Source organism: Cannabis sativa, chromosome 2 (assembly GCF_029168945.1).
Source record: "Cannabis sativa cultivar Pink pepper isolate KNU-18-1 chromosome 2, ASM2916894v1, whole genome shotgun sequence".
NCBI lineage: Eukaryota > Viridiplantae > Streptophyta > Magnoliopsida > Rosales > Cannabaceae > Cannabis > Cannabis sativa.
In genome coordinates this window covers 30,108,807-30,180,895 of record NC_083602.1, presented here as the reverse complement: position 1 = coordinate 30,180,895, position 72,089 = coordinate 30,108,807, and the positions used below count along the sequence as shown (strand labels likewise).

The window sequence follows — 72,089 nt, the reverse complement described above, 5'->3', positions numbered from 1 at the left end:
TGTGGTTACTATGTACTAACTTACATTCGTGATATGCTTCAACATTCAAATCCCATTGAAGCCATAAAAGCAAAAGTAAGTATATACTCATCTTTACTATAAATACAAACATATAAAAGTATTATCTTCTTAATTAGTTTTATTTTTTTTAAATTGACAAGCTTGGCTGCCTATCCTAATATTCCGAGGACGATCATCTCTTACCGCTTCGACAAAGGGTTAAGTCAATTGCTTCCCTTGATATATAAAAATTAACTAGTAGTCTTTTATTGTATTTTTTTAGACAATGTGTAGTATTTAATTTAGAGATTTATGCATAATATGTAAAGTGTTATTTAGAATTGAACTTACAAATTATTATTGTTGTTATTAAAAATGATATTAATCATTTATTTTAAATTAAGTTTTTTTTATACATACGCTATATAATTATAAAAATAAAAATTATATTTATTATTATTGAAAAAAATAAATGAAATGAAATGTAATAAAATTAAAAGAAAAAAATAAAAAATCTATATATACATTTCAAATTAAAGGTCACTTTTAAATTTTATATATAAAAAAAAAGTGGGATACAATGCACCTTTTTATCCCCATAAAAAGTGGGATAAAAGTGGTACATTTTATCCCACTTTTTCATCAAAAGTGGGATCAAAAGTACCCTTTTATCCCACTTTTCTCTAAAAACCTAGATAAAAGGGGTACTTTTTATCCTGAAAACCGGGATAAAAAGTACCCCTTTTATCCCGGTTTTTTAAATACTTTTTATCCCACTGGCATACATCCCGGTTTTTATATTAGCGAAAACCGGGATAAAAAGCCTTAAAAACCGGGATAAAAGGCCTTTCCTTGTAGTAGTGGCTCTTCATTATCACTCTATATGAAACAAAGATGAGGTGGCTTAATCTCCTTCTAATCTTCTACTTTATCTAATTTATGATTTTTTCTACTAAGAAAAAAAATTAATTTGGTAACCTCTCACAGTCTCACTAACATACCAATCAAATAATAACCCAACACTATTAAATAGATAGATAGTGAAAAAACGTTAAACATTAGGATAATATATCAAAACATATTACACTCATAAATTATTAGCAAGACCTTCAATATAATTCAGTTACAATATTTAATAATAATAATAAATAAATAAATAAATAAAATTTCAGTTACAAAATTTAATTTTAAAAATAGTGATGTTTTATATTCTGTACCACACACTATATATAGTGAGATAAAATCTAGCTTGAAGTGAGAATGGTAGATAGACAAAGCCAAGGAGAGAGTTCTGAGAAAAGAATAAAGAAGAGAAGGTGATAGAAGTTAGAGAAAAGAGAATATGAAATTTAGTTATTGAGATTTATTTATTTTTTATTTACACATGTATGAATATAGATTTTTTTTTGTATAATATATATATATATATATAAATTAGATTATTGGATGTTATCAGATTTGGCCGTTCTACTATATAATTTGTTTTATGGTTTGGGTTTGAGGTATTTTGTAGTTTAAAGAACATTTGTTGCTTTAATAAGTAGTTTTCTTATCTTTTCTTTCTTTTTTTCTTTTTTTTTTCTTTTTTTTTTTTTTTTGCAACAATATTTTTATGCTTAGTTGTGTTGTGTGGTTTGGTTATTTAATTATTTTGTTGGGTGTTTAGAATCATAATAATATAATATGTGCATGACCTATATTAATTTATATATTTTTTTTACAAGCACCTCATCATTGTTGGTGTGGTAGCGAAAAGTAGTTAGATTATATTTTGAATATTGATTCAATGATCGTTAAAGTTAAAATAATTTTCTTAGAAGCGTTCTTCGTGTTTAAACTGACTAAATATAATGATAAATTTAAGTGTGAGATTTGCTACTAAAATTTTTAGAAAGATTAATTATGTATTTTGTAATATGGTTAAATATGTTCAAGCTTCTAAGGTGATTAGAATGATGAGACTATTTATATAAGAAATAAACTTTTTTTTTTAAGAAAAATAGTTTTTCACAATTAAAAATTATTGTACATACCACTTCTTAATTTTTTTTTTCCATTTAATTTGTTTTTTTAAGAAAATGTACATCAAAAGTGTATATATCAATATCAAATTGGACATTAGTTTACTTTTCCAAAAGTGTAGATTATGATTTTGTGGACATCTCCAATCTTTTAACCTTAACAAAGATACAATGCTCCACTCTACAAAATATAACAACATATGCTATGTATATATAATTATATGATATGTTGTAGTATATATATAGATATTTTGTTTTTCACATTATAAGAATGTATATATAATTAAATTGTAAGTATGGTAATAACAAAGAATAATGAGGAGTCTTAAATGTGAGGCGATAATGATTTTTTTAAATATATGAAATTAGTAAATTAGTGAATGAGATTGGCAATAAGGCATATAGGTTAGGATGTTTTGTTGTCACAAAAACAAAATGTTTTGTACATTTACAGTAGAATCTCTATCCAAGTATATACCTGAGACTAAGTAAATTATATTCTAATTAAGAGGTTATAACTAAATAGAGTTACACTAGAAAAAAAAATTAAAAAACCAAAAAATATCAATGTAACAATAATAACAATAATATTCATTAATAATATATCATAATAGAAATATTTTAGAGTAAATATAGTATTCATACATGTATTATAATTTAAAATAAAATTATTAATTTTACATGAATAAATTTATAAAATACATGTATATATTTTATTAAGTTGTAATTATTCTTATATAGAGGTATACTTTGTTAATACGAGACTTAGAAAATGTATAACTAATTACAATTTAGAGATTATTCTTATTTATAACTGGCCCAAATTGGGACTTGATTTTTTTATAACAAATTAGATGTTATTTTTGAATAGAGTATTCTTAAATAGAAGTTCTACTGTATTATGATTCTAATTGATGTAATAAAACGTTTTGTAGGTAGGTTTATATTATATTTCATACAAGGAAAAAAAAAAGTTACAAATCTATTCTATCTAATATAAATGGTACACTCTTAATGAGTATTACTTATGAAATTTAAATTTTAACACTTAAAGTTTGTTATTTAATTAAAAAAAATATATATATCTCACTTTTACATTTTGTGGACTATAATATGTGCTGAGGTTGTTCTATTAGTTGAGAGATATAAAAAAGTTGAGTTTAATTTAAATAGTTTTTATATAAATATATATTTGACTCAATTTTTATTATTAAGTAGCTAAATTAAGAATTAAAATTCAAATATTTTTATTATTATTGGTTATTGGATCAAAATTTAATAATTTAATATTTTTAATTTTAATATTTATAGTAACTATCAATAGATATTATATTATTTTTTATATAAATATGCAAAGTAAAATACAAGTAAGATCATGTGGCAGTCTATATGTGCTTCTTTCTCTAAACTTAGTTTTTTAAGTTTTAATTTAATTAGTTTTTATTTTATGGGATTTGTGGTTATTTCTATAATTTTAGAGTGATTATTATTATTATTATTATTATTATTATTATTATTATTATTATTAAGTGATAATCGTGTAGAAGAAGAATAGTTTTTGTTCTATGGCATTTATGGTCCTTTTTTTTTATTTTTAATAGTGTAATTATTATTAATATATAATGTTGAGTTAAAGCATGTGGCCCTCTAACATTTTTTTGGAGAAACTAAATTTCCTATTTTCTTTTCAAATTTTTATTAACTATTTTCAATTATTTTACTTATTAATGCCAATTCATATTAACATTAATATTTACATTAATTTTTTAATATTTGGCATTCTGAACAAAAAAATTAACTAAAATAATAAATAGTGGTAGCAAATAATGTGTTTAATAATTAATCAAATCTGTGTTTAGAGTACTGAATATTTTGCATGGTTTTAAAATACAGGATAAGTATTGATTATTATAAAATACAAGGTATTAAAATTGTATTTAGATAAAACACATCGTACCAAATCAATATACAACCTTAATAGAATAAACAAACTTTATGTTTAAAAAGATCCAACCATTAAAAAGTATTGTTAATTCAAAATTGTATGCTATACTTTAAATTATATCACTTATTGATTTAAATATTTAGCAACTTAAAAAATATTATAACCGCGCGAATTAGTTGGAATTTAAACGAATAAATTCAATTGAGAAATTTGAAGTTATAATTTTTTAAACTTACTTTGAATTAATAACATTTTATGTAAAAAGTTATTGTTAGGAAGTGTTTATTAATCTATATTTACACGTTATTTAGAGATCAATTGGTTAAGATTAATAAAAAATAAATGAAATATAGTAAAACAAGTTTGCTTATGCAAAGTTGCAATTTTTACTCTTACTATTAATAAACATGTTGATCATGAACTAAATTTAATTTTTACGCTGAAAGAAAACTCTATATTTACTGTATGGATATTAGCAATGATAAAATTAAAATTCACAATATAAAATCATTTCTTAAAATTGAATATTTATCGTCAAGTGTTTATTAATGGGATAATTATATAAAATACTATTTTTTTTTTATAAATTTTTAGTGTAATTTTTATTTTTTTACATTTATATGGTGTTTAACAAAACAATACAAAAATTAAATAAAAGTTACGTAAAAATAACATCAAATAATAATAAAAAAAAATATAGAAATAACAAAAAATCTACAATAAATTAATAAGAATACAATATAAAAATACATGAAAATATCGTATTTTCTGTAAACAATATCATGAAAATCGTAAAAATATTTAAAATTTTATACAACCGTATTTTTATACATTTTTTTTGTTATTTTTGTGTTTTTCTTTTTCTACCATTATCCCTTTATTAATCTATACTTAATCATCGTGTTTAAAGATTATAATTGGCCGAATAAAATCAAATTAAAACAAAAATTAGAATTAACACCAGTAAAATTAAGCGAAATATGTTGATGAATAATTTCTCACCCCATTTAATCATTGAGTCAGAGTATTGTTTATATAGCAGAGTATTAGGGCCAATACAAGGTTGGTGAGCAACGACTCATTTTACAGGTGGCAAAATACAGATCCCAATAAAGATTACATAGAGAGAATATTCTAACAGAATTTCCAATCATTGATTCCTATAAACGTGGACCCCTTTACACCTGGCACAATCTAAGGAGAGAGCAATCTGGTGCAGCACACTGCTGATAGGACCCAATGCACCTTCGCATTGCATCTCATTTCTCAACACCTCCCCTCAAATGAAAGGGTGAGGATCTCACACCAAGTTTTTTTGACTAGAAATGAGAATCTGGAATTTGATAGACCTTTAGTGAACAAGTCAGCCACTTGATCGTGAGACAGAATGTACCTAACTTCCAACTGTTTTTGCAGGACCTTGTCACAAACATAATGAATATCAATTTCAATATGTTTAGTTCTAGCATGGAAGACAGGGTTAGAAGCCAGAGCACTAGCACTGATGTTGTCACACCATGTGATTGATGGAAGAAGAAGTGGGAAATTCAGTTCTTTAAGCAATGACTCAATCCATGACATTTCTGCTAAAACATGTCCTAATGCCCTGTACTCAGACTCAGTACTAGATCTGATGTTGGGTTTTGTGCCCTAAATAAAACCCTTTACAATCTGATTATGTAACGCCCTAATGCTAAGGCACGCTACAATGTTTTTTCAATTATTGTGCAATCTTTGCTAATTAAAGAAGTTTCTCGAAAAATGTGTCAAATTAAAACTTTTGCATTAAATATTAAACTTTGTAATATAACAAAATATTTACAAGTGCCGGGATCCCGTTTTCAAACTTTGTAAAATTAATATTCCAAAATATACATTTATTACAGGTCGCTATCAAAATACAATCCCCAGATGTCCCGAGACCGAACACTCCAGGTCGCGCTACTTTGACATGTACAATCCCACCCGAGCTCAAGTTCACTCCTGTTCAGCCTTCGCCTTTCTTTTACCTACACATGGAAGCAGAACTGTGAGTCGACAGACTCAGTAAGAAATGCATATAACATATCATATAATTTTTGATCTGTAAATAGTCGCCCATACACCTATTTACAGAGCTTAACAGATGAGTATGAACGTTCTAACTAGGATACGACCATGTACCATGTACCACATGCACTCAGTATCCCATCGTACTAGTGTAGGTAGGATATGACCGCACCTTGAGTACTATTAGTGTTGTACCACAGACACCTTGTACCTTCCCGTACAAGTGCTGGTAACACCATGACGTACTTCCAAACATCATACACCTTACCAACGCACCCTGTACCGCAACCGTACAAGTGTTGGTAATGTATGAATCGCAACAAATAAGCATGTATACACATTAACACATACATACATTATAATAATCACATCACACATTATGCACAGTTTTTACCTGTTTTCCGAATTCAAGTGTGCTGGCCGACCTGAACGGAAATCTCGTGCTAGATGGATGCCCTAATCACATTTTCAAACCGGGTAAGTTACATGATTAAAACCCTAATCCCGGGAAACCCAAAACCAAAACCCTAGGTTCTGCTATGCTCTCAATGGGTTATTCTAACTCTGGAAATGGGGAAACACCCAACCGAGGCATCGAAATGGCAAAAATTGAGAAAATGAAAGGCCCGGGGAACCCTGCCAAAACCGGCTAGCCGGTTTGCACCAGGTTTCCCAAAACCTTCATTTCTTGCTCAATTCTCCTCCAATTGCAATGAAACCTTTCAGAGCTCCTATTCAATGTATAAACAATAAAATCCAGCCAGTAATTCAAAGAACAAACCACCAAAATCCAAGTTGCCATTAAAGCTCAAAGCTTTGAACTCAAAGCTTAAAATTGCATAAAACTTACAATCAATCTCTAAACCAGCTACTAGAAACTAAAATTAACCCAAACAAGCCCTAAAATTCGAACTAAGCAAGCATCAAACCCTAACAGCCCCTATAACCCAAAATCACTTCTTAAAACCAAAATACAACTTCATAAACTTAAAAGGAAAGGAGCTAGGGTTTACCTTAATTATTTTTCCTTGAATCCTTGGTTGAAACCACAGAAAAATATAAGGAAATGGTTGGGTTTTCCTTCTGCTTTGTGAGGGCTGAACACCAAGAGAGAGAAAGGAGAAATGATATTTCTCTAATTTTAATTTCTTTTTCCTTAATTTTCTTTCAAAGTAAAACCCCTCTTTTCATTCAATTATGCTAAAAAAGAATAGGTGTCATCACTCAAGGCTGCCACCTAACCCTCCTTTGTCATTTTACTAAATGACTAAAATGCCCATAAACCCAATACTAAGGTTTTTCAAAAGCTAGGGGTAAAATGGTCAATTTCTATAACCCCGCTCAATCTCGATAATTAATTTCCTATAAAATATTTCCCACTAAGAAATAAGGTTCTAAACTTACCCATGTGATCAATCTAGCCATCCATCGCATTTTCCGTTGTCGCCGAGCAAAAATTACAAAAATAACATATTTCACATATAAGCTAAATAATACCCCTAGAGTTTAATAAAATCTCTAAAATTGAGATATTATAACTCTAATATTTATTTCTAAATATTGGGGTCCACAATTAAATTAATTCACAACTAATAATAAAATAATAAAAATTAGTGCTAATTGCTTTTACTAATCTAAATTACTAGAGCGGTCATTACAGATTAGTTATCAATATAAGAAATTTAAAGTGATTTATGTTTGCATGAATTTTACATGCTAATGGTTTAATATGTTTATTACATTTACACACAAAATATGTTAAGTCCATATCATATGTTTATTCACAATTACAGTATCGTCAACACAGTGGAATGTGATTGTGATCATTGTTAGGTTTTATGCCCTAAATAAAACTCCATTTCAATGTAATCTATTTTATTCAACATCAATAAAGAAACAGAAGTATTTTTCATTCATTTGTGTATGTTTTGGTTCACTTTATCAATTGCTTGTCTATTTGATTTATAAATTCATCTTAAACCCTTTTCACATACTTGATCCTATTTATTGTGTTGTCATCACATTGGAAAGTAAACATGACTATGTGAATAAAGTTTTCTAGATTTATCAGACACAGGGTTTTACTGATATGATAATCTACAACAAGAGTTTACTTGCATTTGGAGAAATGCTATGTTCTTTCCAGAACATTGGTTAAAGTAAAGCTCAGGTTGGATGCATGGAGTATGCATCGGAAGGGACCGATATTGAACTTTGACTTAGATTTAATTAAACTTACCGTAAAATCTATTCAAGTCAATATCGCCAAGTTGATCCTAGATCAAATGATCTTAATCCTGTTATGATTAGGCTCAATCTCAAGAGGCTATTTGTGTTCCTTGAATTGTTAGTTAACCCTACTTTTAGGTCAGGGTGATACGTACTTTTTGGGAACACGGTAGTGCGATTGAGTGGGAGCACTAGCATAAACATGGAATCTATAGCTTCTATCTGGCGAATAGTAAGCAAAGGATGATCTCCTTCGAGCTTGACCAAACGAAAATAAATGGTAGAGATCTCATTTCACATAAGCTGAAATATCATTTATACGGGGTCAAGTGTTTTAAGGATAAAATACATTGTAGGGTGTTACGGTAATCTAATCCCTTTACTGTGTAGATCATTCATATAGAGGATCATTGATCAAATTAGGATTATAACAATGGATAACTAATGATGTGTCTATATGGTGGAACATATAGAGCATTCTATATACTGAGAGTGCAATTCTAAGTTCTATGCGTGGATTCAACGAAGAATTAATAAGTTAGTAAATTTTAGTGCTAAATTCTTGATCTACTTATTGGAAGCTCGGTTATATAGACCCATGGTCCCCCCACTAGTTGAGATAATATTGTTTGTAAGACTCATGTAATTGGTTTTGATTAATCAATTATAATTCACAAATTAGACTATGTCTATTTGTGAAATTTTCACTAAGTAAGGGCGAAATTGTAAAGAAAGAGTTAATAGGGGCATATTTGTTAATTATGATACTTTGTATGGTTTAATTAATAAATATGATAAATGACAATATTATTTAATAATTATTTATAGTTATTAAATAGTTAGAATTGGCATTTAAATGGTTGAATTAGGAAATTGGCATTTTTGAGAAAATCAGATACAAAAGGTGTTAAAATTGCAAAATTGCAAAAAGCAAGGCCCAGTCCACTAAGCCATGGCCGACCACCTTTGTAGGCTTTTTAAGTTGATATTTTCATTATTTTAATGCCAAATAATTCAAACCTAACCCTAGTGGAATGCTATAAATAGATAGTGAAGGCTTCAGGAAAAATACACTTCACACTTTCTGAATCAGAAAAACCTGAGCCTCCTATCTCTCTTCCCTAGCCGCCACTCACTCTCTCTCTTCTTCCTTTGATTTTCGAACTTACCTTAGTGATTAGAGTAGTGCCCACACACAGCAAGCAATACCTCAATCATAGTGAGGAAGATCGTGAAGAAAGATCATCAGCAAAGGAGATTCAGCATCAAGGATTCAGAGAAAGAGATCCAGGTTCAGATCTTGATAATACTCTGCTACAGAAAGGATACAAGGGTTAGAGATCTGAACGGAAGGAGTCATTTAATTCCGCTGCACCCAATGTAAGGTTTCTTAAACTTTATATGTGTTTAATTTATCGTTTTAGAAAGTTCTTATTTAGGATGTTAATAAACATACTTGTGAGTAGATCTAAGATCTTGGTAAAATAATTTCCAACAATCATATGAATCAAAAGACTAAGTCCCTGTTTCATCACTGTTTTGGATTTACACTGATGTGATAATCAGCGATGATGTGTACTTACACTTGGAGTAAGTGTTATGTTCTTTCCAGGACATTAGTAAAGTATACTAGTTTCGAATGTATGGAGTATACATTGGACTGGACCGATATTGTAACTTAGTTAAGATATTATAAACTTATCGTTATATCTTTCCAAGTCAATATCAGTAGTTGATCTTAAGATTAAAAGAATCTAAATCCTGATATGTTTAGGCTCAACTCAGGAGTACTATTCATGTTCTTTGATTTATTAGTTAAGCCTACTTTTGGGTCAGGGTGATACGTATATTTTGGGAACATGATAGTATGATTGAGTGGGAGTGCTGAACATAAATATGGAATCTATAGCTTCTACTGGTGTATAGAAGTTAAGTGATGATTCCCTTCGAGCTTAGCTAAATAAAAGTAAATGGATGAGCTCTTGTTTAAGTGACTAATTCTTAGATCACTAAACATCATTTACAGGTAGTTAAGTGATTTAAGGGGAAAAATACGTTGAGGGGTGAGAACGGTAAAATTATCCCATCTCGATGTAAATCATCTATATAGAGGATCTTTGATCACAATAAGATTATAACAATGGTTAAATGAGATAGCATATCTATATTGTGGAACATATAATATGCTCTATATAAGTCTGAGAGTGCAATTCTAAGTTCTAAGAGTGGATTCAACAAAGAATTAATAAGTAGGGATTTACTTAGTAAATTCGGTTCACTTATTGAAAGCTCAGCATATAGATCCATGGTCCTCATTCTAGTTGAGATTATACTGCTTGTAAGACTCAATAATTTATTTGTGATTAATCAATTATAACTCTAAAGTTAGACTATGTCTAATTTATGAATTTTCACTAAGCAAGGGTGAAATTGTAAAGAAAAGAGATTCTAGGTTTATTTATTTATTAATAGACTTTATATGTCTAATTAATAATTAAATTAAATGACAATATTATTTAATAATCTATTTTAGTTATTAAATAATTAGTTTTGGCATTTAAATGGTTAGAATTGGAAAATTGGCGTTTTTGAGAAAATAGAAATAAAATTTGTGAAAACTGCAAAAACCAAGTGAGGCCCATTACACACCATGGCCGGCCACTTAAGCAGGTTTTTCAAATTGATATTTTCATTATTTTAATGCCAAATAATTACTAACCTAAACCTAGTAGTTGCCTATAAATAGAAAGTGATGGCTCAGTCAAATAATAAGTTTTCAACAAGTTTTCATAACCTTTTTCTGTCAAAAAATTATTTTTCAGAAAACTGAGCCTTCCCTCTCTCTTCTATAGTCGAACCTACCCTCTCTCTTTTCCTCTTCATAAATTTCGAAACCCTCAGTGATAGAGTAGTGCCCACACACAGCAAGTGGTACCTCAATCATAGATTGGAAGACTGTGAAGGATCACACACAAAGAGAAGGACATTCGGGCTCAGATCTTGATAATACTCTGCGACAGAAAGGATACAAGGGTTAGAGATCTAAGTGGAAGGAGATATTATTCCGCTGCAACCAATGTAAGGTTTTCTTAACTTTATATGTGTTTATTTATCGTTTTAAAAAATTCATATTTAGGGTGTTAAACAACATACTTGTGAGTAGATCTAAGATCCTGGTAAAATAAATTCCAACAACTGGTATCAGAGCCATGGTAATTGATTTGCTTGCAAGAAATTTGGACTTTAAAACGATTGTTTGTGATTTGGACGGTTTCATGTTGTGTTGTGTGTTATATGATGATTGATTGATGTTTGTGAATTTTCGTGAAAAATAATTGACATTCTATTTCTGTAATTATTTTTATTGGATAGTATGGAAAAAATTAAGCAATTTACTTTTTTACAGAACTCAATTTCGATTTAATTTGAATCAGTTATGATTTTTGAAGTTTCAAAAAATATAGGGATGGGGTCACTGCCCAACGCGCGCGCATGAGGGGCTTCCCTCGGACAGCACGCGCACGGACACGAATCCGTGTCTGAAAATCGGTCGTGCACTCCCCTTGCGCGCGCGGACAGTATGCACAGCATACTGTCCGTACAGCTCGCATTTTTTTCATTTTTCTTCGATTTTTCATGCTATTTCATAGATTTAACTTCCGATTTTTTGTGTAGTTTTGTATTTAGACATTTACTATTCCTATTTCAATTCTAAATATCATAATTAAATTATTTAAATTAATTCATGATATTAGTGTAATTTGAATTTGAAAATAGTAAATATCTATCTTTTTTGCTTAATTATCTATCTTATTTTTAAATTTGATTATATCTTATTTTATTTTTAAATTTAAGGGCAGATATTAATTTTTTAAATCAAATATTTTTTTTTAAATAATTTGACCTTATTTAAATTTAAAATAAGATAACTATAATCATGATATTTTAAATAGAAGTAAGATATTTTGCTAACTTTTAAATTTTGTTATTTTATTTATTTAAATTAAATCATAAAATCTGAAAAAGATATTTATTTATCTTTTTTATTTTTATTGAAGATTTAATTTATAAAATAACATTAAATTTTTAAAAGTAGTTAGCAAATTCTGAAATGATATTTAGGTTAGTTGAAACCTAATTTTTCAAAATTGTAGGTTTAATTTTAAATATTATTTTATTAATTTCAAAAATATATATATTATTTATTTTTTTAAATTCGAAAATAAATATTTTTTTAATTATTTAATTATTTTTCAAAATTTAATTATTTAAAATTAAATAAATCCTACATCCAACTATCCAGCTAACCTTGTTGCAGGAGTATGTGTTTTAGCTTATTTGTAAGTTTTATAAAACCTATTATTGCTTTATTGCAAATAGTCATGGTTAACTTGTTGACAGATCCAATGATCTGATTTTAACTCATGGTTCAATTGGTCAAGTAAATAATTTGTAACAGGTAAATTTTACAATCTTCTTTCATCTGTGTATGACCTAGCAACATGATAGGATCCATCCAAATGTGTGTCTGTGTGAGCCTATATATTTATTTTATTATATAGATGCATATAGGTTGTTGCTAAATAAAATATCACACCATGATAGATTTTATTTAGGTCCATTTAGTTTTTGGACCTATTCAATTAATAATAGTTATTTATTTTAAGGTTAAATTCCTCTCTTTTGGGCCTTGTGTGAGAGTTGGGGGCCATTAGAAGTGGGTACGACATACTGAACCCAGCTCCCCCTCACATGAACTACCCCAATTGTGAAGGCCCATTTGCCTGATTTGAATAACTGTGCTAGGTTAATTAAATTAGTTTAACCTAATAAAATTGATTAGCAACATAATTAACTTTTAAAATGTATGAAATTTATTTTCATTTTAATATTTTAAAGTTAATTTTAAGAAAAACACTTTTAGTTTTAGATATTATTTCTAGACAAACTATTTGTATTTTTCTTGTATTTAATTAAATAAAGAATTTTAACTAACTAGATTCTTTCTGAAGCTTATTTAAATTAAATATTCCTATTTAAGTTATAAATTAGTTATATTAACTGATTTTTCTTATCTAACTTAAATTTGAATATTTTATTTAAATTTAAAATTAAGTTGAGGAATTCTAGGCATTAGTTATTAAAGATTCTTAAGATATTTTTTAAGTTAATTTTAAACTTAAAATGGAATATTTTTCAAATTAAGTGGTTACAACTTAATTTTTGATATTTAGTTAAATTTAAATTTAAAAATATTTAAGTTCTAGATTTTTTTTTCTATAACAACTTAAATTAGATACTTTTTCAAATTTTTGTTGAAAAGATACTTAGTCAAATAAGATATTTTTTAGATAGTTATTTCTAGACTACTTATTATTTCTAATATTAAATAGGAAAATATTATACATTGTGAAATTAATTATTTAAATAATTAATTTTGGTACAATTTATTTTAAGTATAATTTTTCCTAGTATTAAACTAGGATAAATAATTAAGCCTTCTCTACACTTAATTATTTATTTCTTGAATTTAATACATTTAATTAAATTGAAAACTAAATATCTAAGTTGATTTTCATCATGATACTTAAATATTTCTTTTTCATGACACTTAATTAAATAGAAAATTATTTTTAAGTTGAAATTTATTTTTTCAACTTAAATTTAAATAATTTTCAAAATATTTTTTCTTTATTTTATTAATCAATTTCGAAATTGCATTTAATAATGCAAGATGATTTTGAATTTATCTTGAAAAATAGATTAAGTTGTAAATTAATTATTTATTTTAATTAATTCTTGGACCAACTTAAATCAATGATTTTTTCATTTATTGATTAATTTAAAATGAATGAATTAAAGTATATTATTAGAAATTGAATTAATTAGTCAAAGAAAAATCTAGATAGGTGATATTTTTGCTTGTAGTATTTTTCCTAAGTATTTATTATTTAAGTATTTTCGAAAAAAATAGTATAGTTTTATACTTTCTTTTTCAAAATACAATAAATATATTCTCATGAAAATTTATTTTGAGTTGCAAATTAATTTAAATTAATATAACTTAAATAATTTTCTTAATATTTATATATCAAAATTATTACTAAGATGAAAATAATTCAATTTATTTCAATCACCATCTAAGTATAATTTTATAAATATTAAATTAAATTCTAATTTAGAATTTTAATTCTAAATTCGATATTTAATGAATATATTTTATTATAAATAATAAACAAAATACATTTTAAAGAATGAACTTTATTATTATTAAGATATTCGATCTCCATTGTTGGTTTTACATCGCGTTTGTTTTAGTGAGTAATCCTCCCTAATGGAGGAACGTTCATTAGCAAGTTCGCACCGTTTATCTCAAAAGATAAGTAGCTTTGTAAGTGTTTTATATGGTATGGATCACCCTAATGGTGGCGACTATATTTGACTTACAAAATATGAAACAATGGTAGAAGCTCATAAGATAGAATAGCCTTGACTCTCGCCTAAACGGGACAACGCTGGATTCCAATCTTGATCGAATAAAAGGTTGCTAGAATGTTTAACATTTTAGATGAGCTGACAACTCTATTCAATAGATGGTAGCTTTGACTCTCGCTTAAACGGGACACTGATATCAGTTTGTTGAAAACCTTGGAAATTATTTAGGATTGTATTTTTTTAGTATTTTCTCTTATCATTCCTACATGCTATGTGCTTATAATTTCTGAATTAGATTTTGTGTTAAACCAGTATTGATTTCTATTTATTATTTTGTAGTATCCTGTATAACCATGATGAATTCCATGTTATCACTCTTGACCGAAAATAAGCTAAATGGATCTAACTTTCCTAAATGGAATGAGAACATTAATATTGCTCTCATAGGAGAAAGTGCCTTGTTTGTGTTAACTGAGTCGTCTCCAAAAGTGCCGGGGGACAATGCATCCAAAGTTGTGAAAGAAAAGTATGAGCGTTGGCAGAAAGCTAACGATAAAGCTCTATACTTCATGCTTTCCAGCATGGTTGACACCCTTAAAACTCGGTTTTCTAAAACCGAAAAGGCTGCTGAAGTTATGACGAAGTTAACTGAGCTATTCGATAGGGCATCTCTTCAGTCTCGCTTTGACGCGACTAAGAAAGAAATACATCAATGCACGGATGGAACCCCATCAAAACGTGCGTGATCATGTTCTCCTCATGGCAAGTTATTTCCAAGAAGCCCAGGATCATGGTGCTGAAATGGATCACACTACTCAAGTAAGCCTTATCTTGAATAGTCTGACTCCAGCATTTCTGCCCTATACATCAAATTATGTCATGAATAAAAAGGACATAGACTTTCATGAGTTAGTCAATGACCTTCAGACATATGAAAATTTGATTGGAGGACCCAAGAAGAAAGGGAATAAGCCTCAAAATTCTTGGAATGGTAATGGGACGGTCAAACCTGAGGCAAATGTTGCCTCTGCTTCAAAACCCAAATCTAAGAAGAAGTGGAGAAACACCAAGAAGCGTGCCAAAGCCATGAAAAACAAAAAGGCTGCTGCTTCTGGTGATGCACTCAAAGGAAAGTGTTTCTACTGCAATGAGAAAGGTCATTGGAAACCCCAATGTCCTAAACTTCTTGCAAAGAAACGAGGTATTTCTTTCTATAAACTTTAAGAGTTTTAGTGAATTATTATCTAATTGGATTATTGATTCTGGACTAACTTTGTTTATTTGTTTCTTCTTCTTGTAGGCCAAGCTACTTGAACTCAGATGCTATCTTAGTGAGTTGGATCAAAAAGCTGGACAAAGGGTGAAGATCGTCCAAGATGAAGATGAAGCTCATTTATCTATTTTTGAATTAATTGTTTTAGTTTAAAAGACAATTTGGATTTCAAATTTAAGTTAGGGATTTTTATCCCTGATTTTCTCATATTGTTGCAATATTTTTTTATTATTAATAAAGTTTATTTTATTTTCTATTCAAACAAATTGCAATTTATGAGATTGAGCTTCATTTACTTTATCTTACACCACAATTACCACATTATATTTATATGTTTGTATGTGTAAGTATTTTTATTATTGATGCAAATTCTATAATATTTACAACTCTTCATAGAGTTATATTAAATAAACACTAGAAATTATTTCTATGTTTATTAATAATTGTTAATTCTAATACAATTATTAAGAATTTGTTTAATAAAAGGATCTTTTGATCTGATAGGGGTGGAGAAAAGTTAAGAAAACTATGCAGTTCAACGATCTTTTATATCTAATGAACTCTGGATTGTATTCAACTCCACATAATCTCTATAACACTTAGAGAATCATGATCTTTATAACCTTTAGGGGTGGATCATAATCTCTATATACTTAGGGGTGGATTTATCCACAATACCCTATGTAACACATATTTTCTTTAAACATGGAAGTAATATAATGAATTAGCTATTATCAATATAAATCCTTGATCTTGATTTTATGTTCCAATTTAGTTTTACTGTTGTAGTAAATAATGATACCAATAAAAGTTCTTTGATAATGTTTCACACTACCTTAAATGAGTGGGAGAATTTTAAAATTCTTTACCCATCCTTATTAGGTTGACACTTGTGATAGGAACTTAAGAACACTACTGAAAAGCAAATCTAACCATTCATGTGGATAGATATAACTTATCAGAATTATGAGAATAAGATACAAGAACTCTAGTTCAGTCTATTCGAATGACTTGAGCTAAGAATTCTTAATCCTCATAACATTTTATGGTATCTTAATTTTGATTACTTAATCTCTGGCAAGTATTTTTCACTTGAAATACTAGTCTGCTATGTTGATGATTCAGTCTTAAAAGAAACTTAAAGTTTCGGATTAATACAATAAGTCACAACTAGATATCTCTCCAAACAATAAAGAGGTTAAAAGTATTATTTAACCAGACATCTGCTATTGAGTGGGAGCTATCTGAGATGTAATCAAATAAGGAACAATAAAAGATATTCAAGAAAGATTTATGAAAGTGATCTATATGTTAGATATTAAGGAACTGTATATCAGTTATCCTTGTATCTACCCCAACTCATTCGAATTCTTGAGATGGTGGTTACTCTGGGGGTGGAGGAGTTATTCTATAATAATTCAAGCTCTACCAGAGAAGATTTATAACTTTGTAAATTCGAAATTACCAGAAAGTTATTTTTACTGAAGAAAAGTCTTCACTGTATTATCTCAATTCCATATTTTAAAATATGAGAGATATGTCTTGTTCATTCAGATGTACTTTAAACAGTAAGGATTTCAGTATCCCTTGATGAGTAAAGCATATAGTAAAGGATGTTTCATATTGTATTTATGAACTAGTTTCCAGAAGTTTGGGTGGATTCAAATATACTACACTTGATCTGAAGATCAAGATATCAGATTGATTTATTTGCACAGTTTGTTTTATGTTAGTGCAAGTGGGAGTTTGTTGGGTTTTCTGCCCTAAATAAAACCCTTTACAATCTGATTAGTTATCATTATAAGAAATTTGAAGTGATTTATGTTTGCATGAATTTTACATGCTAATGGTTTAATATGTTTATTACATTTACACACAAAATTGTTTAAGTACAGATCATATGTTTATTCACAATTACAGTCTCGTCAACACAGTGGAATGTGATTGTGATCATATGAATCAAAAGACTAAGTCCCTGTTTCATTACTGTTTTGGATTTACACTGATGTGATAATCAGCGATGATGTGTACTTACACTTGGAGTAAGTGTTATGTTCTTTCCAGGACATTAGTAAAGTATACTAGTTTCGAATGTATGGAGTATACATTGGACTAAACCGATATTGTAACTTAGTTAAGATATTATAAACTTACCGTTATATCTTTCCAAGTCAATATCAGTAGTTGATCTTAAGATTAAAAGAATCTAAATCCGGATATGCTTAGGCTCAACTCAGGAGTACTATTCATGTTCTTTGATTTATTAGTTAAGCCTACTTTTGGGTCAGGGTGATACGTATATTTTGGGAACATGATAGTATGATTGAGTGGGAGTGTTGAACATAAATATGGAATCGATAGCTTCTACTGGTGTATAGAAGTTAAGTGATGATTCCCTTCGAGCTTAGCTAAATAGAAGTAAATGGATGAGCTCTTGTTTAAGTGACTAATTCTTAGATCACTAAACATCATTTACAGGTAGCTAAGTGATTTAAGGGGCAAAATACGTTGAGGGGTGAGAACGGTAAAATTATCCCATCTCGATGTAAATCATCTATATAGAGGATCTTTGATCACAATAAGATTATAACAATGGTTAAATGAGATAGCATATCTATATCGTGGAACATATAATATGCTCTATATAAGTCTGAGAGTGCAATTCTAAGTTCTAAGAGTGGATTCAACAAAGAATTAATAAGTAGGGATTTACTTAGTAAATTCGGTTCACTTAATTGAAGCTCAGCATATAGATCCATGGTTCCCATTCTAGTTGAGATTATACTGCTTGTAAGACTCAATAATTTATTTGTGATTAATCAATTATAACTCTAAAGTTAGACTATGTCTAATTTGTGAATTTTCACTAAGCAATGGTGAAATTGTAAAGAAAAGAGATTCTAGGTTTATTTATTTATTAATAGACTTTATATGTCTAATTAATAATTAAATTAAATGACAATATTATTTAATAATCTATATTAGTTATTAAATAATTAGTTTTGGCATTTAAATGGTTAGAATTGGAAAATTAGCGTTTTTGAGAAAATAGAAATAAAATTTGTGAAAACTGCAAAAACCAAGTGAGGCCCATTACACACCATGGCCGGCCACTTAAGCAGGTTTTTCAAATTGATATTTTCATTATTTTAATGCCAAATAATTACTAACCTAATGTTAGGTTTTATACCCTAAATAAAACTCCATTTCAATGTAATCTATTTTATTCAACATCAATAAAGAAATAGAAGTATTTTTCATTCATTTGTGTATGTTTTGGTTCACTTTATCAATTGCTTGTCTATTTGATTTATAAATTCATCTTAAACCCTTTTCACATACTTGATCATGTTTATTGTGCTGTCATCACATTGGAAAGTAAACATGACTATGTGAATAAAGTTTCCTAGATTTATCAGACACAGGGTTTTACTAATATGATAATCTACAACAAGAGTTTACTTGTATTTGGAGAAATACTATGTCCTTTCCAGAACATTGGTTAAAGTAAAGCTCAGGTTGGATGCATAGAGTATGCATCGGAAGGGACCGATATTGAACTTTGACTTAGATTTAATTAAACTTACCGTAGAATCTATTCAAGTCAATATCTCCAAGTTGATCCTAGAGCAAATGATCTTAATCCTGTTATGATTAGGCTCAATCTTGAAAGGCTATTCGTGTTCTTTGATTTGTTAGTTAAGCCTACTTTTAGGTCAGGGTGATACATACATTTTGGGAACACGGTAGTGCAATTGAGTGGGAGCGCTAGCATAAACATGGAATCTATAGCTTCTATCTGGCGAATAGTAAGCAAAGGATGATCTCCTTCGAGCTTGACCAAACGAAAATAAATGGTGGAGATCTCATTTCACATAAGCTGAAATATCATTTATACGGGGTCAAGTGTTTTAAGGATAAAATACATTGTAGGGTGTTACGGTAGTCTAATCCCTTTACTGTGTAGATCATTCATATAGAGGATCATTGATCAAATTAGGATTATAACAATGGATAACTAATGATGTGTCTATATGGTGGAACATATAGAGCATTCTATATACTGAGAGTGCAATTCTAAGTTCTATGCGTGGATTCAACGAAGAATTAATAAGTTAGTGAATTTTAGTGCTAAATTATTGATCTACTTATTGGAAGCTCGGTTATATAGACCCATTGTCCCCCCACTAGTTGAGATAATATTGTTTGTAAGACTCATGTAATTGGTTTTGATTAATCAATTATAATTCACAAATTAGACTATGTCTATTTGTGAAATTTTCACTAAGTAAGGGCGAAATTGTAAAGAAAGAGTTAATAGGGGCATATTTGTTAATTATGATACTTTGTATGGTTCAATTAATAAATATGATAAATGACAATATTATTTAATAATTATTTATAATTATTAAATAGTTAGAATTGGCATTTAAATGGTTGAATTAGGAAATTGGCATTTTTGAGAAAATCAGATACAAAAGGTGTTAAAATTGCAAACTTGCAAAAAGCAAGGCCCAATCCACTAAGCCATGGCCGGCCACCTTTGTAGGCTTTTTAAGTTGATATTTTCATTATTTTAATGCCAAATAATTCAAACCTAACCCTAGTGGAATGCTATAAATAGATAGTGAAGGCTTCAGGAAAATTACACTTCACACTTCCTGAATCAGAAAAACCTGAGCCTCCTCTCTCTTCTCTAGCCGCCACTCCCTCTCTCTCTTCTTCCTTCATATTTCGAACCTACCTTAGTGATTAGAGTAGTGCCCACACACAGCAAGCAATACCTCAGTCATAGTGAGGAAGATCGTGAAGAAAGATCATCATTTTGGGCCTTGTGTGAGAGTTGGGAGCCATAGAAGTGGGTACGACATACTGAACCCAGCACCCCCTCACATGAACCACCCCAATTGTGAAGGCCCATTTGCCTGATTTGAATGACTGTACTAGGTTAATTACACTAGTTTAACCTAATTAAAATTGATTAGCAACATAATTAATTTCATTTATTTTAAAATTAATTTAGAAAATCATAGTTTAAAGAATTTTATATTCTAAGCTAAACTATATATATTTTCTTGTATTTAATTAAATATAGAATTATAACCATCTAGATTCTTTCTGAAGCTTAATTTAAATTTTTCATTAAATATTCCTATTTAAGTTGATACTTAGTTAGTTACAACTAACCAACTTAAATCTGAATATCTTTTGGATTTAAAATTTTAAAATTAAGTTGAGGAATTTTAGGCATTGGTTATTAAGATTCTTTAGATATTTTTTTAAGTTAATATCTTTTCGAATATTAACTTAAAATGGAATATTTTTAGATATTTTTTAGGTTAATATCTTTTCGAATATTAACTTAAAATGGAATATCTTCAAATTAAGTGGTTACAACTTAATTTTAATTTAATTAAATCTGATTTGAAAGATATTTAAGTTGATTTTTTAGATTCTTCTAAAACAACTTAAACAAGATGTTTTCAAATTTGTTCCATTTAATATTCAAATTTATTTTTTGAATTTAATTAATAATTGAAAATTAATTAAAGTTTATTTTTTATTTAAATCAATTTTGATTTGTAATTTTTCATTATTATAATATGGAACTTGTTCGATATTTATTTGAATTTATTTTTCAAATTTAATAATAATTGAAAATTAATTAAAGTTGATTTTTTTTAAACCAACTTTAGTTTGTAATTTTTCATTATTATAATATCGAATTGAAATGATTATACAAAATACATATAATATTTTAAATAATGAGCTTTTAATCAAGAGACATTCGATCTCCATTGTAGGTTTTACACCGCGTTTGTTTTAGTGAGTAATCCTCCCTAATGGAGGAACGTTCATTAGCAATTTCGCACCGTTTAACCTCGCATGATAAGTAGTTTGTAAGTGTTTTGTATGGTATGGATCACCCTAATGGTGGCGACCATACTTGACTTGCAAGTTATGAAACAATGGTGGAAGCTCATAAGATAAAATTGCCTTGACTCTCGCCTAAACGGGACAACGCTGAATTCCAATCTTGATCGAATAAAAGGTTGCTAGAATGGTTATCATTTTAGATGAGCTGACAACTCTATTCAATGGATGATGCTTTGACTCTCGCCTAAACGGGACACTGTATCAGTTTGTTGAAATACCTTGGAAAATAAACTATGTTAGATTTAGTATTTCTATAACATATGTCATTACTTGTTATTTTCTAAATTGTGTATGAATTTATGAGCCAAAACCTTACTTCTGTTTTATTGATGTGTTGTAGTGTCATTATGAATAACCCTCACCCCGATCCTCTCCTAGTTACTATCTTAGCAAAAGAACTCTATAGTGTGAAAATGCATCCTGGTAGTTGCATTAACTCACACCTGTTGATGATGAATCTGAAGTTCCAAAAGGCAAATCTACTAGGAATTGATTTATCAAGAGAACAATGGGTCCAACTTATCCTTAATAGTCTTCCTCCGGAGTATAATGAATTTGTTATCTCTTACATGATCAACAATTCTAACTCTTCCGACATGGATAAGCTCGAAGCAGAATTACGAGCACATGAATGGAACTTGATTGCAATGGGTCCCCCTGGGTTTGCAATCAATAATCGAAGGAAAAGGACTAGGTATGAAGGATCTAGCAAAACTGCTTCTTCAAGTACAATTATCAGACATAATCTTCTATGTTCGAATTGTAATGAAAAGGGACATCATGAAGAACGATGTCCCAGGCTTCTAAACAATTCAAACGAAGGTAATGCTTTTGTCTTTGAATCATGTGTTTTAGAGAACGACAAATCCATCTAGATTGTTGATTCTGGGTCTACTAACCATGTATGTTCTTCAATGCAGTTGCTTGAAACTTGGGAAAATCTACTTCCAGGAGAGTTAAAGCTTAAAGTTGGCAATGGCGAATTAGTATCGGTAAAAGCTAGAGGAAAAGCCCGCATCAAGTTTCAACAAAGATTTTTAATTTTAGAAAATGTTTTATTTATTCCAAACTTTAGTAGAAACTTGATTAGTGTCTCATGTTTGCAAACACAATCTTATATATTGAATTTTTCGAGTACAAATTGTTCAATTTCTCGTAATGGATTTCAAATATGTGTTGCTATAATGGAGCAAGGGCTTTATGTTTTAAGACCGAGTACTCAAATCTCACTAAATAGTGAACTTTTCAGTGTAGCTAGACCTAGAAACCTAAAAAGAAAAGAGATTGATAATGATGATCAAACTTATCTATGGCATTTACGTTTAGGTCATATAGGCTTTGATAGACTCAATAGGCTCACCAAAGACGGTCCATTGAAAAATGTCGTCTTAGGTGAACTGCCAGTATGCGAGTCCTGCCTAGAAGGAAAAATGACTAAACGTTCTTTCTCTGCAAAGGGAGAGCGTGCCAAAATCCCTCTAGGGTTAGTGCATTCCGATGCCTGCGGACCTTTGAATGTCAAAGCCCGAGGTGGTTATGAGTATTTTGTCACTTTCATTGACGATTTCTCTAGATATAGATTTCTTTACCTAATGCAAAAGAAATCTGAAACGTTTGAAAAGTTTCAGGAGTTTCATGCTTTGGCCCAAAACCAATTAGGTAAATCATTAAAGATCTTGCGAACTGATAGGGGTGGAGAATATATGGATATGCAGTTCAAAGATCATTTAATTGAACTTGGAATTGAATCCCAATACACTGCCCCAGCCACTCCACAACAAAATGGAGTTGCAGAAAGAAGAAATCGCACTCTTTTGGAAATGGTTAGGTCTATGCTGAGTTATTCAACTCTGTCTACGTCCTTCTGGGGATATGCTATACAGATGGCAAATGACATTCTAAATGTTGCTCCATCTAAAGCAGTCCCTAAGACACCCGTCGAACTTTGGAATGGTTGAACACCTAGTTTACGCCATTACAGAATTTGGGGGTGCCCTGCTCATGTCTTAAGAAAGAAAGAAGGAAAACTTGAATCACGTACCGAAGTATGCATGTTTGTCGGAAATTCTAAAGAGACTAGGGGTGGACTATTTTATAGTCACAAGGATAACAAAGTGTTTGTTTCTACAAATGCTACTTTCCTTGAAGAGAACTATATTAAAGACTACAAACCGAAAAGTAAAGTTGTTCTAGAGGAATTGCTATCAGATATAAGTCCTTCCAATGTTCCGTCTTCTTCCACTCGTGAAGAAGACAATCCCACTCCCTCAGTTGAACAAACTGAGAAATCTACTACTAAAGTTTCTATTCAGAAGACAACCGTACCTCGTCGTAGTGGGAGGGTTTCAACAAAACCTGCTCGTTATGGCTTGGATGGTGAAATCAATATGGTCGTAGGTGACGGTATTGATGACGATCCATTAACCTATAAACAGGCAATGGCTAGTCCGCAACGGAAACGATGGTCAGCCGGCATGAATTCAGAAATGGATTCCATGAAAAAGAACAAAGTCTGGGAATATGTAGACGCACCTGACGACTATCGTCCGATAGGATGCAAGTGGGTTTACAAGAAGAAAAGAGGAGCTGGAGGCGAAGTCGAAACTTTTAAAGCTAGACTTGTAGCCAAGGATTATACCCAAAGAGAAGGCGTGGACTATGAGGAAACTTTTAGTCCTGTTGCCATGCTCAAATCCATCCGAATTCTTCTCTCCATAGCTGCTGCTTTCGATTATGAAATCTGGCAAATGGATGTCAAGACTGCCTTCCTTAATGGGGTACTTGAAGAAACCATCTATATACAGCAACCAGAAGGTTATGTTCTTCCTGGGCAGGAAAAGAAAGTTTGCAAATTAAATAGGTCTATCTATGGACTTAAGCAAGCTTCTCGCTCATGGAACAAAAAGTTTGATGAAATCATCAAGACCTACGGCTTTCTTCAGAATGAAGATGAACCTTGTGTTTACCAACTCAAGGAAGACAAAATAGTAGTATTCCTGGTCCTTTATGTTGATGACATTTTGATCATTGGAAACAATGTCAAGAAAATGACTCACATCAAGGAATGGCTCAACACTCAATTCGATATGAAAGATTTGGGTGAAACAGCCTATGTTCTTGGTATTCAGATTATCAGAAACCGGAAGAACAGATCTCTTGCTCTCTCTCAAACAACCTACATAGACAAAGTCTTAGAGAGATTCTCCATGAACAACACCAATGGGGCAAACATGCCTTCTATATATGGTATTCGTCTATCTAAGGAACAGTCACCGACTGATCCTCAAGAGATAGAGGACATGGCAAAAATTCCCTATGCCTCTGCAGTTGGAAGTCTAATGTATGCAATGTTATGCACTATACCTGACATCTGTTATGCTGTTGGAATCGTGAGCAGGTATCAGTCTAATCCAGGAAAAGAACATTGGAATGCAGTTAAGTATATTTTGAAATACTTAAAGAGTACAAGGAATCTTGTGTTAGTCTACAAGGGTGGTGCTTTAAATCCCATAGGCTACACTGATTCAGATTTCCAGGCAAGTCTTGAAGACAGGAAATCTACATCTGGGATGGTGTTTACTCTTGGGGGTGGAGCAGTGGTTTGGAGAAGTGCTAAACAAACCGCGATATCGGACTCAACTATGGAAGCTGAATACATAGCAGCAGCCGAAGCTGCTAAAGAACTTGTCTAGCTAAGAAAGTTCTTCACCAGCATAGGTGTTGTTCCTGGAATGGAAAAGCCTCTAGTACTACTCTGTGATAACAATGGAGCAATAGCAAACAGTAAAGAACCTCGAAGCCACAAGAGAAGCAAACACATTGAAAGGAAGTATCACATTATCAGAGAATACGTGGCAAGAGGGGATGTACTAGTTGAGAAAGTTGACACAGAAGACAACCTAGCTGATCCATTTACCAAAGTCCTGGCCGTGACAGCCTTTGAAAAGCACCGTCAGAATTTAGGATTAATTGATATGTACTAATTAGTTTTATATTAGTGCAAGTGGGAGTTTGTTAGGTTTTATGCCCTAAATAAAACTTCATTTCAATGTAATCTATTTTATTCAACATCAATAAAGAAATAGAAGTATTTTTCATTCATTTGTGTATGTTTTGGTTCACTTTATCAATTGCTTGTCTATTTGACTTATAAATTCATCTTAAACCCTTTTCACATACTTGATCATGTTTATTGTGCTGTCATCACATTGGAAAGTAAACATGACTATGTGAATAAAGTTTTCTAGATTTATCAGACACAGGGTTTTACTAATATGATAATCTACAACAAGAGTTTACTTGTATTTGGAGAAATACTATGTTCTTTCCAGAACATTGGTTAAAGTAAAGCTCAGGTTGGATGCATGGAGTATGCATCGGAAGGGACCGATATTGAACTTTGACTTAGATTTAATTAAACTTACCGTAGAATCTATTTAAGTCAATATCTCCAAGTTGATCCTAGATCAAATGATCTTAATCCTGTTATGATTAGGCTCAATCTTGAAAGGCTATTCGTGTTCTTTGATTTGTTAGTTAAGCCTACTTTTAGGTCAGGGTGATACGTACATTTTGGGAACACGGTAGTGCAATTGAGTGGGAGCGCTAGCATAAACATGGAATCTATAGCTTCTATCTGGCGAATAGTAAGCAAAGGATGATCTCCTTCGAGCTTGACCAAACGAAAATAAATGGTGGAGATCTCATTTCACATAAGCTGAAATATCATTTATACGGGGTCAAGTGTTTTAAGGATAAAATACATTGTAGGGTGTTACGGTAATCTAATCCCTTTACTGTGTAGATCATTCATATAGAGGATCATTGATCAAATTAGGATTATAACAATGGATAACTAATGATGTGTCTATATGGTGGAACATATAGAGCATTCTATATACTGAGAGTGCAATTCTAAGTTCTATGCGTGGATTCAACGAAGAATTAATAAGTTAGTGAATTTTAGTGCTAAATTCTTGATCTACTTATTGGAAGCTCGGTTATATAGACCCATGGTCCCCCCACTAGTTGAGATAATATTGTTTGTAAGACTCATGTAATTGGTTTTGATTAATCAATTATAATTCACAAATTAGACTATGTCTATTTGTGAAATTTTCACTAAGTAAGGGCGAAATTGTAAAGAAAGAGTTAATAGGGGCATATTTGTTAATTATGATACTTTGTATGGTTCAATTAATAAATATAATAAATGACAATATTATTTAATAATTATTTATAATTATTAAATAATTATTTATAATTATTAAATAGTTAGAATTGGCATTTAAATGGTTGAATTAGGAAATTGGCATTTTTGAGAAAATCAGATACAAAAGGTGTTAAAATTGCAAAATTGCAAAAAGCAAGGCCCAATCCACTAAGCCATGGTCGGCCACATTTGTAGGCTTTTTAAGTTGATATTTTCATTATTTTAATGCCAAATAATTCAAACCTAACCCTAGTGGAATGCTATAAATAGATAGTGAAGGCTTCAGGAAAATTACACTTCACACTTTCTGAATCAGAAAAACCTGAGCCTCCTCTCTCTTCTCTAGCCGACACTCCCTCTCTCTCTTCTTCCTTCATATTTCGAACCTACCTTAGTGATTAGAGTAGTGCCCACACACAGCAAGCAATACCTCAGTCATAGTGAGGAAGATCGTGAAGAAAGATCATCAGCAAAGGAGATTCAGCATCAAGGATTCAGAGAAAGAGATCCAGGTTCAGATCTTGATAATACTCTGCTACAGAAAAGATTCAAGGGTTAGAGATCTGAACGGAAGGAGTCATTTAATTCCTCTGCACCCAATGTAAGGTTTCTTAAACTTTATATGTGTTTAATTTATCGTTTTAGAAAGTTCTTATTTAGGATGTTAATAAACATACTTGTGAGTAGATTTAAGATCCTGGTAAAATAATTTCCAACACCTAAACCTAGTAGTTGCCTATAAATAGAAAGTGATGGCTCAGTCAAATAATAAGTTTTCAACAAGTTTTCATAACCTTTTTTCTGTCAGAAAATTATTTTTCAAAAAACTGAGCCTTCCCTCTCTCTTCTATAGCCAAACCTACCCTCTCTCTTTTCCTCTTCATAAATTTCGAAACCCTCAGTGATAGAGTAGTGCCCACACATAGCAAGTGGTACCTCAATCATAGATTGGAAGACTGTGAAGGATCACACACAAAGAGAAGGACATTCGGGCTCAGATCTTGATAATACTCTGCGACAGAAAGGATACAAGGGTTAGAGATCTGAGTGGAAGGAGACATTATTGCGCTGCAACCAATGTAAGGTTTTCTTAACTTTATATGTGTTTATTTATCGTTTTAGAAAGTTCATATTTAGGGTGTTAAACAACATACTTGTGAGTAGATCTAAGATCCTGGTAAAATAAATTCCAACATCTGGACACTACTGCCTGCTTCTTGGATGACCAAGACACCAATGTTTCACCTAATATCCAGCAACTGATCGCCTGTCATCGGGGCAACAAGCCCAGTCTGCATCGCAGAAGCCAATGATGTTCAGTTTGTTGTTGCAGCTGATATGTAGTCTCAGGTGTTTGGAGCCTTTTAGATATCTTAGAACACGTTTCAGAGCATTCCAATGTACTGTAGTAGGGCCCTGCAGGAATTGACTCAGTGTGTTAACTGAGTATGCGATGTCGGGTCTGGTATGGCAGAGATATTGGAGGGAGCCAATGATGCTTCTGTATACAGACGAATTATGCATAGGTTCACCATCCTTGATTGACAGTGGTTTCCCAGCTGTAACTGGTGTAGGACATGGCTTGAGATTGATCAAGTTTACTTTCTTCAATATGTCTTTGATATACCTGGTTTGAGTCAAATAAAGTCCTGTCTCATCTCTAAAAACTTCAATTCCCAAAAAGAACTGTAATTGACCAAGATCCTTCAGTGCAAAGAAATTGTTGAGTTTGGAGATGAATTCATTTACCTTAGTCGCATCATTTCCTGTTACTATTATATCATCAACATAGATGAGTACCAAAATTACACTCTTCTCAGTCTTGTAAAAGAACACTGATGTGTCTGCTCTTGAGTTCTCAAACTTCCAAGTGATTAAGGTGCCTTTGAGTTTGTCAAACCAAGCTCTAGGGGCTTGTTTTAGCCCATAGATTGACTTGTTTAGTTTGCAAACCCAATTTTCCTTCCCTTTTTCCTCCAAGCCTTGAGGTTGTGCCATAAAAACCTCTTCTTTCAAGATGCCATTTAGGAAGGCATTGTTGATGTCAAGTTGTCTTATTTCCCAACCTCTTGATGCTGCTATAGTAACAACAATTCTCACTGTTGAGGCTTTGATCACAGGACTGAATGTCTCTCCATAATCTATCCTTGGCCTTTGATGAAATCCTTTGGCAACAAGTCTTGCTTTCAATCTTTCCACAGTTCCATCTGCTCTTAGTTTGATACTGAATATCCATTTGTTTCCCACCAAGTTTTGACTATTTGAAGGGGGAACCAGCACCCATGTTCTATTTTTCTTTAAGGCAACAACCTCGGTATTCATAGCATTATTCCACCAAGGATGCTTAAGAGCTTCCTCAACAGATTCAGGTTCAGCATAAGTGGCAGTGGCTTTGGCTGAGCTGAGGTAGGTTTTAGGTTTGAAAATTCCTTCTTTAGCACGAGTCATCATTTGGTATGTAGGCTGCAATGCTGTGGCTAAAGTTAGTTGGGGTGAGGCAGCTGCTGCAGGTTCAGCATCAGAGATTGCAGCATCAATTTCAGAGACTGGTTCTAAGTCTTGCTCAATAGTACATTGCTCGAAATATTGATCAAAATTAGGAGTAATTTAGTTATCATTATCAATATTTTGAGTTATATCCTCCCCTGCAAGATCAGAGGCAGAACTAGTTTGGGACAAGGGAAACGAAACCTGAGTAGAACCTGGTGATGCTTCAGAGAATGCTTCAGGTTGAGGATGCACATACCTAGAAGTGCGGTGATCTTTGAAGGTGGGGATGGGAAGGGTGGAGCAAGATGAACTGTGGATGATGACAGGTTTAGGAGTTTTATAATTATTAAGAAAACCGTGTTTGAATGGAAACTCCAACTCATTGAATACTACATTTCTAGAGATGTAGATGCAACCTGTGGGAGTGAGGCAATTGTACCCCTTATGGGAGGTGTTATAGCCTAGGTTGACACATTTTAGTGAGTGATATTGGAATTTGTGGGACTAATATGGTCAAATGCAGGGAAAGCAAGCAATGCCAAAGGTTTTAAGAAAGTTGTAATCTAGTTTTTGTTTGAAAAGAACTTCATATGGTGACTTGTTAACTAACACAGGTGTTGGTAACCTATTTATGAGATAGACTGCAGTATAAAAGGCATCCACCCAATACTTTAATGGCAGTTGAGCTTAAGCAGGCAATGTGAGACCCATTTCAACAATGTGTCTATGCTTGCGCTCAGCTTTACCATTTTGAGTGGAAGTGTGAGGGCATGAATGTTGAAATTCAACGCCTTGATCTTGAACTAGAGTGGTGAAGGGTTGGTATTCACCACCCCAATTTGTCCTGAGACATTTAATCTTTTTGTCAAACTTGTTTTCCTCCAAGTTTTTGAATTGAATGAAAGCACTTAGTGCTTTAGATTTGAACTTGAGTGGATATAGCTAGGGGTGTTCGCGGTGCGGGTGGTGCGGTTTTTAACTATTTTTTTCAAACCAACCCGCACATGCAGTTTTTCAAATTTCCCAAACCGCACCCGCACCGCGAAATTAAAAACCCGCAAAAACTGCACCGTAAAAAATAGTGCGGTGCGGTGCGGTTTTTGTGGTTTATGCGGTTTGGACTATCACTAAATAATTAAACTATCACAAATACAACAAACTTTGAGCAAAACTTGTCAAAATACCATAAGGCTTAAAAATAAATATGAAAAAAAAAAAAATTAAGTGTCAACAATACAGTAGACTTTAAGTTTTTTTTTTTGTGAAAGAATAGCAGACTTTAAGCTGAATATTCACATATTAGACCTAAATAAATATAAAAATTGGTATTTTTATAATATGCGGTGCGGTGCAGTTTTAACCGCATATTAACAATTCAAAACCGCAAACCGCACCGCACCGCACGGTTTAGGAAAAATTCAAACCGCGACCGCACCGCAAAGAATTTCAAACTGCATTTTTTTTGCGGTGTGGTGCGGTGCGGGCAGTTTGAGCGGTTTGGGCAGTTTGATGAACACCCCTACATATAGCCATGTGAATCTGCTATAATCATCTAAGAAATGTATATAATATCTAAAATTTGCATTAGATGCAATGGGAGCAGCTCCCCATAGGTCAGTGTGCATTAATTCGAGAAGGAACTTGGCATGACTTGATGACAATTGATAGGGAAGAGCGTGTGATTTGCCATATTGACAGGCATCACAAAACTTTTTGTATTTCATTCTTAGATTTCCTCACATTGGCAGACTCTAACACAAGATTTAAAATTCTAGGTGATGGATGGCCTAGACGCCTATACCATACATCAATTCTAGATACATGACACTTATCAACACGAGGCTAGTTAATACTAGACTTAACAGAAAAACAAGCAGGCACACAAGCAAGATTGGACTGGTGTTTATTTGTAGATTGTGGCTGATCATGACAGGTAGAGGATGTATGTTGTGGGGAAACTTCCAGTCTGTACAACCCATCCTTAAGTATGAAGCACCACCTTCCGAGTTCCCTTGTCCTTAATCAAACACACATCATGATGAAATTCAATCAATATGTTGTTATCATTCATAAGGTTGGATACACTAATCAAATTTTTTGCAATTTGAGGAACATGTAACATATCTTTCAAAAGCAATTGTTTACCATCATTTGTATCCAAATTACCACTACCAACATGAGAAATACTAAGTTTAGATCCATCACCAACAATGACTTTTTCCTTACCACCGTAGGGTTGTTTCTGGCTTAATGCAGCAACATCAGAAGTGATGTGGTTGCTGGCTCCACTGTCAGCAAACCAAGCATCACTCTCAAGCACTTCAGGATTGGCTATGAAGGCATTGTGGTTGGTTTGAGGAGTCTTGTTTCCCCCATTAGTATTGTTTGGATCTGCCCCCATATAGCTCTCATCAAATCTGTTATAACATACTGTAGTAGAGTGACCATACTTGCCACAAACTTGGCAAGTTGGTCTCAATGTGTTAGTGCGTCCCCTTCCTCTGAAGCGTCCTGAGCTTCCTTTGTTTCCTGAGAAACGTCCACCATTGCCAGTGTACTGATTCGAGTTGTGAGAGCCACGACCGCGACCAGTCGAGTTACCTCTTGAGTTATTTTTGGCAATAAAGTTAGCTTAAGGAGAAGTAGGATTTGTTGGTTTGCTGCTGATGTTGAGAGTTTGCAGCCTCTCTATTTTACTGTCAAAATTCAATAAAATGTCTTGGAGCTCTTGCCAAGTTGTGGCTGGCCTGGCCTCAATCTGAACCACAATAAATAAATATTCAGGATCCAATCCAGACAGCACATTGGCCACCAGGTATGCTTCTGGATATGGATCTCCAGCAATAGCAAGAACATCTGACCAATTTTTCTTTTGTCGAAGATACTCTGCCATGGATGTGGTACCCTTTTAAACTATTTGAATGAGGGTTCTGGTTTCATCCATGTTTGACTTAGAGTATGCTCCATATAGACTTTCTAAAGCACGCCAAAGTCCAGCAGCTGTTGTGGATCCCATAACTTCAGTGGTGATTCATTCTGTCATGGAGCTGTGTAACCATCCCATGAGGAGTTGATCATTAATGATCCACTGCTCATACTTAGGGTTGGTTTCAAGTTCCCCTTCATATTTGGCTTCACCAGTAACTGGTATGAACTCAGGTGGACACATTTTAATGCCATTAAGATAGCCGTGTAGTCTATGATCACGAACTATGGTGGAGACCATTGTCTTCCACAGGGTAAAATTGTTTTTGTCAAGTTTTAGGGAGAAAGGTTGATTGAGAGTTGTTAGCTGTTGTGGATATGTGTTTAGGAGCTGAGATGGGGATGCACCATCTTTGTTGGTGCTGGTTACTAAACCACCTTTGGTTTGTTCTTGAGGCGCAGCCATTGAAGACGGCAGAGGCTAGCTCTGATACCAAGTAAAATTAAGCGAAATATGTTGATGAATAATTTCTAAGCCCATTTAATCATTGAGCCAGAGTATTGTTTATATAGAAGAGTATTAGGGCCAATATAAGGTTGGTGAGCAACGATTCATTTTACAGGTGGTAAAATACAGATCCCAATAAAGATTACATAGAGAGAATATTCTAACAAAATTTCTAATCATTGATTCCCATAAACGCGGACCCCTTTACACCTGGCACAATCTGAGAAGAGAGCAATCTGGTGCAACACACTGCTGCTAAGACTCAGTGCACCTTCGCATTGCATCTCATTTCTCAACAACACCTTTTTATATTTACTATGAATAAACATTTTATGTAACAAAATAATTAATAGTAAAATAATTTCTCAATTAAATATTCATCGTCAACATAATTTATTAATTTATATTTACATATTATACTATTTATAAATTATTTGGATTAAATTACTTAAGAAATTATATATAATAAATCAGTTAACCATTTGTCAATAAAAAAATATAGTAAAATTTTTAATTTAACTGTACTGAAATTAGTAATTTTATAATTGAAACTCGTAAGAAAGATACTAATATTAAGAATAAAATAATTCTTAATTATCGTCAACAACAAGTATTTATTAATCTATACTTAAACATCATGTTTAGAAATCAAAATTTAAACGAATAAATTAAATTGAGAAATTTGAAGTTACAATCTTTTAAACTTACTATGAATAAATATTTGGATCCGTTTTTTTTAATAGTATCAACCGATAATTAAAAATAAGAAAATTTATTCTAAATTTTGTAATAAGATTAAATTATTTCTTACTAAATGGGATTAGTTATGCCGGTAGATAAACCTTTTTACTACTCTTATGAAGTTTACTCTTACTTTTTTTTTTCTTTGAAGAAGTTTATTCTTACTTTCTAAACATGACTAAAGCATATTCCTTTTACATATATGGTTATGTTGTTACACAATAATGAATAGGTTCATCCAATGACTCATATATGACCAATTTTATTTCTTTATATTCATCATAGACATGTAAACAGCCAGGATTGTTTTTTCTTTTTTCAAAGAAAAAGCTTGCAATAATACTATAATAGTGAGGTGGTGAAAATTTACCATATGAAATTGTTACTAAAATAGCTTTCATTTTGATAATGATGATGATTGTATAGGTTTACGAGGCAAATTTCTTTCCACCATATCAAATTCCCTAAAATAAAATCCTTATCGTATACTATTGATACGTACAAATTCTTCCAATTTTGATACAATGTTTTTTGAAAATAGAAGGAAATAAAATTGGGATACAACTCACCTATTCACAATTCAGCAAAATAAAAAAACTGACCTAGTCACCTAGTCACAATTTAAAAGATACTAAAAAAGAAAAAGGAAATTAGATTTTGCATTTATTATTATAGAAAAATAAAATAGAGTTTCAGGTGTGCGTAAGTGCGTAACAGTAATTTAACGGAGCACACTATATCCATGTTTGTCAATCGTCAAATTCAATTTTTCTTTTTTTTTTTAAAAAAAAAAAAAATCCTTAATTTGTCGAACTCAAAGTGGGGAGTTTCGGGCTTCGACGCACAAGGAAATAATTAAAAAAAAAAAAAAAGACCTTGGTTTTGGCTTTCTCATAGTTTGGCCGTCGAACTCGAAAGTCGAATAACGAGTGTTAAGAGTGTTCCTTGGCGAAAATCTAAGAAAACCCACGTAATTTTCCTTCGAACAATCAAAACCCAACTTCCCAGTTTCACCCCTAAAACCCGCCAGTTTTGGTAACACAGTCCTCTCTCTCAGATCCATCTTCCCAACCCATCTAAACCCAAAACACGTCCTTTAACGCCAAACCAGAAAACCAAAACTCACCATCCCTTTCCCTCTTTAATTTCTTTCCTTCTTTCTTCTATTTTCTCTCTTATAAATTTGAGTCGAATGCCGTTTCAATACAGACCAATTTTCTTAGCCTAGAGAGAAAGTGAAGGGATAGAGAAAGAGAAAGAGAGAGAGATGGCGGGTCAGATTGTTAAAGCGAGGAGGGATAAGCTGGAGGCATGCATGACGTGCCCTCTTTGTAATAAGCTCTTGAGAGAAGCTACTACCATCTCTCTCTGCCTTCACACGTGTATGTTCCTTCTCTCAACTCTTTTATCTTCTCGTCAATTCTTCTTCTTCTTCTTCTTTTTGTTTTCCTCTCCACTTCTTCTATGATTTTTTTTGTGATCTGGGTCTGTCTTGTTTTCGTGTTTTGTATGTGTGTTTTCGTTATTTTTTTGATCTGGGGTTTCGGCTATTATGTAATTCGTTTCCAATTTCTCGTCGAATCATTGTGATATTGATTTGCATTGCACGACCTGTTCGTCAATTTCAAATCCGTACGTGTAATTTTTCTTCTTCTTTGCATATTCGAGTTGCCCCGTTTTCTGTTTCGGTATGTGATTGCTCTACTATGGAAAATTTTCACGAGGCGAATGAGTTTTAATTGGCGTTCTTGTACTTACCAGTGTTGGTATTTTTGAATTCCAATTCTTCAGTAGTGTTTCTATTGTTTTCTGTTCAGTATTTCTGATCTGCTTGGTCTGGAAATTGATCTTGTTCTTCTTAATATAGAATATAAGTAAGAATATTTACTTATATGATAAATGTTTATGATCTGAATGTGTTATACTGTTATGTTAGGTAAATATATGACCATTTAACTTGCATGACTGAAGCTTTTTCAGTTGTTGCGTTATGTACTCAGTCCCAAAAAAAAAAAAATCAATTATAGACATATCGTCATTTTTCTTTCAGGCATTTTAAAATATTCCACAGTAAACTAAGCTAAATGATTGATTATGCTTTTAAACCAAGTAGTATTCCCCTCGTACAATATTGTTAATTAAGTTATATATATTTAGGGAAAGCAAATATTGAAGGCACAATAAGAGATCTTTCTTCTGGTGTCTCTTAATAACATCTTCCAACACATTATGTAAAGTTTTCTGTTTTATTCAATACAGGCTTTTATTTGGTGAAACCAAAATGTTAAGAGGCTGTAATTTGCTTAGATAAGTGATTGAAAGACTAGACTCTACTTGCAACCACTATCTAACTTATGCAATTAATGAATTTAAAATCAGTTTGCAGGAAGTGCATATATGACAAGCTCTCAGATGACGAGGTCGATTACTGCCCTGTATGCAAAATTGATTTGGGCTGTCTTCCAGTGGAGAAACTCAGGTCACTACTTTTTCTCTACAGCCTGTAATATAAACATTCCATCAATTAAAAGAAGTCCCCTGGCAGAGTGATATCTTTAGTTATTATTATTTGTTTTTAACTTTCCTTTATTTGTGGATAAAAGCTTCTAGTGTAGCCTGAAATTTTTTATTTTAATAGTATGTTATTTGAATAATGATCCAACATTTATTGCTCTCATTTCATAACTTATTAGAAGTATATGTCGACATCCTCAAAAACTACATCTTTTTGTTTATTTTGAATGTATTTTGTGAACATTTTCAGGTAATAATTCCTAGAGGGATCTTGTAGGACATTCTTGTAAACATGTTATCTGTGACCTAACATTTTCTCATCAGTTTGAGTTTCAAGTTTTACTCCTCTTTTACGAGTATACTGATATTATCTTTTCATTTTTTATGGTCGTGAATTTTTCCTGTTATCATCGGTTTAATCAGAAACAGTCATTCATTAAGCTGGGGGCAGTAAGACCCCTAAATTTTTTGCTCTCTTTTATATATTTTTATGTAAATTAAACTAAAATATATATTATTTGTCTAAAATTTTGGAAAAAGTTATAATAAAGCCCTCCTGAGAAATAAAAAAATGGTATATGTTCCCTCAAGAATGAAGCTTTGTCACTGCCAATCATCTGAAACTGTTATGATTTGAAATTCTACAGTGTGATCTAGCCAGCTTATGTCCCTTCGTTTAACTTACCGGTCAATGCAAATTAGGCTGCCTAGTAGAACTATTAAATGTATAGTAGGGTGAATCTCATGAAAATTTCTATGTAACCCTATGGATTTTATACATGCGATTCACATTGTTTAAATTGTTACACTGAATATTTTGTTTTGAGATGCAACCACATGCTGAAGGACATATGTTAATGACATGCAGGCCAGACCACAATTTGCAAGATATTCGAGCGAAGATCTTTCCTCTTAGGAGAAAGATCAATGCGCCTGAAGCTACAACCCCAACTCCTGTGCCTGTGAAAAGGAAGGAGCGGTCACTATCTTCGTTAGTGGTAAATACACCCAAAGTTCCAATCCAAACTGGCTTGACTGGAAGGAGAACAAAAGGTAGCAGCAGAAGGCCTCCTCCTTCACGAGGTAACAACTTTGCTGCAGAAGGTAACATCAAGGGAGAAGATTCTCCAGAAGATCATCCATTAAGCTCAAGCTCGCCTGAATCTCAAATCAGAACTGGTCGAAATAAAATGCAGGTACTAACTTTGTGCTTTAGATTTACTCTTATGGAAAAGAACATATATTGGACCTTCTGTGCTTATTATTCTTTTCATACAGGATTCTTTGTCTGCTGAACCTTCTGGTAAGAAAGAGAATGACGATCTTGGAATGGAAGGAAAAGCTGATCTGTGGAAACCTTTAACCTGTCTTGTAGAAGTTGCTAACAGAACCAAGACTTCTAAGTCTACCAATACTCAAGGCAGTACTGTCGCTAAATCCGAAAAAAGTATGGCCCTTGATAGCGAAGTACATACTCCTGATACCAAAACCGAAGCAGACTCACCAAATGGTCTGGACAGTCAGTCATACGAGCCTAAGACGAAAATAAAGGAGTCTGAACAGACAAAAGTGAAAAATAACGGTAATGGGACAACCGTGCTTCCAGGGCCTGTGAAACGTAGAAGGATGCGTGCAGCAAATCGTAAAAGAGCTGCATCATCTGGAGAGAGTGCTTCAGCTCAGGTGATGCTAGATGCATCCGGGGCAAACCGTGACAGAAGAGATAGCCCAATTTGGTTCTCGCTGGTTGCTTCTGAAGATAAGTAAGATGCTTCTTTGCCTGCAAATCCTTTTATTTGAGGTGTTTGAATTCAATATCAGATTCTATGTTAATTGGTTTCAGGAAAGGAGAAGTTTCCTTGCCCCAGATTTCTGCATGCTACTTGAGAATTAAGTGAGTTTCGCGACTCCCTTTGCTTCAAAGTTTTGTTGTCTCAAACATAAAAATTGTTGGTCTATAAGAAATCACCTATTTTGAAAATAAATCATTTGGTTTTCATTGGAATTTGTTGGATTCCTCTGCTTTCATTCTGTAGTAATAACTTGTTTGGTGTGTTCACAGAGATGGAAAGATGCCTGTCTCATTCATCCAAAAGTATCTAGTAAAGAAACTCGATCTGAAGGATGATACCGAGGTGAGTTCATCTCAGTTTCCCTCCAACACAAAAACCCCAAGATCAGTTAGTTTTGGTTCATCGCTTTATAACATTATCCAATCCTTGTTTTATTATATTTCTGTTTATAGGTTGAGATTCTGTGCCGCGGTCAGCCTGTTCTCCCGACACTGCCACTGCAGAACCTGGTTGATCTGTGGTTCCGGACAGCGTCCACATCAAAGAAAGTACCGGCATCAGTCGGTTCGTCAGCCAAGGACTTTGTGATGGTCCTCTCGTATTGTCGAAAAGTCCAAGATGCATGAAAGAGCTTAGTTAGAAAATTTTCAGTTCATTTTCAATTTTCCAATACACAGTCACCAATACTGCTGTTGTTGTTGTTATTGGTAGATTTAAGTATTAGCTTCTCATTTAGTCATGTGTTGCTATACCATGCGGAGAGTGAGCTAATATTTATGTTTGAATTCTTTGATTGTTTTATTCCATTTATTTTTCTCCATAGTTATTATCAGATAAATACATGTGCTTTTTATGTTATCCATCCCTAAATGTTCTTCTGTTCTAAATCTTAAGCCACACAAAAATAATTTGCATTAATATACTTGCAATCTACTGGTTTTGGATGTTAAATACTTTTTAACCAGTCTCATACTCTCATTTAAGTAAATTTATACGTTTTTACAAATAATTATATGTAATTATAAATGTGCGCAAAATATATAAATCCCATATAATTAATAAGAATGGATCGGGTTTTTAACAACACCAACGGAATGTAGGACTAATCTTGTTTTGTCTTAAATCAAGATTTGTATTAGTTTGATATAATTTTCTAATAATTAATACTTGTCAATTAATCAAACTATTGATCGGATAGGAATGACATGCATAAAAATCTGTTCCCATAAAATTTAATGGCAAATCTTGTCAATTATGGTCCGAATGATAAATTTATTTATTTATTTTGCAGGGGAGTATGACAAACTTTTTTTGATTCCAATAGTATGACAAACTTTTAATTAGTACTTGTTAAAATAGATTAAAAATTATTATCTAAAAAGGCAAAACTCTATAGAGTATAGACCTGTATTTAAGTTTAAAAGCTCTTACCTACCCCCAAAAGCCCCGTTATACTAAAGCGAAAGTTAACGGTTTTTTGGTTTTCTTTTTTCTTTCAAGTACAGTTGACCAAGGTTGTTATGGTAATATTACAAAGAACCGACCCGGATCCGACTGGGTGGAGGAGCTGGTATGGTATATAAATATTGAAACTTGATTTGCGTTTAAGAGTTGAAGTGAGTGTTGAGTGTTATTCTGGGGTTGGATTGGTGGATCAAATATGCAGCAGCAACAGCAACAGGTACATCAAAATCAAAAAACCCTAAATATTTTGTTTTGATTTGGGGATGTTCTTATAATTATTATAATTTAAAATACAGGGTCAGAGTGGAGGATCTGAAATGGAGGTAACATGGGAGGACCAGCAAAACATTAACAAATTTGGAAGATTGAATAATCGTCTTCACGAGCTTGAAGACGAGATCAAAATCGCCAAGGTACTACTACTACTGCTACGAGTTTTATGATATGTGGGTGTTTCTCCTTCTGATTTTGCATTTCTTTGAAATGGGTTTCATATTCGTCTTTGATTCCATCTTCAGTCTTATGGGTGCCTCTCTTTCTGCTTTATATATTTTAAAGTTTATGCCTTTGTAGCGATTAGGTTACACACTTCGAGGGAATTGGAAGTACAGAGATTTAAACATTAGAAATATTTTAGTACTAAGATTTTGAACCTATGTAAGTAGTTTTGAGTCTTTTACAGCTTATAAAGTTAATGTAGAATTGGCTCAGAGTATATTTGATGCTGGTGGTATTCTTTATTATTATTATCTATTTTATTTTATTTTTTTGAAATTAAAGAGTGGCATATTATACTAAGTGTACTGAAAGAATGTAGTTGTTGGAGAGACTATTTTGGGGGAAAGTTTTAGGTCGAAAACTGATTCACAGTCTATATATACGTCCTTACTGAATCTTTCTCGTTCGCAAGTATACTCACTAAGCAAATACTGGAACTAGGTATCAGTTGAGCCATCCTATCTCTATAATTTGAGTCCATAATGAGAATTCCAATTCCTAAACTAAGCGAAAACAAAAATAGGTGGCTCAGCAACTATGACTGTAGGTATATTTTATATGAATCTATATTCTCATTTCTCACTAGTTAGTCCTGTCGATTCTTATATCTTTTCTAACTCTTAGCCTGAAAGATTATGGAGAACAAAGAACACTAATGGCTTGAAACATGTTTGGAAATGCTTTCTAAAAAGTGATATTTCCACCATCTCATATGCTTGTGTGTTTGAATGAAAAAGTTTTTGGGATATGTCAGAGCCAGAGCCTTTACCATTTTATACCAAGCTACGGTACTGGTGAAACTTATTAGTAGATACAAGCATGAAGTTGGGTTAGCAAGAGTGTTTTAACTAGACGGAGTTGCAGTTCTTGTGTTGATTGTAACTCTAGAATTCTCAAGCAAATAAATTTGAAGACCTTTGATTGCAATTTTTCTGATATTGCTCTCTTTGTGAAGAGTTGAATGTTTCAGAGTTTGTTATCAAAAAAGAATGTTTCAGAGTTGGCACTGTGGTGAGCATGAGTCTTGTTGCAACGCCAAGTTTTGATTGTAAAATTAGCACCAACCCATACCTCAGTGTTACGGTGACATTAGTGAGAAGGAACTTTCACTGCTGAACTTACTAACCTGTGGCTTGGCACTGCGGTGCTGCGGTCTGCACATACATGTGTTAATCCGTAGCTCTGCACAGCAGCGTCCAGCAAACTAAAAAAAAATTTATGTGTGTGTGTATATTATTGTGATCACTTTCCTCAACATGTTAACTACCAAATACAGGTGTATAAGTTTATTTATTCAACCAAATACCAACAATCCTCACGTATCTCTTGCTCTCTCTCCTCTCACCAACTCCCAATAAACAAAGCTCTAGCCTAAGCACATAATTAAGGAATATATATCAGGCTAACAACACTTCTCTTTAACATAGATTGATAGATACCCAAACGTTTTCAAACTCATCTACATCTAGTTTTTTTTTTTGATAAGTAGAACCTTTTATTAGAAAACAAAAACACACCTAGTGACCACAACAGGGGGCCACTTCCCTTAGCAAACCAGACGCAGCAGTCTTGGTTTCTCTAGCCCATCTACATCTAGTTTAATTAAGAATAATGTGCGTGATTTCTAAAAAGACTGGCTGATGTCCCTGTTATGTTGACATAGTTGAACCTGATACTTGTGTTTCTTCTAATGATATTTAAAAATCCCAAACTTCAAAAGAGGTGTTACAAAATGGTGTGTTCATTTGCAGGAATCAAATGATAATTTGGAGGATGCAGGCAATGAGTTGATTCTTACAGATGAAGATGTTGTTCGATTCCAAATAGGGGAAGTTTTTGCTCATGTGCCAAAAGACGAGGTGGAGACCAGGATAGAGCAGATGAAAGAGGCCACTAGCCAAAATTTGGAGAAGCTTGAAGAAGAGAAGGAATCTATAATTGCTCAGATGGCCGAGCTGAAGAAAATTCTATATGGGAAATTCAAGGATTCAATCAATCTAGAGGAGGAGTAAAATTTCTCATATTTGGTACCCTTTTTGTAATGTTTTGAAAAAGAGATTCTGAAATATGAATTTGATTGGCATACAGTGGCCATGATTTTGATTGAATATCGATAGTTGAATTAACTTCATACTTCAGTGTTAGCACATTTTTCTTTCTTTCTTTCTGGTGTTGGATGAGCATTCTAGCTCTTGAAATCAATTTCATTAACTTTATTTTTACATTATAGAATCAACTCGTGTTAGTATCTATGATTCACTAAACTAGTCTCGTTTCCTCGTTCTCTTAACATTTTTTCTGTGTACGTAGTATATACAAAAGATGATTTTATCAACTACAATGTAGAAAATAAAGAATGAGAATGGAACAAATGATTGAATCGAAAATCTTAAATGAACAGCAAACCGTTATGAACAAAGATTCAAACACTGCCTGTCTCAACAATTGATTGAAATAATCTGGAAAGAACAAATATCATATAATACATCAAATCAAATATGATCACCAAGCTTGAAGTGTCAATACACAAGATTTAGTTTCATTCACTGATGGGGTTTTGGAATTTGGATTGAATTATCATCTTCTACACTCTGACTTCTGAAAGCATAAGAACCGATAAAAGTGATTCAAATTGGAGCATAACTCGATCGCAATGGTTGGCTTCCGACGACCGATAACAACCCACCTTCGGCGGCGCTTTCATCAGCGAGATACAAGTCCTCCGTGACTCGAAACGCAGCATGTAAACCAACTAAAACAGCCCCAATAATCAACGACATTAATAAGTTGAAACCCACGTGAGTGAACACAAGAGCAAGAATCGTCACCAAGCTCAGAAGTGCCAACACAGTTTTGTCATTGATCGTATAACCGTACACCACAACCGGACCGTCGTTGAAGAAATAGAGGAAGAACCACCCAACGAAGACTATCAAGAAGACGATCATGGAAACAGGGTGCCACAGTAGGCCGAGGAAGACGATTATAAGAACGGCCAAGGCGTAATTGATCCTGAAATAGCTGATATTCCATCTGACACGTTCCATGGCGGCGTTGTAGTTTTCAGGACGAGAGAATGAGGAGAATTGGAAGAGCTCACGCCAGGGGCGGAGCGTGGCGATGACGGACTGAGTTGTCTGCTTCGCTCTGGAGATGAATGAGAGATCGGAAGAGGTCGATGATGATGATGATGCTTGGCCGTGGCCGGTCTTGGTGGTGGTGGGCATGGTGCCATAGCCACCGGAGAAAGCTGTCGTCGACATCTCTTGTTGACTCTGGCTATGTAGATCTCCCAAATTCAGAGAGTCAAGCCCTAACCCTAGAATCCTTTCTATTCTAGATCAATGGTATTTAGTAAAATAATAATTTATTAGTAAAAGAACCCTCCTTTTTCTATTTTTATCGGAAATCAATACTCATCACTTGCCTTGTTCAAAAAAGAAAAAATAAAATAAAAAAAAAATACTCTCGACTTGCCTACCTGTTTTCATTGGAAAGCTCTGTCATTTCGATCTGGAGTTTTTTAATTATAAAAATAAAATCTAAACCCCCTTCCCTTTCAATAGAGTAAAAACTAAAGAATAGGATTTCATGAAGTGAATTGGGATTTTGTTTTATTTTATTCTTTTGCCGCAGAATTGGGTTAAAATAAAATTAATCAATCAACTATTCTTTTTCCTTTTATTTAATAGTATTGCAATAATTAGAACCACAGGGCACATTATTATAGATGGTTTCTGTGAAGTTGTATCTAAACAATAACACCAATTTTAGACTTAGCTGAAATTTTGTTTAATAGATAAATAGTTGTGTTATAATTAGGCTAAGAATGTTAGGACAACTAAACCAAACAATTGCATTACTAATAATAAAAAGAATCACACAACATCTTACTCCCAAAACTGTTTCTTACAAACAACATTTTCATTTTACACTCATCTAAAAGCATAACAGGAAAATCAGGATCAAGGACTCCAATGCCTAAAAGAGTCACTATGGCTTTTTCTTGTCAGTGCCATGGAATTTCCTCCCAGCTTCAATGGCCTCCCTGTTCAGATGACAGTGAGAAAAAATTCGTTAGAATACTTTCAAACAAGTTTTTGAAGCAAGAACAACATGCCAAGCATATAACATAATTATATATATATACATATATTTTAACTTGAAACTAAACCAGCCAAAAATACCAAGAATAAGAAATAGAGTAAGAGCATGAAGATGTTAACCTGAAAGCGTCTACAAGCTCTCGACTTTCAGGATTAAGCTGCACGCCCTCGTAGAAGGCATTGGCTGCTTCATCAAATTTCTGACATAATGAAAGCAGAGTAAGAGAAACGATAAAAAAATCGTGCAATTTTTTTTTCCCTCAGATGTTTGACTTTCTAAAAATAAAAACACTAAGCATGCCTGCATTAAGCGTAACGCTGCGCCTTCACGATAGCAAGCTTTTGGCCAATCTGGTCTTAATGCTCTACATGTCTTTGCATCTGCTAAGGCTTGCTCAGCTTGACCAAGACGAAGCCAGCAAAGGCTTCGGTTAGAGAACAAAGTTCCATCAGTAGAGTCTAGATCAATTGCCTGTAAATGTATGATCAAACAAATGAACCTTCATCTGAAAGAAAAATATAGAACAAGGGAAATAATTTAGCAAAAAATAGCATGTACCTGGGTATAAGCATCTACGGCAGTATCAAATTCCTTCCTTTTAAAAGCCTCCTCTCCTCTTGATTTCGCTTCTGCGGCTTTCTTCTTTGCTTCAGGTGTCACCTGAACAAGTTACTTCATATTCAGCCAACAGCAATAGCAAACTAAACCCATCTAGTATCTCATTACATATACACATTAAAAAACACAAAGGAAATATCCAGAAATTGAATTATTGAGTAAAAAAAGGCACCTCAGGAAGATCTTGCTTCGGTAAGTCCTTCGAAATATTAGCTTCCTTCAAACTTCTTGATTCTTCCTGCAAAGAGAGAGAGCAAATCCAAACAGTCAGCGACAAAGATTGGTGAGTATACCTTTATACTAAATATTAAACTTATATATTCCAATCATATCAGAGTTTAGTAAAAACTTAAAACAAATACCATATAGACAAGACAATATAACTGCTCCAAGATGAATAATGTCAAAATATATAAATCCATACAAGTATTTAAGATCTTAGCAACAAAGATTGGTGAGTATACCTTTATACTAAATAATAAAATCATATATTCCAACTCATATCAGAGTTCAGTCAAAAAACTTGAAACAAATACCATATAGACAAGACAGTATAACTGCTCCAAGATGAATTATGTCAAAATATATAAATCAATACAAGTATTTAAGATCTTAGTACCTCCTGTCTGCTAGTTTCAGAATGCATGTACTCCAGTATGCCGTCTATTGTCCATTTTGGGATACAGTCAATCTTTGATGTCAAGGGAAACAATATCTCAACAGCTTCCCGGTTGCTCCTTGAAGCTGCAACCAGTATTGGCTTGGTGCCATCCTGTGATGCGATGCAAATAATTGATATGTAAATCATCCAAAACATTTAATAAATAATAAAAAAAATTAAAGAATTTGAATATTTTACTAGTAATAGTGCTTTGACTACCTCATCAGTCACATTGGGATCTGCTCCAGCTTTTATCAAACAGTTAATGATTTCTAGGTTCCCATGATCAGCAGCAATCAGCAAAGGAGTTGCTCCACCAGCACTAATATTCACTTTAGCACCTGCCTGGACAATAGATAATGCAAAAGGGAGTGTCACAAAGAGATGTAATCATTTCAATGTTCAAACAGTTCCCACCAAAGAAATTGCTGACATAAGAGGTGTTCTTATAGATATTAAACCATATGAACTAATCAACACTTTAACGGCACAAAAATTCGCTTTCCCTGTTAACCCGGGCATGATGAGGAAACACAATAATAGGGAAGGGTCTTTATCGGCAAAATTAAGAGATCATATAAAGAGTCCCAAGCAATAAGTTTATATATGTGAAAAAAATCCCCCCACCCCACTATATATAACATAGAAAGTTAAAAGGCTAAGATCTTATTTCTACTTATAATCATGGCATAAATATAACGATTTGCATGACAAAAGACAAACTTTAATTCACTATGCTACTTGAAAGTTATAAGAAGATATTGAAAGAAAAAAAAAACACCTGAATTAGTAACTCCAGGCATGGAAGTGAGCCAGCTGCTACAGATGACAATAATGGAGTAATGTCATCATCAGTTTCAGCATTCGGCTGCAGAGAATAACAAGAGGATGAAGACAAAACACAGCAAAACAGAGTACGGCTGTCACAAAAACCTACATTGCAAAATTACAAAGCTAAAATCTTACATTAGCATTGTGTTCTAGCAAAATTTTAACAGCTTCGGGTTGAGCATGACCAGCAGCCCAAATTAAAGGAGTGCCAGCATCACTTTGTGAATTGACATCCACACCTTTAGAAAGTATATGCCTCATCAACTCAATATCTCCTGCAAACAAGAAAAATAGAAATCAGAATTTGTTGGATGTTCTACTATTGTTGCCAATTTTTACTTCTCTGCCCCAGGAATACCTCACAAATTATGATAACAGCTATTATGATCACCAACTTCATAACCAAAAGATTCAAAATTAAACTTTGGGATTCAATCAGTCGATTTATTAATGTTTTTCAACACTAGCAATGGTTTTCTTTGGTTTAAAATCCAATATTAATACTTACAACTACGGAAAGGTTTTTACCTACAACTAAGAGCAGCGTAAGATATAATGTCTTCAGCTTTACAAAGCTTTACAGAAGAGATAGAGACTTGCTCTAGTTACTACATTGGAAGGTAATTGACAGCTTTCTCACCCATAAATTCATAGACATAAGCTAACCAATAAAAAGTACAAACTAAGAAAAGAAAGGCTCACCTATGCCTGCAGAATGATGGAGAGCTGTAGCCCCTAAATTACTGGCTATAGAAGGATCAGCACCATGTTCAAGAAGGAATTTAGCTGTATCAGTGTGCCCTTGCCTAGCAGCATGAATAAGAGGAGTCTCCCCTGTAAATTTGAACAATGAGTTTCTTGTAATAACCGCACATGTAGTACCAACCATTGCAATTGCAATGATTTCAGCAAGAGATCAATGCCAGTCAGCAGTCAGCTCATGTTAAGTGCAAAACAATATAAAGATACAATATATAACTAGAAACAGAAAACCACCCAACAATGACAGAGGGCAAACCGCCAATTCAAATATTTACATTGCCTAAACTAGCTTAAATTAAAGCATGCCTATCAATCTAAACAAAATAAATGTGAGACTTGCTCAAAATAACATTGTCACCAAATCCAAATCTCTACCAGTTGAAAAACGTCACCCAAATACTGACCATACTTAGCTCAAAGAATAGCATTAGCATCCAATGAGAAAATCTCAAATTGGGTATGAAAAAAAGTAATACCATCTTCGTCTCTAGTATCAACATCGAGTTTGAGTTCCTCCAACAAGTACTTGCAGACCTCAGTCTTGCCCTCTCTGGCCGCAAAGTGAAGTGCACCTCGCTTGTTGGCATCCTTAATATCAGCTATCGTTTTCGCCAGTCCTTTCCCATCATCAAGCTTCTCCGCCACCTCTACTCATAACAGAAAAATCCATATAAATTCAACCGCAATTTTTAAATAAATTTAAACACAAAAAAAGAAATGGAGAGAGAAAGGGAGGAGCAATAACATACTCTTCAAGAAATCAAGGTTCCCTGAGCAAGCGGCATTAAAGAACAGTTCAACTTTTTTCCTCTCTGCATTTTGATAATTATATATACACATCGATGTAAATACAAAATATCTAGAAAATAAGCAACCGACTTTCAGAGAAGGGTAGGAGAGAAAGATTGGTAACCTGCGAGAGCATCAGAAGCATCAGAAGAGGCCATGATCAAGACGGTAACTAAGGATTAGCGAGCCCTAACAGATTTGGACAGAGTTGCGTTGAACTCGGGAGAATCGTCGCCACCAGGGTTTAACTTTTTGAGGTTTATGTTTATGACTAGTTAATTTAATTTAATTAAAAATGAGGGCAAAATGAGTAATTTAACGAAAGTAAAGATTAAATATCTTATTTTATTTTATTCATCTTTAATTTAGACTCGTAATTGTATTATCTTTTTTTTTAAAAAAAAAAAGTTATTATTATATCAATACAACAACACACTACTAAACCAACGTGAAATAGGAAAATAATTTTTTTTTTCTAATTATTAGTATAAATACAAGAATACACTACCAAAGTGAGATAAAAAAATAAAAACACTCAAAAGATTAAGATTAGGAGCAAATAAAAAAATAAAAAAAAACATACTCAAGATTAAGAGGAAAGGAAAAGATGGGTGATAGAGGAAAGGAAAAGATGGTTGTTATTTATCCCGAGGTAGGTAGTTTCTAAATTTTGATTTGATTCTTATTTTTTTTTCTCAATATACGATTATACTTTGCTTTCTCAATAAATTAATTAATATGTACTTTTTAATTCTTTCTTTGTTACTAATTAGACTTTTTATTTCAATATTCAATTTTATATATATAATATTTTATTTTTTTAAAAAAATACTAAATCAATATAAAAATAATACTTTATTCATATTTTTATAACATGATAGTATATACAATGAAAAATATATTATTTAATTAATTTAAAATGATAATAAACATGTATAGTGTATTGTAAAAGTTTAAAGTGAAATAAAAAAAAAATTATATTTGATGATATATTTTAAAGAATAGAAAAAAGAAACTTATGAGAATGCTCCAATAAAACAATAATTACTAAATTTGAGTAATATTTATTGCTATATGAATTACAAATTTACAAGTTTCAATTGATTTATACATATATATTTCAATCACATACATACCATTAATTACTAATTAACAAAATTTTATTCATTATTGATCAGGATTTTCAAACATTCGATTTCCTTGTTCAATTATATGGAGACAGAGATAAGTTTAGTACTAGTACAAACAATTCTCAAATTAATTCCACATTCCAGGTAATAAGTATTAAGTAATAACGTATTACTTTTTTGGGCTTATAAATTTCATCAATATATTGATTGCATACATATATAATTTTTTTTACAGTTTTTAAAGCTCGTTAGGATTTTTTTTGCTATATTTTCTTTCTACACTTTTTAGGTGACATTTGGTTGGAGGTAAGGAAATAGAATGGAATGGAAAGAAAATAATTTTCATTCTATTTATTTATTTGGTTGCATTTTAAAGTATTGGAATGCTCTTTCCACCATTTTAGTAGAATGACTATTCTATTTATAAAAAGAAGGAAAGATCATTCCAATATAAATTTAATGATTTGTTTATTAATTTTTTTATGCATTTTAATTTTATTTCATTTCATTCATATTCTCATTCTCAATTCTATTCTTATATTTTTATTCCTTCTAGCTAAACGCCACCTTAGGGTATATATATTATACTTATTTGCTCAATCATTTTCAGCCATCTAGTTCTCTTCTTGAAACTAAATATACAAGAGACACCAATGAAGGTGATATTGTAAGTCCTAGTACTCATATAAATAAAAGGTATGCACAAATACTATTAACTTTATCAATTTCACTTTAATAGACTTTTGAATGTAACAATTAAGATAACTTTTCTCTTGCATGTATTTCTTATTTTTAGGCACAAATCTAAATCTGATGGAGAGATCACATCTTGCAAAAACTGTAATTGCAAGAAGAATGGTTGTTTGAAATTGTAAGTTAATTAAAATATTACTACTTTGAAAACATATATAAATAGTACTCTTTTTTCTATTTTCAATATTTTCTAATTAACTTTTAGATTAAATAAAATGTTAACAAGCATTAAAAATTTGTACAATAAATAATTATAGTGTAATACATTGGTGGCATAGATACTCAATATTAGTATTTTGATTTTGTTTTTATGGCAACATTGGCACTTAATATTTATAAATTCTTTAGTTTTTTTGTTAATTGTTGACTGAGATATACATGTAAATTTCTTTTTGAGTCAATCAATCAATCTGGAGTTGGCATGTTTAAGGGAGCATCAATAATAAAATGACTGTTTTACAAATATAATATTAGTATCACAATAAAATAAAAAGGTGAATAAAAAAATACTACAACAAAATAAAAATATTAAGTAATTATGTGGTAAATTTGTCACTTAATTTATAATATTTTACAATATATCTAGAAAATATGGCACCATTAATATTATTCTCATATAACTTTTCCTTGCCATAATTTTTTATTTAGGACCTGCAAATGTTTTGCTTCAAGTATATTTTGTTCGGGATCTTGTCATTGTCGAAATTGTTCCAATACCATTAGCAATGAAAGTAATGTTTTACAAAAACAGAAAGAATATCTATCACGTGACCCATATACTTTCACGTCCAAAGTAAGTATATTTTCTTCTCACAATATTGTTACAATATATGTCACCAATTTTATTTAAAAAAATTATGAATATTCATATTCAAGAAGTAACACAGTTTAAATATTTTGCATTTAAATTTTGCAGATTGTAGTAAATGCAACTACTAATTTAGCTACACATATCAAGGGATGTAATTGTCAGAAAGGCTGCTCAACAAAATATTGCAAATGTTTCAATGTACTCTTCATAATTAACTACTTATTATAATTAATTATTCATTTTTTGACTTTATAACTAATTAGAGTTACTAATTATGTCATGAACTTTGTTGGATTTATGTACGTATTAAGGGACAAGCTGGATGTTCTACGAAGTGCAAATGCATAGGATGCGAGAACAACTTCAATCAAAAGAATGGTATGTAATATTTCCTAAAAAATGGTATATAATAAGTATTGTTGTTCTTCTTTTGATGCTTTAATTTTGAGTATATACTATTTTCTTTATTCAATCTTAAATTAAGTATTATTATTGATCATTTTATGATGATGAGAATTGATAAAACAGGAATTGAAGAAAGAGAACTGTTATATATGGATTCTAATAAAGTAATAATTCCTTTTGGGGATCATCAACAATCTACAAATTATGTTGGATCATCAATATCACACCACCAAATGATTACTAGAGATGAAACTTCTTTTACTCTACAACATCATATTAATGATGACCCACAGATCAGTAATAATGCTATTATCAACTTAACTAGCTCTCAAAGTCAAAATTTCAATTTTACTACTAGTATAATTCCTTGTGATCACCAGAATAGCTCACCACCTGCTCCAACTCCCAACTTATAATTACGAAACATTTCAACTTATCGTTAAAGTATAATAATTTTTTATGAGGACCAAATTTGTTGATTTTTCACTTATTGTTTTTAGAGATAATTTAAACTTTTAGTTTTAATTATTAGGCTATTTAAATTATTTAGACAGTATGCACTGAGTATAAACTGGACTGCTTTCTATATTTCTATTCTATATAAAGTGTACCTATATAACTGAAATTCTTAGTTTATGAGAAATTCATGGGTGACTTTTAATTTTTATTTAATAAAATATTAAAATATTATTTATATATAAAGTAAAAAAATCTTTTTTCAATATGATATTTTTTTAAACCAAAAAATTGAACAATCTTTTTTTAAATTAACAATCATTTTTTTTTAAAAATTAACAATCTTTTAAACTGTCGACTATATATTAGAAAGTAGAAACTAGAAAGGACGTTGAAACAATAAAGAAAAACAACAATAATAAATAGTTTATAAATATATTTCAACAGAAATTTATCTCGAATTATCAAACTCTTCCAAATTTATTTGCTCTAATATATATGACATTTTTATAAGTTTTGTGTTAGTGTAATTAGTACTCACTTTTCTCTCCATATCACTCTTTTCTTTTTTCATCAACCTAGCAATTTCTTCATCAACTAAATTAAGCGAGAGGATATACGTACGTAATGCGTATTGATTCACTACATATTTTGTTTTATAATTAATTAATTGTTAATCAATTTTTTTTTTTATGTATCTCTATAATTTTGTTTCTTTTATTAATGTGAAACTTTAGCCCTAATTAGTTTCCTTTTATCAATTTCTTTTATTTATCAAAGAAAAAATGGATAATATATATGCGGACCCGGCTAGAATGAAAAGTGCAAAATATAAAAATTACACTATTGTCTCTATCAAAGAAAATGAAGATTGAAATCCACCAATGACTATCATTAGTTTTCTTATCTACAATTTTTAGACTAATGCTATCTTCAATTATCAACAATTTAGAGATTGATTTTTAATTTTCTTTTTATCTTACCCCCATTTAAGTAATGTTTCTTTAAATATTGGAACATCAATTTTTAGTTTATTTTTAGATTAACTTAAGAATATATTTAAATCATTAAGCTTTTTTAAACACTAATATATTGCATTAATATAAAAAAAACCTAGCATAAAATTTAATATACGTACATCGCACGTAGTTATTTGCTAGTATTAGTAAAGGTACGTTTTATATATATTTTTCTAGTCATGATGATTTAGTAAAAGCATTTTATATATATATATATATATATATATATATATAAATATATATAGTAAAAGCTTTGATTGAGAATGCTTTTATATATTAATTTTGATTTCATACACTTTTCTGAATAAAAATCTAGTAAATTAATAATGAGACTTTTAATAATAAATATCTTGAATTAATATTTTAATTAATATAATAATAAAACTTTCGTCTCATTCCCTTCGATTGAACCCTTCAATTTCATATTAGTGGAAAATATTAATCTAATTAATCACAGTAAAAGTACTTGTTAAGGCGTATCTCTAGTTGTCACAATGTTGAGTATCTTCGAGTTTTTTTTTTTTTTTTTTTGACGAGAGAGCTCCAGTAGAAGCTAACACAAAGTTGGAACTAAGGCATTCCAACAACATTCTTCATCTTGCCCCAACGCCCTTTGCGTCAGGTTGTGCGCTCTGCAGTTATGGGATCGCTTGACATGTCGGAGGTGGACATCAGGGAAGGCAGATAAAGAACAACGGATATCCTCAACAACATCTGCTAGTGCTGAAAGATCATCTTTCTTGCTAAGGACTTTGTCAACTAGCAACTTTGAATCAGTCTCTATCACAGCTAGTGGTATTTGTATAGAGACACACCACTCTAAGCTAGCACGCAGAGACAAAGCCTCAGCTATCAATGGCTGTAGATTCCCAGCCACAGGTGCGGAAAGACCGGCCACCACTTTACCTTGCCAATCAAGAAGCACTGCTCCAAAGCCCATCTTGCTCTGAGTCTGGTTGATTGCTGCATCTGTTTGAAGAAGGTACTGATTTTGCGGAACCACCTTTGGCGTTCTGTCTGAAGCCTGCAAATTATGAACTCCACAATACCTGTTTTTCATAGCCATGGCTGCATTGTAATCTGAAATGTAAGAATCAATCCAGGCAATAGTATCATTAGTGGTTAGATCCAGATTTGCAAATAGCTTCTTGTTTCTTGAGAACCAAATAGCCCAAAGAGTTGTGACCAAAAGAACTAGTTGATCTTTATGTAACTGCTCAAAGCCAATGATCATAAATTCTTTTACATCAACATGCCTGTTTGACAAATAAAAATTCCGGAGAGGCGAGGCCTTCCAGAGTTTTGATGCTCTGGGACAATCTAGTAGGGCATGTGTGACTGTTTCAGTGGGATTTGGACAAAAGGAGCAGGTAGGTTGGGGAATGGTTTTCCTAACAAACAGATTAAGACCAACAGGGAGGATATGGTGGTAAACTCTCCAAGCAAAGTTTTTGATCTTTGGCTGCACATTTAGGTTCCACAAGGTTTTCCACCAGGTTTTAGAAAGGGAAGAATCAGAGGAGGAGGGAGGCAAGGATGCATTGTTAGCTATGTGGTAGGCTGACTTGACAGAGAAGATGCCAGAGTTGTCTTGGGTCCAAATAATTGAGTCAGTTTTTTGGGGGCCACCAATTGGAATTTTGAGAATAGTGGAGACCGAGTATTCATCAAAGTATTGCTGCAGTTTTTTCCTATCCCAAAATCCAGAGTTGTCTATGAAAAAACTTACCTTATCATCAGGAGGTTGATCACTGCTTCTCAAGCTTGGATATTTCATACCTGGAATCCAGGGATCCTGGAGGGTTCTGATAGAGCAGCCATTTCCCACCTTCCAAAGCAAGCCTCTAGCTAAAAGGTCTCTTCCCCAGATAAGACTCGACCAAGTGTAAGAAGGGGTATGGCCTAGCTTAGCCTCAAGAAAATTATTAAGTTTAAAGTATTTTGCTTTTAAGATGCAGGCCAGAAGGGAGTTAGGATTAGATAGAACACGCCAAGCCTGCTTGGCTAGCATGGCCTGGTTATGGGAAATAAGAGACCTAAAGCCTAAACCACCAAAGAATTTGGAGGAGCAAAGAGAACGCCAATTTTTCCAGTGAATTTTAGATCCTTTCCCCATAGAGCCCCACCAAAATTGAGCCATTAGTCTTTCAATTGTGTGGCAAATTGAGGCCGGGAGTTTGAAACACGACATAGTGTAAGAGGGAATAGCCTGAATGACAGCTTTTAAGAGCACTTCCTTACCAGCCTTAGAGAACAACTTGCTATTCCAGTTGGAAAGCTGTGAACTAACTTTCTGCAGGATGAAGTCAAAGTTCGATTTCTTTGAGCGCCCAAAGCATTGGGGGACTCCTAGATACTTGCTGATGAAAGGTCTTGGCTCAAGACCTAAAGTATTGAAGAAGTAGGTGGAAATACTCGAAGGAGTATTGGGTGAAAAGAGGATGGAGGATTTGGAATAGTTCACCTTTTGGCCAGTGGCTAAATGATAAGTTGTAAGGGCTATCTTGAGAGCATTACAAGAAGAGGGAGAGGCAACCGTAAATAGAAGAGTGTCATCGGCAAACAAAAGGTGACAGATAGGAGGAGCATTGCGAGCTACAGAAATGCCTTTAAAGGATCCGTTTAATTCCTGGAGTCGAAGGGCAGCAGTGAGGCCTTCAGAACAGAGGAGGAAGAGATATGGCGATAAGGGGTCCCCTTGTCGAATACCACGAGAGGGATGCATGGGATTTGTAATGTGGCCATTTATACTGAAGCGAATTTTAGCAGTGGATATGCATTGATGGATTAAGTTAATGAATCTCAGAGGGAATTTGAATTTATTTAAGATAGCCAAAATGAAGTCCCACTCAACTCTATCAAACGCCTTTTCCATGTCGAGTTTGAGGCCTACCCAACCCAACTTACCAAGTTTTCGATGGTTAATGGCATGAATGACTTCCTGAGCGATGAAAATATTATCAAAGATTATCCGCTCAGATAAGAAGGCACTTTGGAAAGGAGAGATAAGGCTGCCCAGAACACTCTTAAGACGATTGGAAAGCATCTTAGAAATGACCTTGTAAATTGTTGAGCAAAGGCTGATGGGACGAAAGTCCCTCAAAGAGGAGGCATTGGATTTCTTGGGGATTAGTACTATGAGAGTTTCATTGATAGCAGAAAAGTCCTTTCCATGGTTCAGGATGTCAAGAATCACAGAAGTGAAATCAGGCCCTATAGTGGTCCAGTTCTTTTGGTAAAAAGCTGGATTAAGCCCATCCATTCCAGGGGCCTTGTCTCCTGAAAGTTGGAACAAAGCTTGCTTTACTTCATAGGCTTCAAAAGGGGAGTCAAGAGCTTGAATTTGACCATTATCCAGAGATTTGTTAATGGCCGATAGGAGGTACTGGGTAGCATGTTCATCCGATTCTTGAGTCTTAAAGAGGTTCTCGAAAAAGGAAGACACTTCTCGAGATATATCATCCACAGAAGTGACCACTCTTCCATCCTCACACTTAAGCTTTCGAATAAAATTAGTTTTCCTCCTAGCAGTGGCTTTATTGTGAAAATATTTGGTGTTTTTATCACCTGCTTGCAGCCAATGGATTTTAGATCGTTGTTTCCACAGAATCTCATCTTTATAGTTGTTATATATTTTCTTTAAGAATATCTTAACAATATTGAAGTATCTTAATTCAACAATGTTAAAGTACATCAATTCATAAATATTACAATTGTTGTTAGATGAGATTACACTTCAAGTTGTGTCCTAAACTTCTTGACATGTTTATGTATATTTATTTTTAAATATTTTATTTATGACGCATGTTACATAAATTGACTCGTTTCAATTATTACTTCAAAAAATGAGTATAACAGTATTGGACAAAATTGTAGAGTGATTAGAATTAGAAATACAATAAATCTCAATCTTCGATACAAATTATTTATTTATTTTTTGAGAAGAAAAATAAAATTGAATAATTAGACATTTTAATTAAAAGACTACCAAATTAATTCGAAAAGATTAATTTTAAAAAGACGTGGAAAATATTTTGTTTTTTCATATTGAGATTTTAAATTATAAATATTTTTGGATTTTCTTTTCTTTTTTTTTTTTGAAAAATAACAACTTCATTAAAAGTTTAAAAGTAAACCGAGTAAGATAAACCTCAAGAGGAAAAAGAGTGCAAAATAATATCATTAATCTTAAAAGTGTCTACAAAACAACATCAATACAATCAGGGTGACTAGGACACTAAACATAAACGAATGCTAACTTTGTTAAAGTATGAGCCACCCTATTAGCACTCCTAGGACAATACATAAAAGAAATATCACTAAAACTTTTACAATAAGCAATAATATCTCTAATAATACAACCAAAATAGGACTAATCAACCTTACAGTGATGAATGACATTAATTACAGCAAGACAATCAGACCCAATACCACCCATTCAATAAGTGACAAGCAAGTAAGTCCCCAACGAAGATACACAAAACCTCATCAATATTAGGAGAGAAACAACCATTCCAAGTCCAAGTACTAGAAGCTTGGACGAGGCAAGTATCACCACGAAACACTGCCCCAATCCTAGATTTACCAAGACGAGTGGTACAAATATTGGCCGAAGAGAACCGCTTCAAAAAAAATCCACACTCCAATCAAACAAAAGGTCATCATCCACACAAACTTTCTCCAAAGACAAACAATGAACTTTTGGAGGTTTATGTTTATGACAAGTTAATTTAATTTAATTGAAAATGAGGGCAAAATGTGTAATTTAACGAAAGTTAAGAATTAAAAATTAAATATCTTATTTTATTTTATTCATCTTTAATTTAAACTCGTAATCTTAACATTGTATTATCTTTTCTTTTTTTTTTTTAAAGTTATTATTATATCAATACAACAACACACTACTAAACCAACCTGAAATAGGAAAATAAATACTATTTTTTTTTTCAAGCTACTAGTATATAAATACAACAACACACTACTAAAGTGAGATAAGAAAATAAAAAAACATACTCAAGAAACTGAGATTCGAAGGAGATAAGAAAATAAAAAAACATACTCAAGAGACTGAGATTAGGAGAAAAGGAAAAGATGGGTGTTATTTGAGGTATGTAGTTTCTAAACTTCCATTTGATTCTTATTTTTTTTCTCAATATACAATTATTCCTTTGCTTTCTCAATAAATTAATTAATATGTACTTTTTAATTCTCTCTTTGTTACTAATTAGACTTTTTATTTTGATAAATAACAATTTAAAACTTATATTTTACATTAGAATAAAATAGAATTTAAACCACAATTATTAGAGTTAAGAAATAGAAAATCTTAAAGTTAAATTTTATTAAGTATTAAATGATTATTTTTAATGTTTGGATATATAGAGATTGAATTATTCTCAGTTTGGTTTGATGTGTATTCTAGGGTTGAATATCTCTCCCCGTATAAAGTCACATTTATTGTAAACTAGGGAATAGATCCGCGCTTTGCGCGGTTTTAATAATTTTTTAAAATTTACATTAAATAGAAATCTCAAATCTAATATTTTTTATATTTTTTATGAATAATATAAAATTATATAATATATTTATGTAAAATTTCTTTTATTTGCGATTAGGTAATTAATTCGCGTTTTGTGCCGTCTTTCATAATAATTGTAATTTTTTTAAGTTGCTCCCGAATGAGTGATATAATATAAATATGACATAAAATTATGATTAACTACCTTATTTTTTAGCAGTTAGCTCTATCCAAACATAATTTTTTATTATTTCTATAGTGATGATCAAGTCATGTGATAAAAAAAAAACTCAATATATATTTTACACATATTCATATTAACATATTTCCTGTTAGCTATTTTTATAAAATAGTTATAAATAATAATTATTTTATGTTTGATAGTGTATAGGATAAATTAATCCACAATTTAATATTTTTTTTTCTTTAGAAATATTAACTTTGTTAATTGTTATGAGTTACTATTCCATGCTAAATATATATTATATATTATGTTTGTTTGTATGTATAATCAAGGGTAAATACCATTTTCGATCACGTGTTTTGTAAAATTTATCAATTGGACCCTCTGTTTTGTTAAATGACAAAATGAATCCTATATTTTTTAAAATAGTAAAAATAAGATTCTGAGCTTAATTTTTGACAATTTTTTTTTTTAATATAACCGACTTAAAGATAATTCTTAATACGAACAAATACAAAAAAAATGTAAACAGTTTTGTCATAATACTTGTTATTTTTGTGGTAATTTTAATATTTAATTACAAATTATGAATAATGCTAATTCATTAATTTATTTAAAAACTAATTACTTAAGTAACATGTATGTCCATTGTTAAAAAAGTTAAGTAGTAATTGATATTAATATATTGTAATTTATTATTGAAAGTTTAAATAAAGTTTTATATATATATATTAATTGATTAGTGATAATAATATTATGTGTATTATTTGTGTCTGTTAATTTCTTTTTGAAAAGTACTGATTATCAATTTTTTTTTTAAAAACAAATTTCTCAATAATTTTTCTCAAAAGATATTTTAATAAATTAATTGTTAATAATTAAAAAAAGTAAATTTATATATTTAAGACTGATAAGATGGATCATATTTTTTAAGGGGAATTACCCCATATACTATTTTTAACATTTTTTTTTCAAATTTACGTTTTGGGTTTCTAAAGTGGTTGCAGCGCTAGTTGCAATAGGAGTTTCTGTACGATTTTCTGTTACAATTTAGGTTGCAGTGCTAGTTGCAATAAGGATTTCTATGTAGAATTCCGAAAAAATGCAAAAAAGAAACTGGTTTAAAGTGTAAAAATGAAAAAGTCCATTTTTTTAATGCATTTTATTAATTTTTGAAAACTTCAATTTTTTTATAATCTAACTCTGTAAAAATCTCACATTTAGAAAATATTATTATTTTTTTATATGTAAATGGTAATAAAGTTTTTATTTATTCAACAATTAATTAGTATTTTATTAATCTAACATTTTTTAAAAAGTAAACTTTTTTTTTATGTAGGTAGTTTAAGATTTTTTAACACCGCGCAACGCGCGGCTTTTGTTTCCTAATTAAGTAATAGTAGGACATATTTACACACATAGTATGGTAAGAAATGTTAAAGGTTTTGATGAAGATATTAAAAAGCCTCGTGAATAAATTTATTCAAAGAATACAAATAGTTTATTATTATTATTATTATTATTATTATTATTATTATTATTATTATTATTATTATTATTAATGGAAGAATACAAATAGTTTTGACTATTAATATAATAATTAAATATGCAAATAATGCTTTTTCTCTTTACAAATTATGAATGTCTTACAAAATAAGAAAAGTAGAAAGAAAATAATATTAAGATGCCACCTAGATTTTTTTATTCTTTCCTTCATTTAGATATATAGATGTCATTTTATCATATATAATTTTACAATAAGTTTCTATAAAAAGATGGGTAATAAATAACAAATTAGATGAAAAACCTTGTATTGAAACTACAATGCCCCTGCATAATTAGTCCATTACGATCTTCAACTACTCCAAAAAGTTGCTTTATCCTTTTAGATCCAGAACTATTACTTCAACAAAAGCTTAATGATATTTGACTGTGCTAGACATGAACAACATCTTTAAATATGAGAGTATATATATACATATATATATATACTTTGTGTGATAACAACACAAATGCACTTTCATAATATGAAAAAAAAACAACTAATAATATATTCTCTTATCACTATATTTGTATACAACTCAATTCAATTAAATAAATAAATAAAAAATACATTGCTTCACAAAAGAGAAAATATATCACTCTCCTACATTTGTATACAACAGATCAATCAAATGAAAAAATAAAATAACAAAAAAATAAAAACACATTGCTTCACCAAACAACAAATACATCTATATATAGATATAGAATATAAATGAGCACTGAGAGAGAAAAAACTAAAAGGTCGTAACTGATTTAAAAATGAGCGCTAGTTGCAATAAGAATTTCTATGTAGAATTCCGTAAAAATGTAAAAAAAAAAAAAAAACTGGTTTAAAGTGTAAAAATGAAAAAGTCTCTTTTTTTTAATGCATTTTATTAATTTTTGAAAACTTCAACTTTTTTTATAATCTAACTCTGTAAAAATCTCACATTTAGAAAATATTATTATTTTTTATATGTAAATGGTAATAAAGTTTTTATTTATTCAACAATTAATTAGTATTTTATTAATCTAACATTTTTTAAAAAGTAAACTTTTTTTTATGTAGGTAGTTTAAGATTTTTTAACACCGCGCAACGCACGGCTTTTGTTTCCTAATTAAGTAATAGTAGGATATATTTACACACATAGTATGGTAAGAAATGTTAAAGGTTTTGATGAAGATATTAAAAAGTCTCGTGAATAGATTTATTCAAAGAATACAAATAGTTTATCATTATTATTATTATTAATGGAAGAATACAAATAATTTTGACTATTAATATAATAATTAAATATGCAAATAATGCCTTTTCTCTTTATAAATTATGAATGTCTTACAAAATAAGAAAAGTAGAAAGAAAATAATATTAAGATGCCACCTAGATTTTTTTATTCTTTCCTTCATTTAGATATATAGATGTCATTTTATCATATATAATTTTACAATAAGTTTCTATAAAAAGATGAGTAATAAATAACAAATTAGATGAAAAATCTTGTATTGAAACTACAATGCCCCTGCATAATTAGTCCATTACGATCTTCAACTACTCCAAAAAGTTACTTTATCTTTTTAGATCCAGAACTATTACTTCAACAAAAGCTTAATGATATTTGACTGTGCTAGACATGAACAACATCTTTAAATATGAGAGTATATATATATATATATATATATATACTTTGTGTGATAACAACACAAATGCACTTTTCACAATATGGTAAAAAAACAACTAATAATATATTCTCTTATCACTATATTTGTATACAACTCAATTCAATTAAATAAATAAACAAAAAATACATTGCTTCACAAAAGAGAAAATATATCACTCTCCTACATTTGTATACAACACATTGCTTCACCAAAAAAATAAAATAACAAAAAAATAAAAACACATTGCTTCACCAAACAACAAATACATCTATATATAGATATAGAATATAAATGAGCACTGAGAGAGGAAAAACTAAAAGGTTGTAACTGATTTTTTTTCTTATATATATAAAAGAATTTTTATTTGTATAAAAACTGAAAGGAAAAAAATAATAATACACACATTCATAATAACTTAAATGTTACACAATTATAACAGAAATACAATCAAGTTTCTTGTATTTAATGTGATCTTTTACTTTTTTTAACAATTAATAATCATCTGTTATAGATGTTTGGTATTTTTTCTTTCTCTTTTGTTAGAATATAGATGTTAGAAAAAATGAGGGATGAGAGAATGGAGAAAATAGCTATATAAGCTGCCACGTAGATAACTCTTGTGCATTCCTTTATAATTATATATAGATAAGCACATTCATTCAAATAATAAAGTGACATATTTGTAATATGACATCAGAGCTCAATGTATCATTATGTTAATTTTTACAAAATATAAAATTTAAATTATTTTTTTAACAAAATTGAAGAACTAACTATTAATTTTTATAAAACATGAGGTCTAAAATAGTAAGTAGTTATTAAATAAAAATTAATCATTATTCAATTAATTCGTATGTATATAATTTTTAATATCTTATATTTTAGGACCAAGTATATATAAAAAGTGATAAGAGAAAGACATAATAACACTCATATTAGATGATGTATAAGTACCTTTTTTTTTTTTTTTTTTTTTTTTTTTTTCATTTTGGAGGAGTACCGAATTGTAAAAATATTTATAAAATGGTGCTACATCATAAGCTTTATAATAGAGAAAGCAATAAATAACACAATAGTGTTCATTTACATATAAGGAAACAGTACTATTTATTACGTAAACATTTATATATATATGATATTTTATTTTATTTTTTTTAAAAAAATACTTAATCAATATAAAAATAATACTTTATTCATATTTTTATAACGTATATATAATGAAAAATATATGATTTAATTAATATGAAATGATAATAAACATGTATGGTGTATTGTAAAAATTTGAGGTAAAATAATAAAAAAAAATTATGTTTGGTGTTATATTTTAAAGAATAAAGAAAAGAAGCTTATGAGAATGCTCCAATAAAACAATAATTACTAAATTGAGTAATATTTATTGCTATATGAATTACAAATTTACAAATTTCAATTGATTTATATATATTTCAATCACATACATACCATTAATTAAGTACTAAAGTACTAATTAACAAAATTTTATTCATTATTGATTAGGATTTTCAAATATTCGATTTCCTTGTTCAATTACATGGAGACGAAGATAAAATTAGTACTAGCTAGTACTAATTCTGGTCCTACAAGTACTACATTTAACCATCCTTTCGATCCTTTGGATGTTGCTGTTAATAATATTATTGCACAAAGGTAATTAATTTAGTAACTTTACTAAGTCTGTTTTCTTACCTTAGTTTATTATTAGTTTGTTCATGCATATTATTTTTAATAATTAATTAGTTGGTTTGCTTTATGCTAAAAACGAATATTATAATTCTTATGCCAATAATTTACCAGACAATTCTTACATTAATTCCACATTAAAGGTAATAAGTAATAATGCATTACTTTTTTGGGCTTATATATTTTCATCTATATATTGACTGCATGCATATATAATTTTGTTTACTGTTCTTTTAGCTAGTTAGGATTTTCTTTTTCCAATATTTTCTTTCTACACCGTAAGTACTAGTTTTGCTACTAATGTGGGATTTTTTTTTTTTAAAAAAATCACTTAAGTTAAATCATCCAAATATTAAAAACTAAATAGTGTTTTAGGACGACACATCATCTCTTTTATATATGTATTTGCTAAATGGGAGTTTTCTTTTTTGTATTTTCATATTTAATAAAGGCTATTTTGGTAATTCAATTAGTATAAGCCCATTAACATTCTCATTTTTATTAAAGTTATAGATATATATAGAGTAATTTGCGGCATAACCTCCTTAAGTGGCCATGTTTTTACAACTAACTTCTAATTCTAAAATTTTAGTGGTAAAACCTCCTAAACTCAAGTTCTATTAGCACTTAGCCCTTTCCATCCATTTTTGGGTGTTAAGTGCTAAGTTGGAATGACTACGTGTACACAATGTACACGTGGCTGTTGGAATTATTTTACCAAGATCTAGATTTACTAACAAATATGTTTTTAACATCCTTAACATGAACTTCTAAAACGATATGAAATAAACACATATAAAGTTTTAGAAACCTTACAGTGGGTCAGAATTATAATGGCTCCTTCCGCTTAGATCTCTAACCCTTGTATCCTTTCTGTAGCAGAGTATCACCAAGATCTGAGCCCGATTCTCCTTCTCTTGAATTTGGATTCTTCACAGCCTTACACACTATGATTGAGTACCACTTGATGTGTGTGGGCACTTACTCTAATCACTCTAGGGTTTGGTTTGAAGAGAGGAAGAGAGAGAGAGGGTTTCGGTTTTGGTATAGAAAAGATGGCTCAAATTTTACTGAAGGAAAGTGTTTGCATCATCTTTTTCTTTGAGGCCATCACTATCTATTTCTAGGAAACAACCTAGGGTTATGTTAGATTTATTTGACATTAAAATAATGAAAAAATTAAATAATAAACTGCCCATTAAGTGGCCAGCCATGGATATTGGGCCCCACTTTGTAATTTTGTCACTTTTCCAATTATTCATCTTATTGTCTCAAAAATACCATCTTTCCAATTTAACCACTTAAATGTCAAATCTAATTATTTAATAATTAAAATTAATTATTAAATAAAATTATCATTTAACATATTTATTAATTAGACTTAATAAAGTCTCTTAAATAACAAATAAACCCTAGAATCTCTTTTCTTCACAATTAAGCCCTAGCTAATTAGTGAAAATTCATAAACTAGACATAGTCTAATTTTAGAATTATAATTGATTAATTAAAATTAATTAATTGAGTCTTACAAGCAGTATTGTCTCAACTAGTATGGGGACCATGGGCCTATATATCCGAGCTTCCAATAAACAGATCTAGAATTTACCAAGTAAATCCACTAGCTTATTATTCCTCATTGCATCCACCATAGAACTTGGAATTGCACTCCTAGTTATATAGAACGCTTTATATGTTCCACGATATAGACACTGTAACGCCCTAATGCTAAGGCACGCTACAGTGCTTTTTCAATTATTGTGCAATCTTTGCTAATCAAAGAAATTCCTCGAAAAACGTATCAAATTAAAACTTTTGCATTAAATACTAAACTTTGTAATTTAATAAAATATTTACAAGTGCCGGGATCCCGATTTTTTTAAACTTTATAAAATTTACTTTTCAGGCATACATTCCAAAATACACAGAGTTAGAGGTCGCACAGCGACTTTCAAAATACAACTCCCAGATGTCCCGAGACCGAACATTCCAGGTCGCGCTGCTTGACATGTACAATCTCACCCGAGCTCAGGTTCACTCCTGTTCAGCCTTCGCCTTTCCTTTACCTACACATGGAAGCAGAAACTGTGAGTCAACAGACTCAGTAAGAAATGCATATAACATATCATATAATTTCCGACCTGTAAATAGGCGCCCATACACCTATTTACAGAGCTTTACAGATAAGTAAGAACGTTTAATACCAGGGTTCAACCACTATACCACATACACATCGTACCTCACTGTACGAGTGTTGGTAGGGTTTATCCCGATCACTGAGTAACACTGAGTGATGTACCACACACCTTAGCATTTTCCCAGGCTTGTGTTGGTATCACTGTATCGTACTCATAATCACAACAATCACTGTACCAATACACTCTATAACTTATTCATACAAGTGTTGGTAGTGTTTAACATAATTCAAGCATGCATATATAAACACATATACATACATTCAGATAATCACATCATACATTATACACAGTTCTTACCTGTTTTCCGAATTCAAGTGTGTTGGCCGACCTGAACGGAATTCTCGTGCTAGATGGATGCCCTAATCACATATTGAAACCGGGTAAGCCACATGATTAAAACCCTAATCCCGGTGAAACCAAAACCAAAACCCTAGGTTCTGCTATACTCTAAAGCGGTTATTCTAACTCTGGAAATGGGGAAACACCCAACCGAGGCACCGAAATGGCAAAAATTGAGAAAATGAAAGGCCCGGGGAACCCTGCCAAAACCGGCTAGCCGGTTTTTGTGGCACTGCAAACCGGCTAGCCGGTTTGCACCAGTATTCCCCAAACTTTTCATTTGTTGCTCAATTCTTCACCAATTGCCATGAAACCTTCCAGAGCTCCTATTCAATGTACAAACAACATAATCCAGCCAGTAATTCACAGAACAAAACAATAAATGTCAACTTGCCATTAAAGCTTAAAGCTTGAACTCAAAGCTTAAAATTGCACAAAACTAACAACCAATCTCTAAACCAGCTACCATGAACTAAAATTAAGCCAAACAAACCCTAAAATTCGAACTAAGCAAACCTCAAACCCTAACAGCCCCTATAACCCAAAATCACTTCTTGAAACCAAAATACAACTTCATGAACTTGAAAAAGAAAGGAGCTAGGGTTACCTTAGTTATTTTTCCTTGAATCCTTGGTTGAAAATACAGAAAATTATGAAGAAAAATTGAGTTTTCCTTCTGGTTTGTGAGGGCCGAACACCAAGAGAGAGAGAAAGGAGAAATGATTTCTCTAATTTTAATTTCTTTTTCAAAATAAAACCCCTTTTCATTCAATTATATTAAAATAAAATAGGTGTCATCACCCAAGGCTGCCACCTAACCCTCATTTAACCAATTTACTAATGACTAAAATGCCCTTAAGATTACAACTTAGGTATTTTTAAAGCTAGGGGTAAAATGGTCAATTTTCATAACCCCGCTCAATCCCGATAAAATATTTTCTCTAAAATATTTCCCACTATGAAATAAGGTTCTAAACTTACCCATGTGATCAATCTAGCCATCCATCGCATTTTCCGTTGTCGCCGAGCAAAAATTACAAAAATAACATATTACACATATAAGCTAGATAATACCCCTAGAGTTTAATAAAATCTCCGGATTGAGAAATTATAACTCTAATATTTATTTCTAAATATTGGGGTCCACAAATAAATTAATTCACAAGTAATAATAAAGTAATAAAAATTAGTGCTAATTGCCTTTACTAATCCATATACTAGAGCGGTCATTACAATTATCCCCCCGTTAATAGGATTTCGTCCCCGAAATCTAACCTGAATAGCTCTGGATGCTGAGTCCTCATATCCGACTCCAACTCCCAGGTGGCTTCTTCCACCTTACTGTTCCTCGAGAGCACCTTAACTAGTGCAATAGTCTTGTTCCGAAGAACTTTTTCTTTTCTATCCAAAATCTGAACAGGTTGCTCTTCATAGGATAAGTCTGGTTGAAGTTCAAGGGCTTCATAACTCAAGACATGAGTCGGGTCTGACACGTATTTCCTTAACATAGAGATGTGAAATACGTCATGAACAGCTGATAATGCTGGTGGTAAGGCTAGCCGATACGCTACCTGCCCGACCTTCTCGAGTATCTGAAATGGCCCAATGAACCTAGGGCTTAACTTACCCTTCTTCCCGAAGCGCCTAATACCCTTCATTGGTGAAACCCGCAGGAAAACATGTTCCCCTGCCTGAAATGTAACATCTCTGCGTTTCGGATCAGCATAACTTTTTTGCCTGCTTTGAGAAGCAAGCATTCGAGCCTTGATCTTATCAATAACTTCATTGGTTCTCTGCACTAATTCTGGACCCAGGTACTTCCTTTCTCCTGTCTCGTCCCAATGAATAGGAGAACGACATTTTCTACCATATAACATCTCATAGGGAGCCATCCCTATTGTACTTTGGTAGCTGTTGTTGTAGGAGAATTCAATTAAAGGCAAGTACTTACTCCATGAACCCTCAAAGTCCATGACACAGGCTCGCAGTAGGTCTTCTAAAATCTGGATAGTTCTTTCTGACTGACCATCAGTCTGAGGGTGAAAGGCTGTACTAAACTTTAACTTGGTACCCATAGCCTTCTGGAGACTCACCCAAAACTTTGATGTGAACTTTGGATCCCTGTCTGATACAATAGATTTAGGGGCTCCATGGAGACGAACTATCTCCTTCACATACAATTCAGCATATTGATCCACTGAATATGTAACTTTCACTGGTAAGAAGTGAGCTGACTTTGTGAATCTGTCCACGATAACCCAAACAGAATCATACATTCCCGTAGTTCTAGGCAAACCAGTTACAAAGTCCATTGCGATGTCCTCCCACTTCCATTCTGGAAGGACTAAAGGTTGCAATAACCCTGCCGGCCTCTGATGTTCAGCCTTAATCCTGCTGGCAGGTTAAACACTTGGACACGTAGTCCACCACATCTCTTTTCATTCCATACCACCAGAAGTAGGGTTTCAAATCCTGATACATCTTGGTGGTTCCCGGATGCAACGAATAAGGCGTGGTGTGAGCTTCATCCAGTATTTCTTTCTTAAGCTCATCCACACTAGGAACACAAACTCGAGCTTTATATAGCAACATTCCACTGCTCGAGAGTGAAAAGCCTCTAGGCCGACCAGCCACTACTTCATCTCGAACTTTAACTAGCTCGGGATCTTCCAGTTGTGCCTTTTTGATTCTCTCCAACAGATCAGATTGGAGTGTTAAATTATGTAATTTCCCGACCACGAACTCAATTCCTGCACTAACCATTTCCGAGGCTAGTTGAGGGGCTATCATAACCGTAGTGCACACTTGTCCGGGACCCTTTCTGCTTAAAGCATCGGCCACAACATTGGCTTTCCCGGGATGATACAGTATTTCACAATCGTAGTCTTTAACTAACTCCAACCACCTTCTCTGCCTCATATTCAGATCTTTCTGGGTGAAAAAGTATTTAAGACTCTTATGATCAGTATAAATCTCACACTTTTCACCGTAAAGATAATGTCGCCAAATCTTTAAAGCAAAAACCACAGCAGCGAGCTCTAAATCATGAGTTGGGTAACACTGCTCATAATCCTTCAGTTGACGAGAGGCATAGGCTATGACTCTGTCAGCTTGCATCAGAACACATCCCAGACCCTGTCTGGATGCATCACAATAAACAACAAATTTCTCTTGGTCTGATGGCAAAGCTAACACCGGAGCTGTTATCAAACGCTGCTTCAACTCCTGAAAGCTTGTTTCACACTTATCTGACCACACAAATCTATGATTTTTCTTGGTCAATTCGGTTAGGGGCATAGAAAGTTTAGAAAATCCTTCGACGAAACGTCGATAATACCCTGCTAACCCGAGAAAACTTCGAACTTCCGTCACAGATTTGGGCCTCGGCCAATTCTTCACTGATTCTACCTTGTTTGGATCGACCATAATTCCATTCTTTCCAACAATATGACCCAGAAAGGACACTTCAGATAACCAGAATTCGCACTTTTTGAACTTGGCATACAGCTTGTGATCCCTAAGTCGCTGTAACACCATTCGAAGATGATGCTCGTGCTCCTCTTCTGACTGAGAGTATACAAGAATGTCATCGATAAACACTATAACGCAGTTATCGAGGAAATCCTTGAACACCCTATTCATGAGATCCATAAGGGCGCAGGAGCATTAGTCAATCCGAATGACATTACCAGAAACTCATAGTGCCCATATCTGGTTCTAAAAGCAGTCTTCGGTATGTCCTCCTCCCGAATTCTGAGTTGATGATAACCAGACCGTAAATCAATCTTCGAAAACACTGTCTTTCCCTGAAGCTGATCGAACAGATCATCGATCCTAGGCAACGGGTACTTGTTCTTAATCGTTAGCTTGTTTAGTTCCCGATAATCAATACACATTCTGAGGGAACCATCTTTCTTTTTTACAAAAAGAACCGGAGCTCCCCAGGGCGACACACTGGGTCGAATAAACCCAATGTCAAGCATCCCCTGAAGTTGTAACTTAAGCTCCTTGAGTTCTGCTGGAGCCATCCTATATGGAGCTTTAGAAACAGGTTCAACTCCAGGTGCCAAATCAATTACAAAATCAATCTCTCGCTGTGGCGGCAATCCCGGCAACTCCTCAGGAAACACATCAAGAAAATCTTTCACCACCCGGACTACCTCAGGCCCAAATGTTTCAGGTCTGCTGGAGTCAAATACCACCGCTAGAAATCCTACACAACCATTGCATAGTAAATCCCTAGCTCTCAGCACAGAAATAACCGGGATCCGAGACCCCTGAACCGATCCAACATAAACAAATGGATCTTCACCTTCCGGCTGAAAAGTCACCATTTTACGCCTACAATCTATACTGGCCGAATACTTGGATAAGAAATCCATTCCCAGTATAATATCAAACTCAGTTAGTTTCAATTCTATGAGATCAGTACTCAATTCCCTATCTTCGATCCTAATCGGCATAGACCTAACATGCCTATTAGAGATAACCAATTCCCCGCTAGGCATTAGGGTTCCAAACCCTCTTTCTAAAATATCACAAGGTCTACCCAAAAGATCAATTACTCTTGTAGCCACATATGAGCGTGTAGCTCCCGAGTCAAATAATACTGTAAACAATAAGTTGTTGACGAGAAGCTGACCTGTCACAACAGACGGACTGGCTGCAGCATCAGCCCGGGTGATGGCAAACACTCGAGCAGGAACCGGTTTCACCTCAGCTTTCGGCTCCTCTTTCCTTGCCTGGGGGCAATCTTTCTTGAAATGCCCCACCATGCCACACAGGAAGCATGTCTTCCGGTTACATTCTCCCGGATGATGTTTCTTGCACCTTGGACACTCAGGATAAGAGTAACCCTGGCGTCCTCCTCGGCCTTGGTTCCCACGGAACCGCTTGCTTTGCCCCGAGCCACCAGAAGCTGGAACAACTTTTCTTTTCTGTTCAGTGGTGGAGTCACCACCATCCCTACCATAAACAGGAGTAGGAACAGTGGGGGTTCCACCAACACTCGGAGTCACCCGGGGCTCCTGAAGGAATTTCACTGCACCCTCGGCTCTCAAAGCCTTCTCAACCATATCTGCATACGTGGTTGCTTCAGTAGTGGTAATAACCAGATCATGCCGGATCTTTGCACTCAAACCCGCTAAATATTTTTCCTTCTTGCTAAAATCAGTCGGTACAATCCCGCCGCCAACTTAGCCAACTGATCAAACTTTGTCGTGTACTCAGTAACCGACATCCCCTCAGTCTGAACTAGATCAGTGAACTCTTTCCGCTTTGCACTGCGGACTGCTTCATTGTAATACTTGGAGTTAAACAACTCCTTGAATTCTTCCCAGGTCATCCGCGTGACGTCTCGAGTGAGGGTTATCAACTCCCACCACACGAGAGCATCTTCCTGAAACTGGAAAGTGGCGCAGGTTACCCGGTCATTGCCAACCACTCCCATAAAATTAAGGATGCGTTCAATCATTGAAAGCCACTGCTCGGCCTTCATCACATCAGGGCCTCCCAGAAACACTGGAGGTGCCTGTTTCCGGAATCTTTCATACAACGGCTCCATACGGTTGCCAACAACAGGTTGTTCTCCTGGCACCGCAGGAACTGCAACAGCCTGAACCACTTGAGGAGGCACGGCAGGAGGACCCTGCTGCCTTAATCTTTGGATCTCTTCATCTTGTTGGCGGATTCTATCTTGCATCTCCGCAAATCTTTGCTCCCAATCAGGAGGAGCTTGAGGTGGATTTACAGGGCGACCACCCTGAGCTCTGCCACGGCCACGGCCGCGACCACGAGGATTCCCCTGACCGCCTCCGGTCTCAACCATACCACCCTGACTTCTTGTATTTCGCGGGGCGTCCATTTAATAGGACTTAGCCTGCGAATCCATAATCCAGGCAGGTTAGACAGCGATCAAAACTTAACACCGCTCTTTAAAGGCTTAAAAGGCAACACACTTTTTTTTTTTTTAAGAAAATATATTTAATTTAAATCTAATATGCTTCCTAACATGCTTTCACATTCACATTTATTTAAGATACTAAACAAGTACAGGCTTACTGAACCGTGAACCGAGCTTTCTCTGATGAAAATTATACATGTCATAGCAAGCTTTGGTAGACAAACCAGGCGGCTCTGATACCAAAATTGTAACGCCCTAATGCTAAGGCACGCTACAGTGCTTTTTCAATTATTGTGCAATCTTTGCTAATCAAAGAAATTCCTCGAAAAACGTGTCAAATTAAAACTTTTGCATTAAATACTAAACTTTGTAATTTAATAAAATATTTACAAGTGCCGGGATCCCGATTTTTTTAAACTTTATAAAATTTACTTTTCAGGCATACATTCCAAAATACACAGAGTTACAGGTCGCACAGCGACTTTCAAAATACAACTCCCAGATGTCCCGAGACCGAACATTCCAGGTCGCGCTGCTTGACATGTACAATCTCACCCGAGCTCAGGTTCACTCCTGTTCAGCCTTCGCCTTTCCTTTACCTACACATGGAAGTAGAAACTGTGAGTCAACAGACTCAGTAAGAAATGCATATAACATATCATATAATTTCCGACCTGTAAATAGGCGCCCATA

General features: G+C 32.5%; 5 protein-coding genes across 5 annotated transcripts; 3 read left to right on the top strand and 2 right to left on the bottom strand.

Annotated features, from left to right (window-relative positions):
* The first annotated feature begins 34,577 nt into the window (after positions 1 to 34,577).
* LOC115720855 (E3 ubiquitin protein ligase DRIP2) lies at positions 34,578 to 38,934 on the top strand. Its single transcript, XM_030650040.2, has 7 exons — positions 34,578 to 35,147; positions 36,145 to 36,244; positions 37,148 to 37,475; positions 37,558 to 38,042; positions 38,123 to 38,173; positions 38,342 to 38,414; positions 38,525 to 38,934. The coding sequence occupies exons 1-7, from the start codon at positions 35,033 to 35,035 to the stop codon at positions 38,696 to 38,698; spliced, it is 1,326 nt and encodes a 441-aa protein (XP_030505900.2). The 5' UTR covers positions 34,578 to 35,032; the 3' UTR covers positions 38,699 to 38,934.
* Positions 38,935 to 39,564: 630 nt separating this feature from the next.
* On the top strand, positions 39,565 to 42,165 carry LOC115721334 (probable prefoldin subunit 4). The gene is made up of 3 exons (XM_030650607.2): positions 39,565 to 39,753; positions 39,833 to 39,949; positions 41,786 to 42,165. The coding sequence occupies exons 1-3, from the start codon at positions 39,733 to 39,735 to the stop codon at positions 42,044 to 42,046; spliced, it is 399 nt and encodes a 132-aa protein (XP_030506467.1). The 5' UTR covers positions 39,565 to 39,732; the 3' UTR covers positions 42,047 to 42,165.
* A 241-nt stretch (positions 42,166 to 42,406) lies between these two features.
* LOC115721332 (PRA1 family protein E) lies at positions 42,407 to 43,727 on the bottom strand. The gene has a single exon (XM_030650605.2). The coding sequence runs from the start codon at positions 43,295 to 43,297 to the stop codon at positions 42,662 to 42,664; it is 636 nt and encodes a 211-aa protein (XP_030506465.2). The 5' UTR covers positions 43,298 to 43,727; the 3' UTR covers positions 42,407 to 42,661.
* Positions 43,728 to 43,864: 137 nt separating this feature from the next.
* LOC115721331 (uncharacterized) lies at positions 43,865 to 48,114 on the bottom strand. The gene is made up of 13 exons (XM_030650604.2): positions 47,927 to 48,114; positions 47,763 to 47,825; positions 47,490 to 47,660; positions 46,954 to 47,085; positions 46,387 to 46,526; positions 46,202 to 46,288; positions 45,640 to 45,765; positions 45,379 to 45,531; positions 44,932 to 44,997; positions 44,700 to 44,801; positions 44,442 to 44,612; positions 44,261 to 44,340; positions 43,865 to 44,082 (listed from the first exon to the last, which is right to left on the bottom strand). The coding sequence occupies exons 1-13, from the start codon at positions 47,958 to 47,960 to the stop codon at positions 44,028 to 44,030; spliced, it is 1,380 nt and encodes a 459-aa protein (XP_030506464.2). The 5' UTR covers positions 47,961 to 48,114; the 3' UTR covers positions 43,865 to 44,027.
* A 295-nt stretch (positions 48,115 to 48,409) lies between these two features.
* On the top strand, positions 48,410 to 51,317 carry LOC133034247 (CRC domain-containing protein TSO1-like). Its single transcript, XM_061109297.1, has 8 exons — positions 48,410 to 48,454; positions 48,981 to 49,076; positions 49,543 to 49,628; positions 49,729 to 49,790; positions 50,334 to 50,416; positions 50,602 to 50,694; positions 50,808 to 50,874; positions 51,025 to 51,317. The coding sequence occupies exons 1-8, from the start codon at positions 48,410 to 48,412 to the stop codon at positions 51,315 to 51,317; spliced, it is 825 nt and encodes a 274-aa protein (XP_060965280.1).
* The last annotated feature ends 20,772 nt before the right edge of the window (positions 51,318 to 72,089 follow it).

Bases quoted from the DNA above. Each gene is read 5' to 3' on its own strand.
- LOC115720855 (XM_030650040.2), top strand. From the start codon at position 35,033: ATGGCGGGTCAGATTGTTAAAGCGAGGAGGGATAAGCTGGAGGCATGC. The intron at 38,043-38,122 runs GTAAGATGCTTC...AATTGGTTTCAG, and splicing joins CTGGTTGCTTCTGAAGATAA to GAAAGGAGAAGTTTCCTTGC. The intron at 38,415-38,524 runs GTGAGTTCATCT...TTCTGTTTATAG, and splicing joins ATCTGAAGGATGATACCGAG to GTTGAGATTCTGTGCCGCGG.
- LOC115721334 (XM_030650607.2), top strand. From the start codon at position 39,733: ATGCAGCAGCAACAGCAACAG. The intron at 39,754-39,832 runs GTACATCAAAAT...TTTAAAATACAG, and splicing joins TGCAGCAGCAACAGCAACAG to GGTCAGAGTGGAGGATCTGA. The intron at 39,950-41,785 runs GTACTACTACTA...GTTCATTTGCAG, and splicing joins ACGAGATCAAAATCGCCAAG to GAATCAAATGATAATTTGGA.
- LOC115721332 (XM_030650605.2), bottom strand. From the start codon at position 43,297: ATGTCGACGACAGCTTTCTCCGGTGGCTATGGCACCATGCCCACCACC.
- LOC115721331 (XM_030650604.2), bottom strand. From the start codon at position 47,960: ATGGCCTCTTCTGATGCTTCTGATGCTCTCGCAG. The intron at 44,998-45,378 runs GTACTAAGATCT...CTCTCTTTGCAG, and splicing joins CTGAAACTAGCAGACAGGAG to GAAGAATCAAGAAGTTTGAA. The intron at 44,083-44,260 runs GTTAACATCTTC...TCATCTGAACAG, and splicing joins GAGCTTGTAGACGCTTTCAG to GGAGGCCATTGAAGCTGGGA.
- LOC133034247 (XM_061109297.1), top strand. From the start codon at position 48,410: ATGGGTGATAGAGGAAAGGAAAAGATGGTTGTTATTTATCCCGAG. The intron at 50,417-50,601 runs GTAATGTTTTAC...TAAATTTTGCAG, and splicing joins CAATACCATTAGCAATGAAA to ATTGTAGTAAATGCAACTAC. The intron at 50,695-50,807 runs GTACTCTTCATA...GTACGTATTAAG, and splicing joins AATATTGCAAATGTTTCAAT to GGACAAGCTGGATGTTCTAC.